The 72,089-nt window shown below is 42.9% G+C and overlaps 2 protein-coding genes and 2 pseudogenes across 2 annotated transcripts in view; 3 read left to right on the forward strand and 1 right to left on the reverse strand.

Moving 5' to 3' along the window:
• Ap5m1 (adaptor related protein complex 5 subunit mu 1) overlaps positions 1 to 16,078 on the forward strand; it is a 27,413-nt gene extending 11,335 nt beyond the window's left edge. The window contains exons 3-8 of the mRNA XM_041633973.1: positions 2,459 to 2,686; positions 3,986 to 4,125; positions 4,833 to 4,918; positions 5,010 to 5,128; positions 7,784 to 7,880; positions 11,639 to 16,078. Coding sequence (XP_041489907.1) covers positions 2,459 to 2,686; positions 3,986 to 4,125; positions 4,833 to 4,918; positions 5,010 to 5,128; positions 7,784 to 7,880; positions 11,639 to 11,721 — 753 coding nt within the window. The 3' untranslated portion in view covers positions 11,722 to 16,078. The remainder of the gene's footprint in view (positions 1 to 2,458; positions 2,687 to 3,985; positions 4,126 to 4,832; positions 4,919 to 5,009; positions 5,129 to 7,783; positions 7,881 to 11,638) is intronic.
• Positions 16,079 to 25,474: 9,396 nt separating this feature from the next.
• Positions 25,475 to 25,684, forward strand: LOC121434847 (annotated as a pseudogene).
• Positions 25,685 to 54,663: 28,979 nt separating this feature from the next.
• On the reverse strand, positions 54,664 to 54,954 carry LOC121434833 (NADH dehydrogenase [ubiquinone] 1 alpha subcomplex subunit 3-like). The gene has a single exon (XM_041633791.1). The coding sequence runs from the start codon at positions 54,952 to 54,954 to the stop codon at positions 54,700 to 54,702; it is 255 nt and encodes an 84-aa protein (XP_041489725.1). The 3' UTR covers positions 54,664 to 54,699.
• A 4,072-nt stretch (positions 54,955 to 59,026) lies between these two features.
• On the forward strand, positions 59,027 to 61,818 carry LOC121435055 (annotated as a pseudogene).
• Positions 61,819 to 72,089: the final 10,271 nt, after the last annotated feature.

Below are 72,089 nucleotides of genomic sequence, written 5' to 3' on the forward strand. Positions count from 1 at the left end.
AGAAGCACAGATCACATGGTGACTGCGTGAGCAGACTGTGTATGTAGCGTCTAGAAGCACAGATCACACAGTGACTGCGTGTGCAGACTGTGTGTGTAGCATCTAGAAGCACAGATCACATGGTGACTGCGTGTGCAGACTGTGTGTAGCATCTGACCTGAGCACTCTGCCTGCCAAGTCCTTCTGCTAAATGCTTTGTGTGTCTAATCAAACATGTTTCATTCGGCTAACTGGATCCAGCACTTTACAAACTGAATAAGGGCTGGAGGGATGGCTCAGCAAATAGGAGTACTTACTGCTCTGGCAGAGAACCCAGGTCTGGTTCTCAGTGCCCACACCAGGCAGTTCACAGCTAACTGCTTGTAACTCCAGCTCCAACGGGTCCATTGTCTTCTGATTCTGGCTTCCACAGACACAGTACTCACTGTACATATCCACACATAGACATAATTTAAACTAAAATAAGAAGTAAATGTCGGGCTGGAGAGATGGCTCAGAGGTTAAGAGCATTGCCTGCTCTTCCAAAGGTCCTGAGTTTGATTCCCAGCAACCACATGGTGGCTCACAACCATCTGGAAAAAGGTCTGGCGCCCTCTTCTGGCCTTCAGGCATACAGGCAGAATATTGTATACATAATAAATAAATAAATAAATAAATAAATAAATAAATAAATATTTTTTAGAAAAAGAAGTAAATGTCAAGTTAGAATTAAGGTTCAAGGAAGGCCCCGAGTACACCCTCTCCCCACACCCACATTTATACACACACAAGTAAGGTGTGTTGGTGTAGGCTTATGAAGTAAAGACATTGAGACTCAAGTACCAGAGGAGCTGGGGAATGAATCTTTTCTTTTGATTACAGAAACAAGTCAGTCAAGACTTCATTCTGGAGACTGGACTAGGTAGAGGAGCTCACAGAGAACTGCGTGTCAGTGTTGAACCTCAAAGCTGGGATTTAAGGAGAGGGCTGGGAAAGTGCTCTGTCATCTGGGATTTAAGGAGAGGGCTGGGAAAGTGTTCTGTCATCTGGGATTTAAGGAGAGGGCTGGGAAAGTGCTCTGTCATCTGGGATTTAAGGAGAGGGCTGGGAAAGTGTTCTGTCATCTGGGATTTAAGGAGAGGGCTGGGAAAGTGCTCTGTCATCTGGGATTTAAGGAGAGGGCTGGGAAAGTGCTCTATCATCTGGGATTTAAGGAGAGGGCTGGGAAAGTGCTCTGTCATCTGGGATTTAAGGAGAGGGCTGGGAAAGTGCTCTGTCATCTGGCCCTGGTAGTCATAACATAGAAGCTCATGGAAAGACCTATGGAGCTGTCTTCCCTGCCTTCCTTGACCTCCTAAGGATAATGAAATCCTTCATGGTTATCCTACCATGGGCAAGCCAACTCAGTCACAGAGGAAGAAGACCCAGTGTCTCCATGCTGAAACACACTGTTAGGCGGTGCAGTGCTAGGCTTACACAATCAAAATGAGCTAGGCACAAAGAATGCAAGGCTTTCTTTTAAACCTTTATTTGTGTGTGTGTGTGGGGGGGGGGTTATGAGTGTGGGTGCACATGTCTCAGCACACAAGTAGAGGTCAGAGGACAATTTGGGGGAGTTGGTCCTCTCCTTCTACCATGTGGGTCCTGGGGATCAAACTCAGACTGTCAAGTTTGCCTGAAAGTGCCTTCCCCCGGAAAGTGATGGCTCCTGACTAAGTAAAATACTATATCGGGAGAAAGCATGCCGGCAAGGACCAGCGGGTGTTAGGTGCACATGGAAGGGCAAGATGGTGTGGTTTATTCAGAAAGAATGCAGAATTTCTATACGTTTGCAATGTAATTAAGGGATATAACACTAGAGTTAGATGGGAACCAAATGATGGGAGGTATAAAAGTTTACCAAGTGAAAGAGGAGCCATTGAAATATCTGAGTCTGCAGTCAGTGTGGCTGGAGGGCTCGAGCAGTGCTTCTCAAACTTCCTAATGCTGTGTGCCACCCTTTCATACAGTTTCTGTGGTGCCCCCTCTCCCGCAACCATAGTTTCCATTGCTACTTCACTAATTTTGCTACTATTATGAATTGTACTCATTGGATCTGATATGTACGACCCCTGTAAAACAGTTGTTCAGCCCCCAAGGGTATCATGTCCCACAGTTTGAGAACCACTGGACTAGAGGAAAACAAGTCAGCTTGAGCTAGTAAACAGTAACATTGTAAGGGCCTGGTTGCCAGGGTCCCGAGAGAAACCAGTAGGTTTGAACTAGCTGTTATAGGGGCTTAAAGGAGAGCCAAGGGGTAAGTGAAGACTCTCTGACGACTGGCTTGGCTAACTATCAAATTGCTAATCAGAAAACAGAGCAAAGAGAATAATGTATAGGGAAAAGATACATTGGGAGAAGTGACTTGAATTCAGAAAAGCCTCAGGTAGGCTGCACTGCTGAAAGACCTTGGTCATTCTTGTTTCTGCTTGCATTCCAGTGTGACTTGGAAGGAATCATGCCAAATGTTACCATCAGCTTGAATCTCCCCACCAATGGATCTCCACTTCAAGATATTATCGTTCATCCTTGTGTGACTTCTCTTGATTCAGCCATTCTGACCGCTAGTAGCATTGATACAATGGACGATTCTGCGTTTAGTGGGCCTTATAAATTCCCGTTCTCTCCACCTTTAGAGTCATTCAGCTTATGCCACTACACTTCTCTGGTAAATCAGCTTGGCACAGTTGAGACTCTGCTGACACACTGGTGAATGCTCCTGGATGGAAATTTTTCATGAGTTATTTACAGGACAGGAAGGGGTGGATAAGATAAAAGTTCACGTCTTTGAATAGGCTACCTCTTATCTCTAATGTCTGTAACATCATTAACTTTCACAGTGAAGTTTTTTCTTTTTAATCTTTAACTAAGAAACCCAGATCACAGGATGGACCCTGATGTGATTTAGTCATGGTTTTAAATGCAAACACGAAATAACTGGCAGGCAGTCTTAGCTAAGCAAACATGGGGTATTTGTAGCTGTTTGTGCTCACTGTGTGCACTGTGTGTCACTGTCCTAGGCACTTGCGTCTTTTTCTCTAGTGATTCCAACAAACCTTAAAGTAGATGGTATTGTGTCCATTTTATAGATGGTGAGAGTCTTAGAGAAGTTAAATGACTGATAAGTGGCAGAGCCTGGGTTTGAACCCAGGTCTTCCAAATTCCCAAAGCCTGACATGTTTTTTCTATGTTGTGTCAATTGTCTCTATTTCTAATTATCAGCCAGTTAGATTCGAAAACCCTGCTCCAGACAGATTGACTAGACGAAATTTATCTTGAAGGATTCTCGTTATCATTCAAGAAATAGATGTGGGCTACCTGAGAGTTATAAGCAAAGCTACAACAGTCTTTCTTGTCTCGCCTCTCCTTCCCAGCGTTCCCTGTCTTTTGGGTCTGCTCGCACATGCTCTACCTACATAAAAGAGAGACTTCCCTGTGTCTTGCATAAATGTACCAATAAGATGTCTCGCTCACACCGGCATACAGGCAGTTTCCTCTTCAGTCAGTCATTAATGCCCAGCTAAGCTATTGCTGAGCTGGGGGCTGGAGAGGAGAAACAGTAGTCACAGGACAGGAAGGGAGCGTTTGAACTGTGTGGGCAGAGCAGTTAGCAGTATGTGCAGAGGACCTGTGCTGAGGTCTGAGAACACGGAAGAGCAAGAGTAGGAGCAAGTGTGTTCTGTAAGGTGCCTTTCTGGTCTCTGTTCAGAGAGGAAGGGAATCTGCTCTCAGGACAGATGTAGACCAACAAGGCTGTTGTGGAAGCAATGTAGAACAGCCCTCTAGCATTAAAGCCATGCCTACATGATAAATATATACAGATTTATAAAGTTTTATAAAATTTTCTGTATTTATAATATGTATGTATAGCTAATAAATATATTACTACAGGGCTTTTTTCCTGTCACCATTTGTGTCTTTGACTCATTAACATGAGAATTATACTAAGAGTTGTGTCTGTTTTCAGGTCCCTGTCCCACCAATATTGGGTTCTTATCACATGAAAGAAGAAGAAGTACAACTGAAAATAACAATTAATTTAAAACTTCATGAGAGTGTAAAAAATAATTTTGAAATCTGTGAGGCTCATATACCTTTTTACAACAGGTAGGGACAAGTAATATGGCGCCATGATTGCTGTCCTCTGATGTATTTCTGTCCCACAATAAAGTGTCTTCTTCATTTACCATATTTTTAAAAGCTAAGTAATTTTGTTATTCAAATGAGTACTGATTCTGAACTAAAATGTAATCATGAAAAGAATCTATTTACCTTTAGATGATGCCTCAATTTTTTCCATTTAAACTTGCAAATAAATTCCAAACTTAAGTCAGTGTAACTTCCTCAAGGACCGTTGTGCTTGGACTTCTATCAGTGTCTCTGGTCTATGGAAATCAATCTTAACCACCAACAGCCTGGTGACTTAGCCAGTTAGAGCAGAGGTCAGTTCTACTTTAAAATATGTTCAGCAGTGTAGCTCTTTACAAAAAGTGTACTTAATTAGTCATAATTTTAATCTACCAATGCATGTGATATGAATATAATCTATATGATTCTATAATTGTCTCTAGGAATACTAATGTGATATATAGTTGCTGTAAATGTTTATGTGATTTCTGCTGTTCTCTAAGATCTGTATTCATTTTTTGTTCTCCTGCAGTTAGAATATAGATCTGCTTTTATAATGTAAATAACAGTAACAAGATTTGAATCATCAACTTTAAAACTTATATCTGAGGTTTTTTTTTTCTATGTTCTCTCTCTCTCTCTCTCTCTCTCTCTCTCTCTCTTCTCCTTCTCTCTTTTTCTTAAAGAGGTCCGATTACCCATTTGGAATACAAAGTTAGTTTTGGTCAACTTGAAGTATATCGAGAAAAAAGTTTATTGGTCTGGATTATTGGTGAGCAAGGTTTTGTCTATTGATTTTTTTTTTCTCATTTGCTGTAGAATTTTCTGTTTTAGAATAATTGATTGATACATTTGTGTTTTAGGCCAGAAGTTCCCCAAATCAATGGAAATTAGTCTTTCTGGAACTCTAACGTTTGGCGCCAAGGGCCATAACAAGCAGCCATTTGATCAAATTTGCATTGGAAATACAGCATATGTAAAGGTAAGCACATGGAGCACTGCACCAGAAACCCTCATTTAGTTCTAAGCTGCACATGTATTTGAGCTTTAGTGTTTCCTAGCACTTTTTGTGTAGCTAAGTTCCTTCTTAGAAACATTTGTTGGGGGAAACAGAATATCTGCCTTAGGCCAAACTGCTCTCCAAATCCCTGTGTAAGACTAGTTGGCTTTAAGCTTATGAGCCTCCTGCTTCAACCTCTCCTAAATGCTCGGACAAACATGAGTCACCACGGCCAGTAGTAGTTTTCCTGTTTCACCAAATGCTCAAATTTTAAGGAAAGTAGTTAAGAATAGCCTAAACGCTCTAATTTAAGCTACCCAACTCTTAGTGATCAAATTAGATTTATGTTCAAAACTAAGATGCAGCCCTTGATTTCAATAGTTTTCAATAGTACAGATTAGTGACTGATCAGTACTAACTGCTTTAGGTGTCTTGGAGCAAGCGTGAGTCCTTCTGGCCAAAGCAAACTCTGAGGACAATGTGAGCATGCAGGCTGACTAATATCTTCATCTGAACAATGGGTTAAGGACCAACATGGCCCAGTGGGTCAAAGCTCTACCTAAGTTCAGTCTCTGAAATTCAGAGTGGAAAGAGCCAGCTCTCAAACATTGTCCTCTGCCATCTCTATCCACACATGGCATGTAAGTGCCTCTGCTTACACACAACAGCACATAGTGCGCATGCCGCATAAACATAGTATTTTTTAAAATGACTTAGAGAGTGAAAAGAGGTGAACACGGTTTCAGAAGCCAGTGCTAGGAATGTGAGTTCTCCAGAGGAAGGGCAGGTGATTCAGGTTGGAAGAGAGAGAGCCTGGATATCCTCAACCTTTGCTAGATGTTTCAGTTTCTGAGAATGATTTGTTTATGGGTGTTAATCTGCAATGGATTCAAGCAAAGTGCATGATGACAAAGACTGTATGACTCCTACCCATTCTCTGTTTGATCCTCAACATCTAGTCCAGGGCCTAGCACACAGGTATTTGTTGAATATGCATGTATGTACGTACGTACATATGTATGTATACCTGATAATAGCAACATACCTTAATGTAAATGTCCAAGAGATAGCTAAAACCCTAAAATTTGATTCACATGAAGATTCACCGTATAATAAGGATTTAGGAGTACCCATTGAAAAGAGTTGATACAAGAAAATGAATAGGATCATATAAATAAAAGAAAGGAAAGATTCAGAAGAATCAGTAAGGAAAATTGAAGGAATAACCAAAAAGTTTACAGGGAAGGGGAATGCCATCAGAGAAATCAAAGATGAAAGATAAATATCTATAAAATCAGCAGTAGTGAGGGTGAGAATACACTGCTAAGAATTTATATTTTTCTGTGTGGGCTTTGACTTCGCCTACTATCCTGTTTTAAGGCTTATTATTTAAATTTTTGATTTTTTTTCAGAAAAAAAATACAGAATGTTACTACATTGTGTATGGCAAGGGCTGTTTTTTAGAATTTTCTTGCTCATTTCCTTCATTTAACCAGTTCCTGTCTGATCAAAAGCATATAACAAATGCATATAATAAATATGGAATGGACCTCGTCTACATAGCTTCTAACACTGAGAGTTAAAACACTAAAGCAGCACAAGCTCTTTGCTTTCCTATTATGTGAACTGCTGTAAGAAAGAGATTTTTAAAATCTGAAAAATATTATACACACATGCACACATATAAAATTGGAGAAATTTGCAGAGAAAAGAGGAGAAAAAAAAAGTATATGGCTTGGTATGTAACGCAGAGATGGAGGGCTTGCCGGGAACGTACAAGGCCCCTGGTTTAGTGTAGGGGGTGGTGTTGAAAAGATAGCAGGATCTTGGCAAATGAGGTGTTTACCAACACAAATGAGAACCACAGCCCAAAGAGCCTAGAAAGGTGTTAACTCCTCATCTTTACAGCCCAGTGTGGTGCTAACATTCACAGTGATAACCGTACATCACCGATGGGATCCAAGAGCTGTGGCTTACATTTTAGAAAGTTTTCTAGATGAGGAAAGGAATAACTTGTAAGAGATTTTGGTTATCAGAAAAATGAGGTAGAGCGTGCCATTTCCCCAAGCATGAGATAAGCTGGTATCTCCTCTTATCATGATTGCATTTGTGTGCTTTATTAAAAAGCATACACATCCTACATATTATATAAATGTGGTTGGGGCTGGAGAGATGGCTCAGTGATTAAGAGCACTGGCTGCTGCTGCTCTCCCAGAGGAGATTCCCAGAACCCACGTTGTCCCTGCCCTCTTCTGGCCTCTGAGGGCATCAGACACAGATGTGCATGCCGGCAAAACGTCTATACACGTAAAATTAATTAACTGAACAAAGAATTTGATCTGAATTTATCAGATAGCTTGCTAGGGAGAAAAGACTATATATAGCTCTATCAGAAGTACAGCAGGAGCAGTTCTGAGTTCAGATGCACGCTCTGCTGCACATACTGAGTACTAACTACTCCCTGTGTGCACCAGGGTTCACGTTAATGGAGCACTGGATGAGGTAAGCACTTACAAAGAAATGGAACTAGTACAAAGCGGGTATGCACACATTTATTATGTGTTTCCACAACTGTACTTTAGTATTTGGGTCTTAGCAAATAGTCGCCTCAATTGACTCTCTCTCTCATTTCCCTAGCTTCATTTTAGGATCTCAGATTATACACTCACTGGATGTTATGCCGATCAGCATTCAGTTCAAGTTTTTGCATCAGGAAAACCAAAAATAAGTGCATGTAAGTTTTAGGTTCAAACTAAACAGGATTAAAATGGTACTGTGTTGTCACTACTTACAGCAAAATTAAAATGCAATGAGACTTGGAGATTGGAATTTTATAAATATTTCTTTGGCTTGATTCCTTCCCACATAACCCTTGGTGAACTTTATGTTGTCTTCTGACTTGTGTTTAAAATAGTCTGGATGAGCAGGCCCCGTTGGTGTGGCTTTAGTATATAGCATATATGTGGATTTGCTCTGGTTATATTAAACTCCCGTCTGACTCCAATGTATGTAACTTTGGAAAAGCTGCTGAACGTCTTAAGTTTTAGTGTCCCTATTTCTAAAGGAGAAGTTAGAGGGAACTGTTTGGTGCTCTGAAGGCAGTGGGCCTGGGAGAGGAGCCTAAAAACAAGGGGCCCACTCTATTCAGAGCGTCAGACAGTTTACACTCTGAGGGCTAGGAGGAGTCGCCTGAGCATAGTGTCCAATCTCAAGGGCAAGCCACATAGTAGTATATAAACTATAGCAATAACCAGTAATGAAGACTCAGAGTTAAACCCACTCCTATCTGCTTCCCCTGGGAGTGACAGGAAAGCACAAGCCAAGAACAATTCCATCTCTTTGAAGAGACTGAGGGCACAGGACTTTTATTCTGTTTTCTTGGAGTTTTCCTCACAAGCACTCAGAATCCCCCTCACAGAACTCCATGCTTGGACTGCGCTCCACAGTAGTGGCCAGATGGATAAAGACACTGTTGTCAGGCCTGATGGCCTGAGTTCTAGCCGTGGGACCCCAGTGGAAGAGAACTGACTCTGAAAGTTGTCCTGTGCATGCGTGCACATACACCACATGCTGTCCTGGGCACGCGTGCACACAACACCACATGCTGTCCTGTACACCACATGCTGTCCTGTACACGCATGCACACAACACCACAAGCTGTCCTGGGCACGCGTGCACACAACACCACATGCTGTCCTGGGCACGCGTGCACACAACACCACATGCTGTCCTGGGCACGCGTGCACACAACACCACATGCTGTCCTGGGCACACGTGCACACAACACCACATGCTGTCCTGGGCACGCGTGCACACACACCACATGCTGTCCTGTACACCACATGCTGTCCTGGGCACGCGTGCACACAACACCACATGCTATCCTGTATATCACATGCTGTCCTGTACACCACATGCTGTCCTGGGCACGCGTGCACACACACCACATGCTGTCCTGGGCACCACATGCTGTCCTGGGCACGCGTGCACACAACACCACATGCTGTCCTGTACACCACATGCTGTCCTGGGCACGCGTGCACACACACCACATGCTGTCCTGTACACCACATGCTGTCCTGGGCACGCGTGCACACAACACCACATGCTGTCCTGTACACCACATGCTGTCCTGTACACGCATGCACACAACGCCACATGCTGTCCTGTACACGCATGCACACACACCACATTGCTAGGTTTCTTTGAATGTAATAAAAAAGTTAATGAAGTAAAAATGACAGTATTATATACCTTATAATTTTTGCGAATAGATTATATTTTAAAATTTAATTATTCTTAGTAAATGCCATAGCCACTAAACATCATTTAGCACCTTCTCCATCCTACCAAAGGACAAGCAATAGAAAGATGATTTCCTGCCTTCATTGATTGTATTGGTTGTAAGAAGCATATATATTTACATATATATGCTGTATGTGAAAATATGTATATATTTTTATTTATTTATTTATTTATTTTTGGTTTTTCGAGACAGGGTTTCTCTGTGGTTTTGGAGCCTGTCCTGGAACTAGCTCTTGTAGACCAGGCTGGTCTCGAACTCACAGAGATCCGCCTGCCTCTGCCTCCCAAGTGCTGGGATTAAAGGCGTGCGCCACCACCGCCCGGCATGTATATATTTTTAGATGAATATATCAGGAGGTAAAAAGCAAAACTTAAAATTATTCAGTTTAGCTTAAGTACATACAGGTGGCATATAAAAGTAAGTAGACTGAAGTAACTCGGTAAAGGTATGGGTAAGAATGTCAGGTTATATATCTAGCTAGGAATAATCCAATTTATAAAAGTTCCTATATTTAGGGACATTTGTTTAGTTTGTTTGGGCAGTACTTGGGATACAACTCAAGGCCTCGAGCTTGTCTAGCCTCAGACTTAGGGTCCTAAACATTGGAAGACTTTGTGCCTGAATGCTTTAGAAGAACTAGGAAACTGTATTACAGAACCTAGACAATTTCTATAAATGGCAGTAACTCTGTGTAGTGGAGTCAGATGGGCCAGTATTCCTACCTCTGTGTTGTCTCTGTGTTTTCTCCTCTAGCAGTCTTTTGCTGCTTTTAGATGAACTGATGAAGGCATGTCTATAGTGTATATGTTCTTTTATGAAAGTATAATATTAAACAGTCATCATTGTGTCTAAATAGAGATGCATATTTTTCATCTTCTATGAAAAATGTTATCTCTTTAGATAATAACTAAAATATGTTTAAGTGTTTTATTAATATTAACTGAACACAATTTTCAGAAAGCATAATAAAGAATAGGTTTCTATAATATACAATTGTTCTTTAATACATCAGTAATATATCTATTTTTATTTCTTTATTGAGATAAGGTCTCAACTCTATAGCCCAGTATGGCCTCCAGCTCACCATCTTCTTGCCTCAGATTCCCAAGTCCTAGGATTATAGATGCATGCCACCAATGCACAGCTTCTATTTGCCCTTTCTATAAAGAATATTGAATGTGAGAATTCATTTCAGATGAGTCACCGTACCTAGCCCTTTATTCCTTCACACTTTCCTTTTGCCTGGTACTGAGTATACAGTGTGGCTCTGCGGATAGTTTAGTAAAAATGTTCATTTTAATAGTAGCGTTTTTCACCAGCTATGTTCCAGATATAATTTCTGTGTGTTTTATGGACATTAACTCATTAAGCCTCACAGCACCTTATGTGCTGGTATCCCTGTGTTATGGCTGGGGACACTGGTGGAACAGAGGCCATGTGAAGTAAAGGACATGGCTGAGATTCAGACATGGGCAGTTGGCCACTGGAGCCTGTCCTCTGAACAGTGTGCTGTGCCGCCTCCCAGTATTGCTAAAGCGGGAACAGGAAAGGTGGCGTGACTATGGAGTTCGTGCTGAAGGGCATGAAGCAAGGCAGAAAAGGCTGGGTTATAGTCAGTGATGCGAATAGTAAGAATGTGTGTATTCCAAGTGGCATAACTTCATCAGTTTTATTACTTAGAAAACTTTGATTCAAGGAGGTTACCATTTGTCCAGAGTGTAAAACTGTGAACGCACAATGCTTAGATTGGAGCCAAACCAGAAGAAACAGGAAAGAAGCCTCCTGGAAGTGCTGTGGGGAAGTGGGTGATGATTTGTGTCTCCAGCTCTTTGATTGCAGTAACGAATGCCTTGACTAGAATTCGGAACTTGGTAGAGGTCATAGAAGGAAAACCAAGAAAAGTAATGGTTCATTAGAAATTCAACTAGCAATGTAGGGAAAATAAACATTTGGTATAAATAAGAGATTTCATATAATGTGGTCTGCCCAAATATTTATGAGTTCATTTTAATGGGATCTAAGTTGTAATAAAGCCTCAATAGGGTAAAATAAATAGAATACTTCAAAGTTATTATCATGACATGGCTATACTCCACAAGCTATCAAAAACTGATAGCTTCATTCTCTTACTGGGTTTTTGCTAAGATTAAACATTTTTATCATTTCCTTTATTTTTCCTTTTGTAGATCGGAAACTAATTTCTTCTGACTATTACATCTGGAATTCTGAAGCTCCTGCTCCAGTAACATATGCCTCATTGTTGCCATGATTTTCTCATGGGATTTATTTATTTCTTCAAATGGGATTTATGTGATGTAACATTCTGTATTAGAATCATAGTATTTTTATTTCTTACATGTATTCATATAACCTGTGACTGAAAAATCACTGAATGATTTCTTCATCCAAACATTTATATCTGATGTCTTTATGTGTGAAAAAATTTATTCAAGTCTTCCTTTCTTTGTTGCCCTCTTATTTCATGCCAGTGTGACTCAGGACATATGAAAGTAGTGATTCATTTTGACTTAAGACCAGTCTTGGTCTCCATGCCATATGTTCCTTCCTGGAACTGTGGCAGACCTCCAGGCTCAGTCCCAGCTAGGACAGGCCCAACCGTGGCCTCCTGTGGGACAGGCTGTGCTAATCAGTCAGAGAGTCCTTTCCTTGAGTAAGAGCTCAGCCTTCCCCAGCACAGTCTCAGGCAGCTGTCCTGTGGGTTGTAGGGACCTTCAAGGAAACTGTGCTTATCCAAACCTCAGCAAGCAGCATGCTATTTCAGAATAGCCATGATCTGGTTAAATAATCACGAATCCTTTCTTTGAAAGCGGAGATACTGCTCAAATAATAATCTGCTCTTCATCACATCCCTCCTCCTGGCCAATAAAGAACCTGCATAACTCTATTCAGTGTTCTTGAGCTACCCACTGTGCAGCTGAGGATGACCCTGAATCCCTCTCAAGTGCTGGGATTTCAGTGGTGTATCACCATGTCCGGTTTGTTCTCCGCTTCTAGGGAGCAAATTCATCTTCATGCATGCCAGGCAAGCCCCCGTCCAGCTGAGCTATGATGGTAACCCATTAACCCCTCTCAGGCTCCTTTAACTAACAAATAATCTGCCCGAATGACGTGTTTAGGGTACCAGGCGACCAGGCTGCAGTACTTCAGAAGTCTGTGATTATTCAGTGTCCTTGGACAAGGTTTTAAAAATAATTCTAGCTATTATACTTTTTTTTTAAATTAAAGTCTGTTAACGAATGAATTCAGCCCTTTCATGGGTAAAAAGTCATTTACACTAATTTAATGTAGCATATTTTTCTTAAGTCTGTCCCTGTCATTTTCTCTACCATTTTCTTGATTCCTTCAAAACCATCTACCATGTTCTTTAACCTCTACCCATTTCTCCCATCTCGCTTCATATTCTGCTTCAGAGCCATGTGTTGTCTGTTGCCAAGCTGAATTTTAAGTGGCAAAAAAAAAAAAAAATAAAGATCATGAAAACTTAACTGATGTCAACTGAAGCCTGACGTCCCCCTCAAAGAAATTAGTGATATACTAATATTTAATTGGATTTATCCTGAGTTCTATTTCTTTGTTGTCTTTTTTAAAAATGAGTCTTCAAAAAAGGGCTTAGAGAAAGCTGCTGATTCTTCAGAGAAGAGTTAAAACCATTGAGGAGGAAGTGTGTATAAACTAGGACTTGAAATACATTTTCAGTTTAGGGTCATTCCTACTCATTATAAACCCTCTTTGCCTGCAGAGCTTCTCACAGCCTCAAGTTCTGTTTTCACAGTCATCCTAAGTAAGGAGAAGAGGGTAATTGCCAGACCAGGACGGTAACTTGCTGTCCCAACTCACCCAAAGGAAGTCAGCAGTGAAAGAAAACACAGTTCTGTGGTTTCTGTCTCTCCTCAACTCAAAGTGTAACATGGTACTTTAAGTTATTAGGATAGCCGTTTGGAAATTTTGACTGTACAAATGCTTAGCAAATTGTTCTAAGGTAGACAGGACACATTCATCTGGAAAAATTCAATATATAATCCCTGAGGCAAACTCTTCATAAACAAATTAGAAAAACCAGTGACCTCTAATTTGACATTTCTAGAAACCTAGGGAAAATCTAGGGGTTCCTAGAAAAGCATGGGGTGACTGGGAAGCAATGCCATCTGTTGCCGTTCCGTTCTGACAACACTAGAGAGCTAAAAGCCAGCCCACATTTCATCCCATTGAGATCAGCTGGGCACACTGATGCTTTTGATTTTTGTCTAGAAACCTGTCACTTCAGGATAATTTCTGAAGACAAAGCTTGTTCCCGGTTTGGTAGGTGACCTGTTTAATGTTTTCCCTGTGTCTGGGAGCTCCTTAGTGTAATTAGCGACCTTTGAACTCCACAGCTAATCCTGAGCTATTTTGTATTCCTTACTCATCTTTAAGGCTGGACCTTTCTTTTCTTCAGAGTCCACTGCCACAATTAAAGAAGAAACAGCTGCATTTCAAAGGGATTCCGATTCCAGAAGCTTAACTGTGATTGACATGTTCTTATTCTAAGCTATAAGACACTCTCAAAGTCCTTTCTTTGGTTAGAACTTCAATCATTTTCTAAAAAATTATCTCACTATGGATTTTATTCATTTTCTTTGATAGCTATTCTTTGCAATTTTTTTAACTTGAAAGGTGCTTTGCATTTGCAGTGAATGTGAGCATCGACTTCCAGTGACAGATTTGGACGGGGTTAGACCTGCTCTAGATACCATGTTCCTAAATTCCCTTTTAGTGCCAAAATATGATTATGAAATCTGATATCTATGCTGTAGTTACTCTTACTCAACCCAAAGGGTTAAAGAAAGTTTTAGATATCTGTGAATGAACTCTAGAAAAGATGGGTCATGATTTGGGTAAAACCTGTTCTCCATTTATGTACTAAGCAACATTGTAAGGCTCAGAATATAGTACTCAACAGTGGGGATGTCTTACACTGTTAAAACAATTGAACCTGCTAACTGGGAATGTAACATTAGCCCATCTCAAAATCTTTTTTTTTTCTTGCCATCTCAGTATTTCTACTGTTGCAATATTGTGGTCTTAGATTTCATGTGCTGTGTTTAACAAAGACATTTTGCACATAGTAACCTTTGCTGTTTTTTTTTTTCCTGTTTCTTGTTACAATATTAAAAAAAGAAGAAGAAGAAGAAGAAAAACAAAAAAAACCTTAAGAGGCCCTCATAGATTCCTCCAGTGCCCGTGGGAGGTTGTAGGTGGAGTTCCTCCCCAGGGCTTGCTGCCCTAGCAGAGGACTTGTTGCGGAGACAAAGGTCAAAAAAGGGATGTTAATAAACAGTCCTCAGGTTTAAGGGACTTTTTAGGATTACATCTTAAATTCCAACAAATCAGATTTAGGAGTTGCTGAAAGTGAAATTGATCCATCCCTCATGCAAACTTGGCAATACTTTCCTGTCCCGTTTGCTGGATAGTCAGCTGTATGATCAGATTAGAAGCCATTGTACCCCGCTGCTGAAAGGAAAGAGAGGCAAAAAGCTAAACACAGGATGAATTCTGAACCTTTTAACCTGGCTGGAGTATGTTGGTTGCTGTTATGCAAATATCTCCAATCCTCTGCTAAGTTCCGTGGAAATAATTTTCTTGAATGACAGGTTGATTCAGCAAGGATTCAGTCGCTGATTAATCCCCCTTTGATCTAGGGTATTTCACTTAACTACCAGTTACCTCGTTCTGACAAAGTGCAGCTGAGATTAGGGAGATCACTAGAACACGACCAGCCCATGCGTTTATTCTCCATAACCTTTCAAAGCAAGGGCCAAGAATGCAATTTATTCCCAGTTTTTGAAGATGCAAAGTCCTGTCTGCTAAGTTACAAAGTCAATTGAATACCAAATGAAGTTTATTTCTTATGTAAGAGAACAAACTTTTTTTTTTTTGCTCTGCGGAACAATGATATTAGGAATCACAGGCTTTAAAGAAAGTAAAAACAAAGGCTACATTCCAAGCACAACTTTTTTGTCTCTTGTGCAAGAGTGCATTCTCACTGCCCCTAGATAAGCCAAGAATCAAAGGTGTGGCTGCAGTTAGGCTGAGAAAACTCTTGTGTTTCATGGGATCGCCCCAGCCATCCCCGGCACTACTGAATTATGCACTGCTCCCTACAGCAAGGGAGACAGGCAACCTGCAATCTTGTTAGCTTTTCTCTTCTTGAGGAGGTGGAGCCTTATGTTCTCATTAAAATAACTGCATTCATTTTCCCTAAATGGTATCATTGCCAAAGTAAGTCATTCTCTTAATTGTCTCTGTCTTTTGCTTTATCTTTTCCCCTATATACTTAAACTTTGAAATAGTCTGTGCAGTAATTCAGATGTGCTTCATGCTATTTTCAAAGAATTCACTTTTTAAAAACTATTATCAGTATTAGTATTTTTCTAGATGTCAAATTATTCCTTAAATATCCTTCAAAACCTATAAAATATAGATACATGATATGTACACAATAATTTGTAACAAATTTTGTTTTTAATTATTGTTGTTTATGATTAACTTTACAAATAAGACAAAACCTTTAAATGTTATATAGCTGCTCATTATCCTGTAGTAATCTACAATAAAAGCTACTGTTTAAATCATTTTGTATGCTTTTTTTATTCAAACCTTTGTACTTAATTTATAAATCAAAACAACTCAAATGCATACATAAATTTGTGACACACTGGCCTCCTGTAATTCTAAATTTTATCATCAATTTTCAACTGCTTTGGGAGATGAGAAAAACAATGTAAAGCTGATGTTAAAGGGTGAGTTTCCACGGTTACATCGCTAAGAAACTAGTGTGCTCAGTAGTCAATAGCTCCATGTAGTAAATAGGGAGGTAGCAAGGTATTCACTGTCGTGTAAAATAAGCCATAAGGAATATACACATACACAACCTAGGCGTTGGCTTCTTCAGTGGGTTCCGCGTCCGCGTAGACATGTCCGCGTGGTTTCCGGAAGAATATTGTGACGCCGTCTATTCAGATAGCTACAGACAACATTAGTTCGCAATATTGGAGAGATTTGTTAAGATGAACATTATGAAGGGTCCCATGAGATTTGTCTTCGGAAGCGGTTAAGAACCTTACAGAACTGCTGGCTTTCGTTTTTCTTCACCGCCTGTTTTACACATGGCCTAACAAAGGTAGCTTGGACCAGCCGCCCTGTAAGCATGATACTGAGATCTAGGTTTTTCTTAAGTCCTGCCTGGATACTTTGTGTGATTGGCATCCGTGTGTGTTAGTGTTTGATGATCTAGCCCTAACAGAGGACGGCCAAATGCCCAGGAATGGAAAGATGGGTTTCCTATGGGAGCTAAAATTTTGCAAACTGTGTGTTCTCTTTAAATGCCCTTTTTTAGATGGTAGTTTCCGTTTTTTAAAAAAAATCATTTTTGATAAATACTAGTAATGATAATTTTAAAAATTAAAAATTGTCTATCCACCTTAAATTTTTTTACCTTTTCTTCAAGGGACTTGAGTGCCCTCTGCAGGTTATTAGAAGATATTATAAGACTATAACTTAAAACTGGTTTTTCCCTGTTCAAAAAGTAACAACTGCTTACTTCAAATCTCCAAAAAAAAAAAAGCAATCCCATTTGTTTCGTTAAGAGTTTATTGTCAGTGACAAAATTGGGGATTTCTTTCTCTGCTAGTTTTAATCTTGAGTTTAGTACAGGGAATGTCATATCAGTGAAATTTCCAGAATCTTATCCAAGGCTCTTCAGTTGTTGGACCTACAGTAGCACACATTTCCTCACTGAAAGAAAATATGGAGAGTATTTAAATATATTTAAATTTATTCAAAACTTTGAGAGTAACTTCATTTTCCCATTGATCTTTTTTAAAACCTATACATTTGAAATAGCAAGCTCTGCTTTTTCAGTTTGTGTCAAGCAAAATTACATGAATTCTAAAATTTACAACTTTTAAATAATAAATAATTACACGAATGAAAAGATTAAAATTCCACAAGTAATCTGGTGATGTTGTGTTAAGGGTCAAGTGTTTAAAAGGGCCCAGTAGACCTTGCTTTGGTATTGTTATTCTATAGGTTTCCAAATAAGAGTATTTTCAGGCGAAGGCAACATCTTCCCCTCTGAGGAGTAGAATATATGTACCCCATGCGGAATAGATAAGTCCCTCGCTTTAGTGTACTTTCTTTTGGGCATAGCAGATTCATCTCTGAGACATCGTTCATCTGTGCTGCTTTAGAGCTGCGTGCCACTGGCGCATCGGGTTCAGCTAACTTAGCGAGGCTGCTGAGGAAGCTAAATACTAGAACAAGAGAAGTGATTTGATCAGCTTCATAGAAACAGACTTCTTTTTGCAAGCAGTGAAATGATTCTGATCGTCAACCTTGAAAAGCAAATTAGAACAGGCAGATGACTATTGAAAATTCTTCCAGTGCTCTGCTGTTGCTACTCTGCCGGCCCTGGCTCAGCCAGAGGCCAAGGGAGCACACACTGGTGGGGCTTGACAAAGGAAACATCATTAAAGTGAATGTTTACATTGTGTTTATTGAAGTGTTCAAAGTGTATGTGTTGCCTCTTCAAGCAGCCTGCTGCTCTTCAGAGGATTAAAACTGTGGAGCTGATAGCCAGAAGCAGTCGCTTAGACATTTTACAGACAGATGGCTTTTAAACAGACCAGCGCTTCGGATCCTATTCCTTTCCCGTCCAAGGAGAGGGACCCTCATTTACTCATACGAATTCTTATTTCCAAGTCCACTATATGACTTTCCTATTAGAAACTATTATGATTAGGTAATAATTTTACTTCTTAATACACCAAAAATAACATGAAAGCAATTATGAAATTACTGGCATGGCTGTCCAATTAAGTGTTAGTATTGGCCAGCTACTTCCAGATTAGAGTGGGGACTTCAGGGAACTGCAGTTCTCTTGAGCTCCCTCATACAAATTAAATTAAAAATGGAAGAGTCAACTGTATAACAAACACACCAACCTGACATTTGAAAGTTTAATAAATAGAACTCCCAGAACAATAGTATTTGTACCAGTAAAATGAGAAAGTTGACAAAAATATAGAAAGTTCAGATTTAATCTTTGTTTGTTTGTTTTGAGACAGGGTGTTTCTGTCTCGGCCAGGGCTGCTCTGGAACTCTCTGTAGTCCAGCCTGCCTCAGACTCAGAGACCCACTGGCCTCTGCTCCCCTAAGGCTGGGATTAAAAGTGAGTGCCACCACCGCCCACCACTACTCTTCTTTCTAATATGAGCAATATTAATCCCTTTCTCTATTGTAAAAATAGTACAGTGTTTGACAAGGACTAAAGGGGCTGGGGTCTGAGGTGGCGCGGTAAGCAGTCCGTGCTGCACAGGCTTGAGGACCACAGTCAGATCTCCAGGACCCGCCTGTCAGTCAAGGTGTGATGGCTTGAGCTTGTAATTCCAGCTCTGGAGAGGCAGAGGCAGGCAGATCCCTGGAACACCTTAGCCAGAGCAGCAAGTCTGACTCCCAGTGCAAGGCCGGGGCTCAGAAAACAAGGCGGACTGCTTCTGAGGAGCAACACCCAAAGCTGACCTCCGGCCTCCACGTGCGTGGCCACAGCCACTTGTACACATGAATATGCACGTGTGTGCGCGCACACACACACACATTAAAGTACTATAATCTGCATCCCTTGGGTGGTATAGATTGAAGGTTCATTATATAATCCCTTGTAAATTGACAAAATTATGAAGGGCTTTTTTCTTAGATTCACTATCAAGACAAATTATTAATCTCTTATTTCATTCACTATTTCTGTAACACATGGAGCATCCTGCATTTATTATTTCATAGTTCAGAATCAGTAAAAATCCTTTTTCTGTAATGAGAAAATTTTTATGAATCTAAAATCAAGCAGGTTCCAGACCTCTGATGTGGCTTTTGCAAACCAGTAACCAGAGGAGGGTAGTGGCGTTTGTAGCCTTTCAAACCAGTGTACGACAAAAGGGCTGCCTGTCCGTGTGCATTGTGTCCTGAGAACTGAACCCCAGGGCTAAGCATGCGCTCCAACACTGACCTATATTCTCAGCTCCAAGGAATTCAACTAATGTGACCATCCTAAGCCCCAAATACATCTTCCCTTACACACACTAAAATAGCACACACTATTCATCGTATTTAACATTGAGACCTAAACATGAGCTAGATGCATCAGAACGAAAAGTTGCTGAGCAATCAGAATCTAAACTGGAGTCCTTCGTGTTAATTCCTAATTTTAAAATTCAATGTGGTTTTTCCATTACATGGCACCCCAGAACTAGTAGACAGGATAAAGAAGTACGGATCAAGCACTGAAACTTCTACAACGTATTGACATTTTAACATGGGAAAGTACTTTCCACCCTTGTTCATACAGAAACTGTCCTTAGGATGGTCCCTGAATCACCAGGTAGAAGAGAGGAGCATCCCAAGGATAACACTCTCTGTAGGTCTGTCTGATAAGCCTGGAAACCATGACAGAAAGACAAAAAAGGAAATTATAAAGAACCCATTTATGCAAGAAAATGTCTTTTGCCTCCAAAAGTTTCAGTTTGGATGTGTAGAACAAAGCAATTATATTTAATTCAGTGTGTTTAGTATGCCAGGTTAAACACAGAAACACGCCTTCATACTAAGTATGTTTTTACACTGTTCAATTTTATTGCTGCATCGTCAATGAAGAAAATGTAATGAATAGATAGTATTAAAGGGAAACCATAAACAAGGAAACCCTATGTAATCTTTTCAGTACTGTAATACACATAACTTACAGTCACTGGTTCACAGTTAGTAAAATTTCCAGCCCTGCCCATAACCTCCTATAGTGGTATCTGATATCTTCTTCTGGAATAAAGGTGTACATATAGACAGAATAGTCACATGCATAAAATAAAATCTTTTTTAAAAAGAAAGTGGAAAAAGTTTTCTAGCCCTGTATTCATTGGAGGAGTGAGTGAGTGTGTGTGTGTGTGTGTGTGTGAGTGTGTGTGTGTGTGTGTCCTCAAATCGATTTATTTTACCATGTAAATCCTTTCCCTATCTCCTACCTAACTTTTGGCAGTGACATTTATCGTCACATCTTTTTATTACCAAAGCCACTAGGAACAAATAAGGTTAGGAATGGTGTGATAAGTAGCAGAATCTTAATTATATGATAAAGACAGTTGTCTTCCCATTTGGAGACAACTGTTATTGGATGATGAGTGCTTCCATGTAAGCTGTGTTTTGATGGCATTCTGCACAGGTAAGTGGCGCTCTGGCCACCATTGCTAGCTCTCGGAGAAGGGAGTGCCTTTTATGACACCGCTCACTGCAGAGTCACTCCTGGGAGACTCCTGGCTTTGCTTCACTAAACCTCAGAAATTCCCTTCTGGAACTTACTCTACAACAAACAGCTTTGAAGGCTCCCCACTTTCCCAGAGGCAAACCTGATTTGATTGGATACTATATGCTCAGGGAGGCACCCCCCCCCCACACACACACACATAAAGCCACAGCCTTCATTCATTCCTGCATAGTGATGAAATTGACCTGCTGGTATCTAAAAAATGTATGTGATTATTCTCTCTCTCTCTCTCTCTCTCTCTCTCTGTCTATCTCTCTTTTTCTCTCTCACTCTTTCTCCCTTCCTCCTTCCCTCCCTCTCTCTCGCGTGTGATGGAAGGCACAAAGAGCCTTGTGCCCTTGCTGAGCCAGTGTTCTGCCATTATTCCCAGCCCGCAGTGATATTTTGGACATTTCTTTTAACCATACATCCAGAGACTAGTCCCTGAAGTCACAAAGGCCTGATTTTGAATCCCAATGCGCTATTTACAAGCTGGGTGGTCCTGGAGAAGTTATTTAACCTTTGTGGTCTTTGGTTTCTTGTTTCTTAGGGTCACTGTGTGCATTGAATAATACCAAGTTCAAGGTTCCTAAGTATTAAATGCCCATTCCTTTCTATATGAAAGATTTGTGGCCATGTTTCCATGGACCTGTCTCTGTTCTTAAATGCCCGCAGCTTTGAATGTGCAGCTGTAGGTCATGCCGCAGGAACACCTAGCTTGTTGCTTCAGTGGGGTCTTAGAGGCAATAGAAGAGCTGTAAAATGGTGGGCGTTTTGTAAAGTTCCATCACGAAGCCACAGAATGACGTTCGCTCAAAATTAACATATAAGGAAATAGTCATATTCTATTGAAAGCAAGGCTGAGTGACAGTAAAATTTGCCCTCAGAAACAGTGACCAAACTCAGTGGTAAGCCCCAAACTGTTGAGAGGGCTCAGCTGATTCCTGAGTTTAGGACTAGCCTGGGCTATATAACAGGCTCAACGGGAGTAGTCTGAAAGATACAGCAATATCCTACTTCACAAAAAGAAGGGGGGAGAGGGAAGGCGAGACAGACAGACAGACAGACAGAGGACACAAGTGAACGCACACATGTATCCTTACAAGTGATGTGTTGTTAACTAGGAAGCTGACAACTAAAATTCTTGCCTTTATTGCGGGAGTGAAGTCTTTTCTCCACATTAGCAGCTTTTAAAGCCATTTTAATCATACTATACTGTTCTGGCTTTCCTTCTGACTGTCTCGGTGTATTTTGTCCCGCTATTTTCTACTGTGCTACACTCTTGTCCCAGTCCTTGTTGATGCTATACTATCCTATGCTCATTGTAATTTTTGAAAAATGTGGAATAAGACTAAAAGTAATTACTTTTGCAAATACTGGTAGTGACTCCTTGACTCAGCTTCTTTCTCCCAGCATTCTGTTCAGTCTACTCCGCCTACCTAATTTTCTGTCCTCTTAAAGGGCTAAGGCAGTCTCTTTTTTTTGTTGTTGTTGTTTTTGTTTTTGTTTTTCAGTCTCTTTATTTAACCGATGAAATCAACACAAAACAGCAGACTCCCACATCAAGTATGAATCCACTACTCACTAAGGCTGTGGGCACGGTTTAAGAGGGACAGCAAGGAGAAATGCAAATCTGATTTTGTCAGGCATTTTCCTGTCAAGTATTTGATTATGTTCCGTTCTTGCCCAAGCACAGATACATTATTTATCAATAAAGCCTTCACATCAAATATCATTAGAATCTGATTGAGTACTAAAACAGGGAATGGCTGGGGATGTCTGTTGGGACCAGTTGAGTCCTGGCCTTCAGCTGCTCTTCCCTGCTAGAGCCTTCTAATTGAAGTTGCTAAAAACTGTGCTTTGCCTAGAGGATCAGAGGATGGGATTAACAGGCCATTGACTGCAGGGTGTTGAAGCCTCCATGGTGCTGTTAAAGAGGGACTTTTGTATTAGTGATTGGAGGTCCGTGTGTTGGTCTGTCTCTGCGTGTGTTTCCTCCAGCCCCTTGCCCGAAGCTCGAGAACTGGATTCTAGCGCATAGAGCGCAGAGGAGGGGTGGCGAGGGGTGCGGTGGGCGGTGCCGTGGGCGGTGTGGTGCGCAGCGGATGTCTGAGTTCCATATCCGGAACTTGCATACTTCACACTTGTGAGACTCGGGTCCCAGTGACAGAACCTGTCTCCAAAGAACAAGGCGAATGGCTCCTGAGGGAGGACACCTGAAGCTGCCACATACATACAACAAACCCACACCTTCACGTACACACAAGAAAGAAACTTAAATCACACGAAGCTAACTGTGGTGGCGCACACCTTTAATTCCAGCACTCGGGAGGCAGAGGCAGGTGGATCGCTGAGATTGAGGCAAGACTGGTCTATGAGTTCCAGGACAGCCGGAGCTACATGGTAAGACCCTACCTCCTCAATAAATAAATAATGAAATAATAAAATCACATCAATAACTGCATGAATGTATGCTTCCAAACAAAGATAGAGTTTCTTTTTTTTTAAGGGTCTCAAGAATTTATTTAGGTAAAAAATGGGGATAAACATTCACTGACACAGATTACATACCTCTGCGATCCAGCTGCTGTGTCCTGTTGTTCTGCCCAGGGGAACTGGGTCCACCTTCCCAAGTATGAAAGTGAGAGAGAATCCTTTCCTTCAGCTTTTAAGTGGTCATATGCAAGACAAGACCACACCCTAGGGCTTGCTGCCCCAAAAGTCACTGGCTAAACAGATTGAAATCCCACAACACTTCCCCTTTTTTTCTAAATCAGAAGGTTCTAATCCTAACATAAAATGATCTACAATAAGAACTAGTGTCTAATAAGGAGCTCCACTGTAGAGGGCTCCCCTGCAGAAACCTTTGAAGCTGCTTTGGAAGCCATGGGAAAATGAACCTTGTAACTTCTTCTTTAAAAAAAAAAAAAAGTATTTCTTCTGTGAAGGCATGCACACATGTGGGGCCAGAGTACTACTTGCAGGGTTAGTTCCCTCCCTTCACTGTATGGGTCCTGGGGATTGAACTCAGGTTGTCGCCATGATGGCAGGTATCTTTACCCACTGAGCCATCCTGCCAGCCTTGGGTGGTTGCTTTTAAGTGAATCTCAACAACACAGATATGCAGCACATAAGAAGCCAAAATGGTTCAGTATCGGAGTTGTTTGGGTTCTGTTTATACAGGGCATAAAGATAAATTCTAAAAATCAAAATAGTAATCTGGGGATCTTTTAAAGAAAATATCTATTTTGACAGGGAAAATTACAGTAATTGTATCTGGGGTGCATAGTCGAGGGGTGAGATTGCTTAAAATGAAGAGGAAATAAAGCATGTTTATACACACATTTCAGTCTTCTGATTCGAGTGCCTTAGCAGGAGAAACTAAGAATTATGTTTTATGGATCATTCTTACAACAATCTTATGGTTATTTGTATTTTGTGTTAAATATTTCCTGACACTTTTACTTCAATTATTTTTAGCTGTTCACCCACAACCCCTGGAAGGCTGACATAATTATTCCCTTTTAATTTACAAAAGGGGTGTATTTACCTATCTGTTCTATTGCTCTCCATGCTAGCCTGCTGCTTCTGGGACAAGGCTATTTTGAACACACAGAAGGTAAATAAATAATGCCTGAAGCTGTGATCTCTATTCTTTTTTTTTAATTTTTTTTATTGAAAAAATTTCCACCTCCTCCTTGCCTCCTCCCCGCCTCCCATTTCCCTCCCCCTCCTCCCACTCCTCTTTCCTTCCCCCCACTCCATTCCGCCTCCCTCTCCAGTCTGAAGAACAGTCTAGATTCCCTGCCCTGTGGGAAGTCCAAGGTCCTCCCCCTTCCACCCAAGTCCAGGAAGGTGAGCATCCAAACAGGCTAGGCTCCCACAAAGCCAGTTCATGCAGTAGGATCAAAACCCAGTGCCATTGTCCTTGGCTTCTCATCAGCCCTCATTGTCCGCCATGTTCAGAGAGTCTGGTTTTATCCCATGCTTTTTCAGTCCCAGTCCAGCTAGCCTTGGTGAGCTCCCAATAGATCAGCCCCACTGTCTCAGTGGTGGATGCACCCCTCGAGGTCCTGACTTCCTTGCTCATGTTCTCCAAGGTCCAAATGTGATGGCTATTCTTGACTACATCTGGAATGAACCAAAACTCAAGCAGCTGGGCACACCTCTGAGGGATTTTTTTTTCTTGATTGGATCATTTGAGGTGGGAAGACCCACCTTAAATCCAGGCCACACCACAACCCATGTGGCAGCCTACCTAAAGGACGTGGAAGAAAGAAGCTTTTGTTTTTGTTTGCTTGTTCTCATCCTCCCTAGCAAGTTCATCTGTCCTACTGCTAAGCCATTCCTTTGCCAGCATTAGAGCCCCCCACTCCTTTGTTCAGGATTCCAGTGTTTACTGGAGGCCAGTGAGATATCCAGTCTCATGGACTGAAAGCTACTGGACTCTTGGACATGACGTCAGGAGACAGCCATTGTTAGAATAGCTGGCCCACAGCATGTAAGCCACTCTAGCAGATTCTAGTTATATATACTATCAGTTATGTTCATCCAGAGAACCTTGACTAATACGGGTACACAGAAAACCCCACAACAATATCGATGTATAAAAGAATTATCTTTTAATGGAGTTAAAATGGAAGTGACAGCTCTCCGCCTGATCGCCGCCATCATGGACACGAGTCGCGTGCAGCCCATCAAGCTCGCTAGGATAACCAAAGTGCTGGGCAGGACCGGTTCGCAGGGATAGTGCACGCAGGTCCGTGTGGAATTTATGGATGACACCAGCCACTCCATCATCCAAAACGTCAAAGGTCCCGTTCGAGAGGGAGATGTGCTCACCCTATTGGAGTCAGAAACTGAGGCTTGGAGGTTGCGCTGACTGACCTTCCTGCTGGGTCCTGAGTATCCACCACTTGGCCCATGATGACCTGCGACTATTAAATAAAACATTTGTATTGTTTTTTTTTTTAAAAAAAATGGAAGTGACATTGGCCTTGTATAATTCATTGGCTTAGCAATCACATAAAAAGAAAATTAGGATGCAGTTGCAAAGTGGCAACTCGTTAATAAAGATTGAACTCTCATAAAGCAATACAGTCTAGAAGAGCTCAGGATGCAGTGTGCACACTAGAGCCGTGCCTCAGGTAGATGACGAGAAACTACAAGTTTCTCAGAAGCTATGACAGAGGGGCAGGAGTGAAAGCCAGAAAGGAGGTGGCGAACAGAGACTGTCTTGTGTTAAATGTGGATCTGTGGGAGTGTTCGTGATAGCCATGCTCCTGCTGTGCCTGTCATCCCAGCACTCAGGGAGCTGAAGCAGGAGGATTGCCACAGACTCCAGGTCAGTCTCATAGTGAGTTTCAGGATAACCTGGGCTAAAGAACAAGATCCAGCCACCAACCAAATCCAAACCCAAGCCATGCTAGTACCAATAGGGAACATGTACTGCAGAATAAGGAAATATGCCTGCCTCTAATTCACATAAGCCTATCTCAGAAACAAGAAGACTTATACCTAGCATTGACTCATTACAGTGCCGTGTGAGATCATAGTAACCAGTTAGATTTTTAATAAAATCATAACATCTTGCAAGACATCAGGACCATTTAAATGGCTGTACAATGGTACTGATGTGACAGTGTTCTCTTCAGCTCTTTTCAGGTTACAGCACATGGTTACATCTGTCTCAAGCACTCCTGTAGTGGAAGACCTGACATTTGGGGTAACTCTCACCTCTGGAAGGCATCGCCCCTCAGGTGCAGGGCTGTCTCACAGGGGGAACTCTCACCCTGGAAGGCATCGCCCCTCAGGTGCAGGGCTGTCTCACAGGGGGAACTCTCACCTCTGAAAGGTGTCGCCCCTCAGGTGCTGAGCTGTCTCACAGTCATCATAACAGAGATTTAGCAGCTTCTCAGGTTCTGCTTCTTTGTCTTTAAAATCATCGAAACTATTGTGCCAAGTAAGCTTTATAAAAGCGAAATTATGTAGCAGTACAAAGTTTGGAGATCAAAAGCGCCCGGGAACCAAGCTTCAACACTGCTCAGAAGTCAGTTTTTCCTAAAAGGAGTATCTCAGCAGAGTCTGCCTGTGGAGCTCCAACTGGGAACGCTCTAAGCTCATGCAGGTGCGGGACACAGTATTGACTAAGAGTGCGCTCTCATTATTTAAGCAGGAGGTGGTTTGGGGAGGATTATTTTTCCACTGGCATTATTTATAACTGCTGGCTTGTGACAGTAGCCAAAAGCAGCCAACTAGCTGGGCATGGCAGCGCTTGCCTTTAGACTTGGGAGGCAGAAGCAGGAAGATCTCTGTAAGTTTGTCATCAGCTTGGTCAACACACAGAGAGAGTTAAAGGCCAGGCAGGGCTGAATAGTGAGACTCTGTTTGGAAATAGAAAAGAAAGGATGGAGGAAAGAAGGGAAGGAGTGGGGAGGGAAGGAAGGGAGAAAAAAACAGTCAACTTCTGGTCAGTTCTATTGCTGTGTTCAACTTCCTGGCAGATGATGTGTCCCTGACGGCAAGACGGGATTACTGTGTCCACACATGACTGACTTTCATCCCTGCCCCCCAAATGTGACTTGTATTGTGTAATTTGGTACCAGGTACATCTGCTAGGAGAAGGCAGAGGTATGCTGGATTCATGCCATCCTTATGTGTTCACCAGCATTTGCTGGGTGAGAAGCAGATCCAATTGGGTGCTCCAATCACTAAACGGCTGTCGTCCGGTCACTGTGCGTCATCCAGAGGCTTCCCAGGCCCTTACACTGCATGACTAGCCGCATGTGGACTCTCATACTAGAAAGACTTGCTTCCCCATAGAATGCAGAGAGAATTCATGCTTAGCTGGCCCTCAGCATCGGTGCTACCTTAGGATCCATTCTGCTCTCTCCTCAGTGCTCTCAGCACGGCTGAACTCCGGAATTGCTGGGATAGCATCAGAGTTTCTGTGTCCCCAGTAAAGTATCAGGAATGTCTGTGTTCTAGCATTCAGAGGATTTGCTTTACAAATAGGATTGTAGAGAGGATAAAGCTTACCACAAAGCCCAGCGATTAGACTTTTGAGAATGGGAGTATTCTATCCTGGGGTCCAGGGTCTCCATGCTACTTCTCCACCACACTCCATCTGTGACCCCCTATACATCCTGTTCATATGCCCCCCCCCATAAGGTAACCACGGAAGCTGTTTGTTTAGGATTGCAAACAGGGAACAAGGCCTCATGAGTGTAAGGGAGTTTCTGTCTTGATGAGCATGGCTGTCAAATCTTTTTAATGAACGGCAGGTTCTCCAGAGCTGAAACAGAAAACCCAGATTCAGACGATGAAGGAAGCTGCACAACTGCATCATTTACGTCATTTCCCTTATAGGAAGCAAGCGGGCATGAGAGAAATGGCCTGGCTCTCTACCCACCCCCAGTTATTGTGTGTGTGTGTGTGTGTGTGTGTGTGTGTGTGTACCCGACACAGCACATATGTGGAGATCAGAAGATGAGCCAGCCCTTGGTTTTCACCATGTAGGTCCTGGGAATCAAACTCACGTCAGACTTGGCAACAGATACCTTTACCTGTAGATTCACCTCCCTCTCCCCTCTTTCCCTCCCTTTCTTCTTAGAATCATGTCAATGTAAGTATCGAATTTTATCATTTATATGCCACATAATTTTGAGAGAAGAGTCAAATTATTACTAATATAGGAAAAGTGGTGGTGATTATGGGCAGATCACAGCAGAAAGAAAAAAGAGTTACAAAAACTGTTTCCCATACAGTGTAGTTCCAAAAATGTTTAACATACCATGTTTACTGATAACTCTTTAGCATTTACTGGTGCCAGGCATCAGGCATGGGGAAAGGGGATAGACTCAAACCCGCTATAGAGCGGGGCTACAGTAGGAGACGTAGATGAATGGGGGGGAAACAAATTGGATCTTGCGTTTATAAATTCTTGGAAATTAACAAAGAAAGAGTACTAAAGAGCTCGGGATGGAAGTGCGTGCAGTGTTTACGACATAACGAACCGTGGTCACAGAAATGGAGGAAGGTAACAGAAGGCAAAAGTGACGGACTTAGCCACCAAGGAAGGGGCTGATCAGGCTGTGAAAGGACACCTACCCATGCTGCGCAGGAGGGAGCTGGGCAGTGACTGAGCGACAGCAGACAGCAGTCCCCCAGCACAGGTGACGACAGTCATCACTACCTCTCAAACCCAATGTCTTGATAAAAGCGAACATACTTTAGAATGGCGACTGTAATGTTGTAGACTATTTAACGAGACAAAGATATGCTAATTTGCTTGTGGTACAAAATATTCCTTTAACGGTGTGAAGGTGTGTTACTTCTGCTTATGCTGCATTTGTTTACTGATGTAAGGATGCGTGCTTAATTCTGTAAAGATGTGTTACATCTGTTTCACCTTGACTGCCCAATTCACCCAATTGGTCTAATAAAGAGCTGAACGGCCAATAGCTAGACAGAGAGGGATGGGTGGCACTGCCAGACACAGAGAATTAATAGGAGGAGAACTCTAGGCTCAAAAAGAAGAGGAAGAATGAAAGAGAAGGAGACGAGAACAAGTCAAGTGGCCACTGAGCTCAGTTACGAGAAGCAGCAGCTGTGACTGAAGGAAACAGTCAGGGTTCCATTGATATGGGTGGAGAAGCCAGACTCAAGCTTCTCGTGTCTCAGACAACAATGGCGGGAGTGTGTGTGCCCATGTTTATCCTTATCGGTACTCTGTACAGCAGTTCAGACACATGTCCAAATCGCACAAATATCCTTACTGTTCTTTAAGGATTTATTCTTATTATTTTAGCTATACAAGTGTTTGCCTGCATTTACATATGTACACCTTGTATATGCCTGGTACCTTTGAGACCAGAGGAGGAGACAGAAGTTACTTGGTTGTGAGCGCCCATGTCAGTGCTGAGAACTTAACCCAGGTTCTTGGCAAGAGCAACAAGTGTTCTTAACCACCGAGCCATCTCCCCAGCCCCCATTTACTGCTCTTAAATTAAGAGGAAACCAAGTAAATTACTTACTCAATGCCACTCCAAGTTTTAAATCCTGGTCCCCTGAAGGACATTTTGGCAATAATTACTGTTACACAGTGTTTGTTCTACAGCAATGTAGCACTTGAGGTCGATTCTGAACCTGGGTAACTAAGATAGCTGGGTACCAGAGACAACTGAGCAGTTCCTGTGACTAATCCCTGTGCATTGTCTCCTTAATCCTTAAATAACACGGACAAGTTTGTTCTTTCCATGCTTGCATTGTACAAAGGAGAAAAATTGGTGCTTGGAAAGGTTAAATGCTAAAGCTAGCCTCTGAAACCAGGATAACCTGTTGGGGAAGCCTTATTTCTTCTGCATCTGACACTATTCCTTCCAGAGACAAACCACATTTGCAAAGCGATGCCTCACATTCTTCTCTTGCCCTAGGTGGTCCTCCTGGCACACGCAACGCTGAAGGAGCTATGGACCTCCATTTGATCCCTAGTGAGAAAATGTGGCCATGTCTTTCCATCTTTCCTCCTGAACCCTGCCTGTCGCAGGGGTGGCATCCCATCCACATGTGCTCCCCAGCAACCCTGACAACGATGACCCATAGTCATCTTGAGTCCCTTCATTTCCACAAGAAAATTATTCATTCAAATTTCATAGTCAAGAGGTGAGACCGATGTAAATGTGATTCTTTGCAATGTCTCCTCTGGGGACAGGGGCTGTGTGTTGTAGAGGTTGTGGTTCTGCAGCTGCGGCTTCCTCGTGTGCAGGGGCACAGCATAGGTGCCACAGCGAGGAGACTGTGACTGCAGCTCTGCACTCTTCGTTAGGCTAATGGAACATTCCCCCTCATTTTCTCCCCAGGGTGGCTGTAGGAGTACAACCTTATAATTGTTGCTCTTACTGTAATTGGAGGTAGTGGGAGTACATATAATCTTATTGTCTTTTCTGTGTGGTTGTAGTTTATTTATGACCTATTGATAATTCCCAGCCAGCAGCAGAAAACTCAGTGAGTTCTGCATTAGCATTCCCACCCAGGAGAGGACTACTCAACAAAGACTGTTATTAGCCAAAAAGAACACCTACCAGGGATGGCCCACCATACCAAATATAAACTTCCTTCCTGCAGAGATTGACCCCTCTGGATATCATGGGTGGTTTGCATTTTTTCCTCACTAGAATATCTAAAGCCTTAATCTGTGCCCATATTTAAGAGGCAAAGACAAAACTTCATAAACCATTTTGAGAGGCTCTCCAAGGCCATCACACACCTTCCTCGAACTGATGGGAGTTGTATTTAGCCATCAAAGGGGTTGAAGTGTTGAAAACCAGAGGAAAAACATCCATCAGCCTCCACCCCCTGGCCTGGGCTGCTGCACTGTGCTGTGTACAGTTTGGAGCCAGCGAGCCTCTCGCCAAAAGAACACCCTCAAGACAAAATGCAGTGCAGGGTGATGCGCGGAAGGGGAGGCATTAGCACACCAACATTTCTTGATGGAAGAGCTGCTGTGCCACCATCTCCAAGCTGCGGCATCTTTCAGAGCCCTCACTGTTTTCTAAAAGCTCTCCACAATCCGTGTCTGTTATATTCGGTCTCTGTCAACTGAAGACAGCTCATGCTGAGGACTTTTCTAGCTAAAGGAGCTCCCATTTGGGCACTGCATTTTGGGTTTAGATAAGAAAGTTTCTTCTAAACTACATAAGCAAAGCTCGCAGGTCTCAAACTTTCCTTGGCACCCATGAGACTGTGCTTTTATGTTTCTGCCTCCCCCTGGATATTGATGATGGATAGGATGTTTCTTAGTTATGTTGGGGCTCTTCCTGGAATAAGCGTTCCAATACAGATGAGAGTGGAAGAGAAGAGGTGTCCTGAAAAGCTGCAATGCCAGGCCGACTCTGTCTTCTCATTCTCCACTCTAAAACCGCAAGTCGGGGAGGGCAAGCAAACATAAAGAAATTGTGCCGGGCAGTCAGCATGTTGTTAACACAGTCACCCATGGTCACTCCAGATCTTTCTGTTCCAGATAGCGAGTGAAGACATGTTTGCAAACAGGGAGTCCAAGCAGCGCTTTAAAAAAATCACTAAATTATGAGTGAGTACATCCCATGTTCATCTTTTTGGGTCTGGGTTACCTCACTCAGGATAGTGTTTTCTATTTCCATCCATTTGCATGCAAAATTCGAGAAGTCATTGTTTTTTACCGCAGCGTAGTACTCTAATGTGTAGATATTCCACACTTTCTTCATCCATTCTTCCATTGAAGGACATCTAGGTTGTTTCCAGGTTCTGGCTATTACAAATAATGCTGCTATGAACATAGTTGAACAAATGCTTTTGTCATATGATAAGGACATCTCTTGGGTATATTCCCAAGAGTGGTATTGCTGGGTCCAGGGGTAGGTTGATCCCGAATTTCCTGAGAAACCGAAACACTGATTTCCAAAGTGGTTGCACAAGTTTGCATTTTCACCAGCAATGGATGAGGATAACCCTTCCTCCACAGCCTCTCCAGCAAAGGCTATCATTGGAGTTTTTTATTTTAGCCATTCTGACAGGTGTAAGATGATATCTCAAAGTTGTTTTGATTTGCATTTCCCTGATTGCCAAGGAGGTTGAGCATGACCTTAAGTGTCTTTTGGCCATTTGAAATAAAGATCACGGAGTCTATAATTTGTGATCCTAAAGAAGCTAAATAAGAAGGTGAACCCAAAGAAAAACATATAGTTATCCTCCTGGCTATGGGAAGTAGACAAAATTGCTGGGCAAAAAAATGGGATCTTGGGGGTGGGATGGGATGGGGGTAAGGGGAGATGGGGAGAGAAAAGTGAGAAGGGGAAGATGGGGGGAACTTGGGGAAACAGGATGATTGGGATAAAGGAGGGTTGGATAGGGGAGCACGGAAGCACAATTCTTAGTTAAGGGAGCCACCTTAGGGTTGGCAAGAGACTTGAACCTAGAGTGGCTCCCAGGTGCCCAAGGCGATGTCCCCTGTTAGTTTCTTGGGCAGCTGAGGATAGGGAACCTGAAATTACCCTATCCTATAGCCATACTGACGAATATCTTGCATATCACCATAGAACCTTCATCTGGCAATGGATGGAGATAGAGACAGAGACCCACACTGGAGCACTGGACTGAGCTCCCAAGGTCCCAATGAGGAGCAGAAGGAGGGAGAACATGAGCAAGGAAGTCAGGACCACAAGGGGTGCACCCACCCACTGAGACAGTAGGGATGATCTATTGGGAGCTCACCAAGGCCAGCTGGACTGTGACTGAAAAAGCATGGGATAAAACCATATTCTCTGAACATGGCAAACAATGAGGGCTGATGAGAAGCCAAGGACAATGGCACGGGGTTTTGATCCTACTTCATGTTCTGGCTTTGTGGGAGCCTAGCCAGTTTGGATGTTCACCTTCCTAGACATGGACGGAGGCGGGAGGACCTTGTACTTTCCACATGGCAGGGAACCCTGACTGCTCTTTGGACTGGAGAGGAAGGGGGAGAGGAGTGGAGGGAGGGGGAGAAGGGCAGGAGGAGGGAAGGGAAATGGGAGGCTGGGAGGAGGCAGAAACTTTTTTTTTCTCAATAAAAAATTAAAAAAAAATAAAAAAAATCACTAAATAAACCTATAAATCAGTGCCTAAGAACTGATCTTTTCACCAGGCGGTGGTGGCGCACGCCTTTAATCCCAGCACTCGGGAGGCAGAGGCAGGTGGATCTCGGTAAATTCAAGGCCAACCTGGTCTACAAGAGCTAGTTCCAGGACTGGAGAGATGGCTCAGAGGTTAAGAGCACTGGCTACTCTTTCAGAGGTCCTGAGTTCAATTCCCAGCAACCACATGGTAGCTTATAACCATCTGTACTGAGATCTGGCACCCTCCTCTGGCGTGCAGGCATACATTGAGGCAGAATGTTGTATACATAATAAATAAAAAAATCTTTAAAAAAAAAAAAAGAGCCAGTTCAGGACAGGCTCCAAAGCTACAGAGAAACCCTTGTGGGGAAAAAGTGTTGGTCTTTTCTACCATCTTCTAGGCCAGTCAGTTTGTGTCTCTGTGCCCAATACCTACCAGGAATGATTTAAAGGAAGAGAAGGTCATTTGCCTCACAGCCTCAGTCTCTCACAGTGGGGAAATATTGCTAGAGTGCCCTAGTCTGTGGTGGCAGGAGCTGGTGGCATGGCTGTTGACATGCCAACCAGGAAATAAGCAAGCTGGAAACTGAGGTGGGTATAATCTTCAAAGGCATGCGATTTATTTTTGCCAGCCAGGCTCCACCTCTGACAGGATGTCAAAGTAGCACAAACCTAGCATTTCAAACATGATTCCATGGGGACATACCCAAACCCCAACAGGACACATAGTCAAACATCTGAATTTTGAAAACAAACTACAAGCTAACACTTGTCAGGTATCTAAGAATGCAAAGAACAGAGTGCTAAGAATCTTCATGGATATTTCATTTTACACTCCTGTGGGGGGCTGAACACTGAACTCCCCCAAATGTCCATGTTCTGATAGCCACAACCTGTGAATATGTTACCTTAGATGGCAAGGACCTTGTAGATGTTATTTGATTAGGGATCCTAGTAAGGAAAATTGACATTAGTGTCCGGTGAAGACCCGTTTCCTAGTTTGTTAATCTGAACCGGCTTCCATTGTACGCTCATCAATGGTGTGGATCTAAAATATCTCACAAATGCACATGTGTTGAATTCAGGCTTGGCCTCAGTGCTGCAGTGTTTATAGGTGGGGCTTTGGGGAAGTAATTGGATTCTGAGGGCTCTGATCTCATCAATGGATGCATCCTCATTTGGACTCATAATTGCATTGACTTCTGGGAGGTAGCAGAGACTCTAGGAAATAGGTCTTAGTTGGAAGATGTAGGTCATTGAGGCATGTGCCCCTAGGCCTGTGTCTTGTCTCTACTTTGCCCCTGCTTCCAGGTTGCCTTGTGGTGATAAATCTTTCTCTCTGTATGCTTCCTGCCATGATGTTCTTCCCTTACTGTGGCCCAGAAACAATGGTGTCACGTGACAATTACCTGCCAAGATAAATTTTTCTCTTATAGCTGATTTTCTGTCATTTTGTCACAACAGTAGAAACAAACCAACCAACCTCACATGTCTAGAGGGGAAAAGAGCTCTCTGGGGTCCCCTGTATGAGAAACAATTGCTTCTATCCATGGGGGCTGTGCCTCCATTGCCTCAGTACCTCCTAACGTCCCCACCTCTCAGGATTTCAACATGTGAGTCTGGGGAGGAACAGCAACCTTCTTTCTATGGCAGATGCTAACCCAGCTTCCAGCCATTCTGTAAAGCCAAGCCAACATCTTGGTACAGATGGGGAAAGGGATGTTTAAAGGTGTCTGCATGACCCAGGCCACTCTTCTGCCTCTCGCCATGCAAAGGGATGGCTGACTTTGTGTGTAACTGTGTTGTCTTTTGAAGTACATGGATTCCTGTAGGCTGTGAAAAGGTCACAAAATGCAGTGTTTCCTGTCCCTCTGAACATCCATCTTTCTGTCTCAGTCATCAGGGAAGACAATGCATTGATGAACTTAGCAAGGTTTTCATTTTCTAAATGTTTATCAGATTAGAGCTAGGCATACCCTGCAGTAGAATAGCTTTTGTCCACCATGTGAGGGGCCCTGGGCTCCATCCTAGCCCCAGAAAAACAAACCAAAGCAAAAACGACAAGATTGCAAAGAATAGTTCATTGTTTCTGAAATCAGAGCTTCCTGTCTTATACTTGCTTTTGGCGTCAGCTTTATTTTGTCTTGTCATTATAGTCTAGTCTCTCAAACTATTTATACCAAGAGGGAATGGACAATGTTTTCAGAGAAGAGGTTTAATGGGTTTCTAGAACTGGGTAATATAACTTTTAGAGTTTAAGAAAAAAAAGGATGTCATACTCAATTTCAATACCCAAGACCAAATAAATAGATAGCACACTCTTCGATAGTGGGTGGTTATTACTCATGTCACTAGCATCTGGCAGTTCCCTGTGTTCTCAGCAGATTACAGGGTTGTGGATGGTTTATTCAGATGAACCATTTTATACACATTGTGGTTCTATACTAGTTGTGTATGTTTGCCCATCAATCTTAGCTCAAGAGACTACCTTTCCCCTTCCTCATGGTGTAAACACCTGTAACATCTGCAAATGACCTAAGCCTCTCTCCAGCTGGAGTGTGCTGCCTTCTGATCACACTTTGGTCCATGGATCAAGAATGTTTAGTGTATGACTCCAGATGGTATAAGGGTCCCTCTTGAGACTTTATTGCCAAAGAATAGAAGAGGTTTTCTCATCCTCTTTGGTGAGACATAAGACTAGCAGGTTGATGGCCAGCCTCAAGAATTCACGGTAGATCCAGAGATGACCCAACAGTGCCAGCACAAACCTGACAGCTGACTTCAGTGCCCATAACCCATGGCTGAAGGGGAAAACTGACTCCTGACAGTTGCCCTTCTGACCTGCTATGCCATGCCACATGTAAATACACAAGGCAGAATGAATGCACGTGTGTACGTACACACACACCACCACCACCATCCATCCATCCATCCATCCATCCATCCATCCATTTAGAGCATTTAAAAAGAAGTCTTAGTACATAAGATACTTACAAGAGAATTTTCACATTCTAAGTAGCAAAATTACTATATCAATTATTTGACTTTAATTCATAGGAAATTGGTACCTTCAACTACTCCGGCCTTCCCATAGCCAATTCTAATTTCAAGATAGACCCAAGCTGGCTGGAGATTCAATTGTATGACCCAGGAGAACATCTCTTTCCTATCACCCTATTGTCTTCTGTGAAAAAGACAGAGAAGTAGTTCAATGTGCAGATTTCTTCTAAGAATCTTATCCAGACCCAGAAACAGCAGAAAGGTTTAGTTGGTTTGGGGTTTGTTGATGTAATCCTGACAGATTTTTGTTGTTGCTTTGTTTTAGAGTGGGGAGAAGTGGGCAGAGGACTGGGAATACAGGTTAGAGGGAATGTTTTCCCAGCAAGCTCAGGGTCCTCAGTTTGATATGCAGAACCCCAATAAGTAAATAAGTAAGCAAGTAAATGTTCTTTTAAAAGTACTCTTCAGGTCAAGGACAGAAAAAAGTAAATGAAAGCAAGGAAATGTTGGTGTCGGGAGGCAGGATAGCCGCCATCTCGCCTACTCGACCAGGGAAGAGTGGTCCAGAGTGATGAGTAGAATCACAATCCTCAGAATCATGTCCCCAAAGCCTCTGGGATTAATGGTCCCAGTATTTATGAAAATGGACACGAAGATACAAATGAGAAGAATGTCAGAAAAATTGCTAAAGGTGTAATTGGAACGCCAATCTCTTACCTGGTGGAAAACTGGGCCCAGTTCTCATACAAAGAGGAAGAGGATGTTGGGATGGATGGGGAGACAGGAGTGGCTTTGGGAACTGCCAGGGGAGTGGACACTCCCTTGAAAAGAAGACAATGAGAAACATGTTCACGTACTAAATATCAGCCCCTGTCATTGTCCTTGCACTCGGCTCCTGGAGGCAGTCAAGCCTACACCACTCAGAAGCTATGAGCTGCCTCTCTGATAATCTAAACCAGCCTAGAGGAAACATGTAGAAATATTGATGCATTGGGAGTTCCCATGATAAGGCCAGATCAGCCACTCTGTATGAGTGAGACCCATAGACACGCAGCCACTCATGCAAAGCATAGAATCTTAGATGTCTTAGAAAATCCTCCAACATAAAAAAAATTAGGTCTCCATAATCTTTTAAGAACAGACAGCCCCAATAAGTTCCAAGGAAACAAAGAACTTGGATGGAGTTGATAAAAGGAGAAATGTTATTATCAAGACCTGCGTTAGACACCAAGGTCCTGGCAAGTTTTGTTAATAAGCACATTCAGAAAAATGTAAAAAAACATATTAAAAGTTAAGAGTCTAATAGAAAAATCTAAGAAGTACATCAGAGGAAAATTTGACAAACTATTCTGAAATTAGAGCACTAGGGAGTCCAGTTAGCACGTGCATCTATAATCCCCGCACTTGGGAAAGCAGAGACCAAAGGATTGAGAGTTCAAAGCCAGTGTAGGCCACACACCCAGATAATGTCGGAAAGACAGAAAGAGTGGCTGGGAATAGTCATCATAAAATATTATAGAGGAAGCACAGACGAGCCAACATCAGAATTACAGCATGACAGAGGAAATGGAGGAGTGATATCAACAGCAAAAACCTTCATGGAAGCCAGACTTGGCAGCCCACACCCATGAGCCAGCATTTGGGAGGTGGAGGTGGGACAATCAGGACTTCAGCTAACTTTGCCTACAAAGTTGGTGACAAGCAAGCCTGGAATACATAAAATCTCTTTTAAAAATCCATGAAGAGTTTCTTCAGCTGAATGAAGAGTTTTCACATTCCAAAGCCTCTGGCTGTGTCCAGCGCAACAAATAAAAATAAAAAATAGATAAATAAAAAATCAGGCTCATTAACAAGACATTTTAGAACTCAGAAAACAATGAAAAGATCTACAGAATTTTCAGAGGTAATATGTTAGATATAAACAACCAAGTCTTAAAACCATCTTCCTTAGGGGAAGGCAGGGAGCCATTACAAAGTGAGGGGAGAAAATTGGGATTTTATAGTTCTAACCTCAGGGGAAATAGCATTCATGTTATGTATGTAGAGATTCAAGATTTCCCAAATTTGCTCATGTGTCAGTTTTTATGAAACTAGTACAGAAAAACCTCCATTCACAATAAGAGGAAAGGGAAGCTAACTAATTAGGAAAGCCTAGAATCCACTGGGCAATATTGCACAGGCTCAAGAGAACAACAGAAATCCCAGAAAACAGTACTTAAAGATGATGCCACATACCAGGCAGTGGAAAGGCACGCCTTTAATCCCAGCACTTGGGAGGCAAAGGCAGGCGGATCTCTGAGTTTGAGGGCAGTCAGGTCTACAGAGCAAGTTCCAGGAAAGCCGGGGCTACACAGAAAAACCCTGTCTCAGAACCCTGACACCCTGGGTCATGTCAAAACCATGGTTGGTTCTGACCTCTTGGAAGAGGCTTCAGAAAGAACAAGAGTTAGCAGATGGGAGGAGAATGAAATCCTGTTTCCCGACATGACATTGCTGTTGTACTCATGATTTTACAGCGGCCGTGGTTACCTGCACACAAGCAATCCAGCCAGCATGCCACCATGGATGGGGAGGGGCTCAGGAGGCCTCATCCCTCGCTGAGGAGCCATTGGCAGTTGGTGGTTGCTGGAGGAAGAGGGTATCACTTTTCTTTGGGGGTACATCTGCTGGTAGGTTCATGATGTGTCACACCTGTGCACATGGGCACTGATTGGACTCAGTGGGTTTTACAGAAGAGGAAGAGACCAGGAATGTGAGGGGGGTGTGTCGGGAGTGCCTGGGCCAGGGGTGAGAGGTGGACATGATCAAGTTATATTGTATATGATGTGTATGAAATCGTCAAAGAATAGGTAGGGGCTGGTGAGATGGCTCAGTAGCCTCGCTGTCACGCCTGATGACCAGAGTTCCATCTCCAGATCCTCATGACCGACTCCTGCAAGTTGTCCTCTGACCTCTCTCTATATATATGACACCCGTGAGGACACACACACACTGTCAAGGAATACATAAAAATATACATTTATAACCATAGTTCCAGCCTGTTGTGGTTTGAGTGAGAATGTTGCCCTAGTTTTGGGCATTTGCATACTTGGTACCCAGAGAGTGGGGCTGTTTGGGAAGTATTAGGAGTGTGACCTACTGGAAAAACAATACCACTAAGGTGTGGACTTTGAGGTTTCAAAGCCAACTGCCATGCCCAACATGTGCTCTCTCTCTCTCAGCTTCCAGCCGCCATGCCTCTTCTCCCCACCAAGGCCTCTTATCACTCTGGCTCCATAAGCCCCTTAACAACTCTTGCTTCTCTAAGTTGTCTTGGCCCTGGTGTTTTATCAGAGCAATAGGAAAGTAACAATTGCGCTTACCAGCTTATGCTCATCCTTCATATGAAAGCCGGCTTCAAACAAAACCATGGGCTCCTTCAAAGCCAATCAACACCCGACCACCAATATCCATGAAGGAAAGCCGTGTGTGTGGCAGAGGAGTGCTTTCCACCATGATGCACGCACGCCGCCTCTGCTTTCCTGAAATCTATCAGAACTGTGGAGCAGAACTGCTCTTAAATACTCTGTTTAAATAATTGTAGAATGAAAGCGCTGTAAAAATCAATTTACATTCCGCATATGTGCATATGTACCTAAGAGTGCTGTAAAAATAAATTTAGATTCCGCATATGTGTATATGTGCCCAATTCCCTTAGAAATAGTAACGATTTACAAGCCACCCAAAAACGCTAAACATTAATACATAAGACAATCAATAGTTGCCCTCTATTATTGACACTGTGTAACTTGTTTTGCAAATACAATACCATGCCTTTTAGCATAGGCATTGTCTTTTTTCAATCTTAAGTACCTTTATTATTGGCCAATAGTAGAACCCCCCAAAAAAGTGAAACTCATATGAAATCTATTGTACATAAATGTGGATTCAAAGTTAATTGCATCTCTTCCTCAAAACGCTACATTTGATTTGCACTTAAAACTATAGGACTCAGCTCAGTTCCTGGGGTCTTAAATTCACAACGGGATGTGAAATTTTAGTAAGGGAGAAAAAGAATAAATTCTTTTCTTTAAATTAAGTTTTCAATTCAAAGGATTCACTCAGTTGGACCTCCAAATTCTACTTTGAATGTAAGAAGGTCTTGAGCGCAAGCCTTGGCTTCAGAGGCATTTGCATTCAAGTCTAACTTCACTTAGAAATGAATTAAAGAGAAACTGGGTGTATCGGGACCATACTTAATCCCCTAGGAGTCAGCGTTGCATTTATGAAAATTAAACCCTTCTCTTTGTTTCTCCACTCTCCACCAGGCGGATCCACTGGCTTCGGTAGAACAGGCAATGTTTTTCTTTGCTAGTTCATTTGGAAAAGTTGCTCAGCTAATTGAGAAACAGTTAATGAATTTTACTTGTATTAAAATAAAGGTGATTGCTCAGTGGAAACGATGAGTTGAGAAAGTCATTGCATTTATGTATTGTGTTTTCGTGTAAATACTTTAAATAGTAATACTTTTGCCAAAATGTATTAGCAAGGACTATAATATTATGGTTCATGGTTCATGTGGTATCAGAAAAGAATAACTGTATAAGTAATCAGGGAAACAAAGTAAATGTTCCTCTTGGCCTTGCACAATAAAAATGGAATTAAAATTATTCAGGCTCAAAAATGCAAATAGAATGCATCTCTTCCAGCTTAAAAAAATAAATTTTCAAGGCAAAGTTTGTATATTCAATTTCTCCAAAAGTCCCAGCTTAATTCCAGAACCAACCTCATCAAAATTCACTTCATATGCTTTTCCAAAGTCATCAAATATTTCCTTGTTTTAAAAACAATGAAATTAAAATTCGTGCTCCTGAACAAGATCGCTTCCTGTTCAGAATACATTTTGGGGAAAGTTATGCTAATCGGTGGTGGAAAGCAACCATATAGCACTTCAGTGTATTAAACGTGAGATTAAATTCATAGTGAATTTAAGAGCAAATAACCACTATCCATTTAAACAGATTAAATCTTGGGAAAGGGCAGAGTTTAGAATGATCTCAAGAAAGAACCAAATTGATAACAGACCTTGCGTTAGACAACATCGCCCCCTACTGAAAATTTGAGGCTGCCTATTCAGGCATCCTGGGAGCCTGCAGAAATGGGCTGAGTGCCCAGAAGAAAGCAAAGCATTTATTTCACTGTTAGGTACCCGGGAATTCAAAGCTAGCAGCTCTGGAAGTATTTCTTTCCTCTGTATCATTTAGAGATCAGGCTCATCGTCTGCTTTTTAAATATTCTCCAACTCTAAGTGTTCAAGGAATCGATTCTGCTTTGATATTTTATTTCGTCTACTTTTTGAGACTGAATTTCTAGTATCCAGACTGTTGACAAACTTGCTAGCTATGTGAGGATGGATGGCCTCGACCTTCTGATCCTCTTGCACCACACCTCAAGTGCTAGGATTTCAGAAGTGCACCACCATGGCTGGATATATGTAGTGCTGAGAACTGAATCCACATCTTTGTTTGTATTAGGCAAGCCAACTGAGCTATGCCCCCTCGCCTCGATTCAGGTACATTTGCAGTGTCTCTTTAATTAATGTAAATACATCGTAAATACCTGACATAAAAAAGAGATGCTTGGTAATGCATCTCGGTTAGACTTCTGTTACCAATGTGTTTCATGGGATGCTTTAATCTAATAATACTGCAGTGACCAGACATGACAATATTCATATCTTTAAATACACATATTCACACATCTTACACACATGAGGATGACATGTAAGCTATGGCTTGGAATGAAACCTTGTAGCCTACAAGCTTAAAAAAGATGAAAACTCTCCAACCCCAGGTTAAGTTTCTCCCCGTCAAGGGCAGGTTCATGACTTCCGCTGTTGTTGTTATTCTTTAGATGGGCAAACACCCTTAACCATCACAAGAAAAGATACTAAAACTCGTGATGTACTAAAAGGCATATATCTGATAAATAGATTTGCCACCTATAAAACACCCTTAAAAGTCCATGTAAAATGCCAAATTGTGTTTTAGTTGCAACAACTCAAAAAAATCAAATACCTAATAAATTGGCCATGTTCCATCACTAAAGGAAGCTTTGGTCAAGCTAACTTGCCAAAGTATGTGTAAATGTCTCCAAGCGGTAAGCCCGAGAATGAGAGAAAAACAGTGAAAGAAAACTTTGGGGGTTGTTTTTACACATGGACGAAATGCCTTCGAAGAGACACGGAAAGACTAAGTGGACACCTGATGTAGAGCAGACCCATATCAACACCTATTGAAAGACGAATAAAAGGATGGAGAAGTTCAGAGAGCACACCTCATTGCCTGGACTCATGACGCTTTGAACCTGGGAGTACTGTGAGACCTATCTTTTGCAAACACGAAGTCCTCATAAAACCTAATATACCATCAGAGATTCCTTTGGAAAACTGTCAAATGTTTTCCTCTTGAAAGATGAAGAAACTCGGACACGGAGGTCAAATGTCACTCAGGGTCACACAGCTGAGATTTTATTTGGGGCTCTTACCTCCTGATTGGTCAGCCCATAACCGCAAAATACTTTTGATCAGGTTGCCATAGGAAATGCCTGGTGTGCCTGCAGACACCTCCAATTGAACGTTTCTCCCTTGTGAAACAGCTTTACTGTGTGTTTCAGGTAGTGGAGCTACAGATTTGGGCTTTCCCTGGCCTCTCTCCCGTGCTTCGTGCTTCGGAGATTCTCAGAAAGACAAAGGCCAGCTTCTTCCCTCCCCTTCCTGGAGAGTCACTGCAACCTCTAAGAAGGGATTCACTTGCTTCGGCCGTGTTCCTTCCTTGTGGGCTTTAATAAAAACCATTCACAAGAACGGCATAACACCTCAGTGCTTGCTATTGGATGTGGGATGGGAGATGTTCATAAGGCAGAGCTGCCTGCCAAGTTCTCCTTTCAACCTTTCCAAGGTGAGCCTGGTTTTCATGCTTTTCTGCTCTAAATGAATGAATTTGCTGTAATTCACCCATTCTGCTGGGGTTATGTATGTAAGCTTCCCCCTCCATTCTGACTAAACAGGTGGATACATGTTTCACAAATCATGTGTACATACATATATACATATACAAAATACACATATATATGTGTACACACACATAGTGTGTGTTTCCTGTGAGCCCCTGGTAGAAGGCTACTAAGCCCTCAATCATTCACCCGAATCCCATCTCCAAGTCCACATTCTGTAGTGGTTGAACAACAAACACAATGAACAAGTCAACAAATCATTATTAACCTTGCTTGCCAGAGTTCCTAGAACTGCGACAGACCAAGGTAGTTACCATGTGTTGGAAAGCTACAATGTGTCAAGAACAGCTTTAGGTCCTCAAGAGAGCATAACAAAGTATCCAAGTCTTTTTTGGCTTTTTGGTTTTTTGCTTTCCTCCCTGGAAATCTTACTGGGAACAGTCGCAAACTGAATCCAATTCCTACAGCTGGCATCCAACAAGCTACCTCAGCAAAAGCAGATAATAGGAAGGTAGAATTGCAGCCAAGAGTGGACAGACAGGTTCATCAGCTTCTGCTTTGTTCATGTGTGCGTGTGTATGTGCGTGCGTGTGTGTATGTATGTGTGTGTGATGGTTGTTTTGTTTTATTTTTGTTAGTTTTTCCTCTTACAGGAAGCGTGCACTTTGTAACTGTGAAGTTCTCACTTCATCAATTCATGGGAAGAAATTTCAAAATTTCTGTATAAGACTCTGCAGTCTTATTTAGCTGATGCTCCAATGACACGAAATCTTACAAAGGTGGTCATAAAATTTCAGCTGATGGTATGAACTGGTGGTTCTCAACCTGTGGGTTGAGACCCTTTTGGAGCTCACACATCAGATATCCTGCATATCAGATTTTACATTACGGTTCAGAACAGTAGCAAAATTACAGTTATTAAGTAGCAACAAAACAATGTTGTGGTTGGAGGTCCCCACAACGTAAAGAACTGTATTAAAGGGTCACAGCATTAGGGAGCTTGAGAACCACTGGAAAGCTGACTGTCCCTTTGGTTCACTATAGATTCCTCTTGTCATCTGGCTTGCTCATATTTGATCCTTAGTTTATAGAAAATTCATAGAGTTCAACCAGCCCCGTTTTGCTTCATTGCCACAGCAACACAACAGTGACGAAAGCACACAGTTCCTCCCCTGAGCCACATGCATGGCCTTTACAGTTTCTTCCACTCACCACCCTGCATCTGCTTGTGGTTAATGCCGTTCTTGGATGCTTGATTTCCAGCTCCTCCCCATAGCCACAAAAAGCATAGAGATAACTAAACAAAACATTCTAACTTCTGAAGTCCTGCTTGTTTTTCTGCCACACTCTTCTTAGTCAACCCCAGGGAGGAACAGCTATGATTTTGCTGGAAAACTTAAAAATGTAATGCTTCTGAATACAAATCATTTTGGTTTGTGAAGTAGAAGGTGAGACTGAACAAGCAGGAGTCGTAAATAGATTCAGGTAAGTATTCCAATTCCTTCTCCTCAGCCTCTCTCATAGACACAGGGAAGGCACATCGATTCTAGCAATTGTAGAGAAGTGTGTCACAGATAAACATTCACACTCCTGGAATCAGGGACCTGGACAGCTGTTTGCTTTACAAACGGAGTATCTAAACAACTGTGGGCTCCTTCTTTGCTGTGTCTTCATCCCTCCTAGGAATGCTGATCTCACTCAGCATCTGCCCTATTTCTGGAAGCCACGTCCTTCCGAAGAGGCCTGCCCAACTCCATAACACAGCAGAAACATAAGCTGTTCCCATTCATTGCGGTTGACTTAGGCATGGGTGTGCAATAATGTATAAGAGGAACCTGTTAGTGGCTGCCAGGTGATTGAGAGGCACACAAATACGACATGGCTACTTGTAGCTGCCCACTAGACACATTCCTCTTATGTATGAGCAGGATAAAGTCACAGGGGCACAGAGACAACCAGAACGCAGAGTCCATTTCTCAACCCGCTTAGCCTGATATGTTTGGGCCGCTACAATAAAAGCCGACACAGCGTGTAAAGCTCCTCATGACAGCCGACTCATGGCCTTTGCCTAGTTCTCCTTTCTCATTTTGCTACATACAATGTGGATGTAATAGCTGGGGGGAGAGCCATCACCTTAGTCACGCATCACAGCAGTAGAAAAGAAGCCATCCTCCAGTCTCTGTCGTTTCAGTTTTTCTGACATTCGTAACCGAGCCTACCACTAAATGAATGAAACAAAGAAAGACACGACTGTTTGCAGCCACTGCGTGCTGTAGAGTCTGGAAGTTACATCTGGAACCATTGCAGCCGTTGTGCAAACAGGAAGAGAAAAAGAGCCTGAGCCCAGAGCCAAGCTAAAGGGTAGCAGGTGATGATATAAAGTCAGCCGGGTGCGGTGACTTTCCTGGGGCTTTTTATTATGTGAGAAAATATCCTTCATTATTCTCTGAGGCGCTGCCTTGGTGATTTCTGCCTCTTGCGACTGAAAGCAGCTCTGACCGGGTTTAATGGTTTCCAGGGGTTGCAAAACACCGTGCTCCTTCAGAAAGGGCTCAGTAGTCAGAGATTTGGAAGAAGCTGGGGAAGGTGTGCTGCAAAACATTTTGCAAATAGAAAACAGAGGGGGAAACAATAATCCTGCCAGTCCTCAGTAATCATGATGATAATTTGGGTTTTACGGTCTTTTTTAAAAGTACTTCATCTAACTACATATATTTTTGTATATAGGTAATCACACTGTATGTCTAACTTTGGCTCCTACTTTGTGCAAATACAACCTCTGTACACAATGCAAGGTCCAGCTACCTGGGAATTCAAGACAGGAAAATTAAATAAGGCAGTTTGAAGAAGAAATTTAAAACGTGAAGCCAGAGCACAATGGTGGTGACTTCCTGGACAGGAATCTTTGAACTCACTTCCTTCCTGTGGGGTGGGCATCACAATGGTGATGGTCGTTTTTCTGGTCTTTTGCGGTTGAACTTGATATTTTGGCTTTGGCTTCTTGGTCTTCCAGATTTTATTAAACCAAGTTAGAGGACCGCTCAGAAGACACAGACAACAGAACGCTTTAGGCCAGGGGCCAGGAATGAAAACCACTGAAGTAGAAGAGTGTGAAAGAACCTTCTAGAATTCACTGTATAGTCCAGACTGACCTCAAACTCATAGCAATCCTCCTGTCTTGAGCATCCTAAATTCTGGGATTACTGGTGAGAGTCTCCACAGCTGGCTTTTACCCTCTCCTCTCTTCCCTTCTTCCCCTTTCTTCTCTCTCTTTTTCCCATCCATACTGGAAGCCAGTCATGGATCAACATTGTCACATCTCCAGAGAAAAGAATGTGGAGAGGCTCTTCATGGCGAGCTCTCTCTTCTCAGCTCTCTCGGCACTGGGAATGGAATCCAGAGCCTCTGGAATGCTAAGTACACCAAGCCGCATGCCCAGATCCCCTTCTCGATTTTCCTTTTACTCCTAGTGGGGACTTCTTTAGTATACAAGGCTGGACCTCTTTGAAAAGCTGGCAGAATCAGGTCTTTGGAAAACAGAGTATTCAGGGAATCTCAGACATAGAATTTGGGGGGGGGGGTAAATCTAATCTTGTGAGTATACAGAGTAGGGGATTACCTCAAAGTAACATATGAAGACAAAGAGGGACAGGGAGGAGGAAAGGAGGAGAGAACAAGTGTATTGAAGGCTTTGAGAGCGGAAGGGACATTGTAACATGGCCCCAGAGGGCGAGAGGAAGCCGCGCTCTGCTCCTAAGCAGGACTCGCCTGCTGAAATGAGAAAATCAACATGTGTCGGATGATTCAGAGACCCGAATAAATCACACGTAAGAGTCTCAAGATAAAAGTGAAAATAGTGACACATGAAAGACCTTGAAAAATCTAAGCAATTCTTTAAAAAAAAAAAAATCAAGAAGCTCCATGAATGTTAAACAGAAGAAATCCAAAGGCCTCCTGGCCAGAAAGGATGAAAACGGTGGAACTCAAAGATGAACATGGCCAGAGAAGACCATTAATTGCACCGGGGACAGCGCTGCTGTAGGGCCTAACCACGGCTGTAGCGCCTAACCGCGGCTGGCTCAACACTGGTGGCAGAGAGGCGGGCCTGGGCTGGGGTAGGAATCCTCCAGCTCCAGTAAGTTAGGCAAACAAACGCTCTACTTCTGAGCTATGTTCCCCACCCCCATGGAAGGATTCGTGGTTTTACTTCAACCTTGGGCAGAGAAAGCATAGCTGTTTTCTGTCTTGTCTGTGGCTACTACTTGACCAGCCAGCTGGTGTTCCTTTGCCTTGCTGGCTCACTGTTCTCAGTCACTCTAAAAAGAATAAAGATGAGAAATCATTTGAAGACACCGAACCTTAGATATAGGACGTGATAATCAAGCTTGGTGTGTAAATACCATCTCTCTCTGTGTCTCTGTCTCTTTCTCTCTCCTCCCTTCCTCCGTCTTTCCCTCACTTCTCACCTTTTTTTCTTTTTCTTTTTTGGTGGAAAAAAAAAAAGCCCGGATAACTAGAAACCATGGAAATCTCTGTGGAACCTGGGAATGCAGCTCAGTTGTAGAGTGCTTGCCTAGCTTGTGTGAGGCTGCTGTGGAATAACCCTCTTGTACACTGTAGAGACCTGTCACTCAAGCTGATGTAATCAAGCACCGATTGGCCAATAGCCAGGCAGGAAGTACAGGTGGGATGACCAAACTAAGGATGGTGGGAAGGAGTCACCTGCCAGACACAGAGGAAGCAGGAGATGGATATGCTCCCTGCAAAATGTCCTGATAATCACAGTTCAGGATTGCTCCTTTTCAGGGGTCATCCTTGGGTGCTACGGTGTCTAATCTTGGTTGTCAACATACCTGGGAAGAGGGACCCTCAGCTAACATATTGGTGTCATCAGACTGGCCTGTGGGCATGTCTGAGGGGCATTTTATTGATTGCTAGTTAATAGAGGAAGACCTGGCTCACTGTATGCAGTGTATCCTCAATGGGGGGGAGGGGAGGCTGGCTCACTGTATGCAGTGTATCCTCAGATAGGGGGCCTGGCTCACTGTATGCAGTGTATCCTCAGGTGGGGGCCTGGCTCACTGTATGCAGTTTATCCTCAGGTAGGGGGCCTGGCTCACTGTATGCAGTGTATCCTCAATGGGGGGGGGCCTGGCTCACTGTATGCAGTGTATCCTCAGGTAGGGGGCCTGGCTCACTGTATGCAGTGTATCTTCAGTTAGGGGGGCTTGGGCTGTACAGGAAAAGGAGTGAACATGATGGCCTCTGCATCAGTTTCTGTGTCAGGTTCCTGCCCTGACTTTCCTTGATGATGGCTGAAATGAACCCTTTCCTTTCCAGGTTGCTCCTGGTGACGGTATCTATCGCGGCAACAGAGAGCGAGTGGGACAAGGGCTCCAGGTTGCTCCTGGTGACGGTATCTACCGCAGCAACAGAGAGCGAGTGGGACAAGGGCTCCAGGTTGCTCCTGGTGACGGTATCTACCGCAGCAACAGAGAGCGAGTGGGACAAGGGCTCCAGGTTGCTCCTGGTGACGGTATCTACCGCAGCAACAGAGAGCGAGTGGGACAAGGGCTCCAGGTTGCTCCTGGTGACGGTATCTATCGCAGCAACAGAGAGCGAGTGGGACAAGGGCTCCAGGTTGCTCCTGGTGACGGTATCTACCGCAGCAACAGAGAGCGAGTGGGACAAGGGCTCCAGGTTGCTCCTGGTGACGACGGTATCTATCGCAGCAACAGAGAGCGAGTGGGACAAGGGCTCCAGGTTGCTCCTGGTGACGGTATCTACCACAGCAACAGAGAGCGAGTGGGACAAGGGCTCCAGGTTGCTCCTGGTCACGGTATCTACCGCGGCAACAGAGAGCGAGTGGGACAAGGGCTCCAGGTTGCTCCTGGTGACGGTATCTACCGCAGCAACAGAGAGCGAGTGGGACAAGGCTCCTCTCTACTGAGCGTGCATCACTTACCTTAACGTCACAACCAATCTTTCAATGCTTTAGCGTATAACTATGATTGTGTTTTGCACCTCTATGTTACTTGAAAAAAGGTACTTTAAACATTAAAACGACAATTTAGAAAATTCCATCACTTAAATCATTCACATTGCTTTATATTTCATTACTTGTAAAACATTGTCCGTAAAAGTACAAAACATTTTTAATTTAAAATTTTTATTACATTTATTTATTTATTTATTGTGCATGTATGTGTGTGTATGTGTTTATGTGTGCGTGCAGATATGTGTATATAATTATGCGGAGGTCAGAGGACAGCTGGGGGGAGTTGGTTTTCCTTACTCACGGGTTCTGAGAATTAAGGTCAGGTCAACAGGTTTTGCTTCAAGCTCCCTTACCTACTGAGTCATCTCACTTGACCCAAGTCAATTTTTTTTATTATTATTATTTATGAGAGAGTGTCTTATTATGTTGCCTAGGCCCGCCTAGAATCCACTTTGTGGGCCAAGCTGGCCTTGAACTCACAGAGATCTATGTGCCTCTACTCTGCTTCCCAGTGCTGGGATTGGGGCTGTGCCCCACTGTGCCCCACCCAAATACAATCTTTTAAATACGGCAATCTCTGGTAATATTTCTCCAAACAGTTCTTAAACTGGGCATGTATGGTATAGAAATATCTATGTAGATATCTGAGCTATTTGTACGTTCCACACACAGCAAAGTAACAATTCATCAAAGGCTTGGTTTGTTGGTTTTCAGATTACCCTTAACCAGATATGGCTTGCAAGGTCTGTGACTAGCATAAACATTTCTCCCAGTTTTCTCCGACAGACAGGCTAGATAATGTTCCCAAGTCAGGAAAAATAAAGAATTTCAGGCAATAATAAAAGCTGAAAAAGAGTAGATATTGTTTAAAGACAAAACCCTTTAACAATGCTCACAACGATAAAGCCTAACCGGAGAGTTGAAATGTTTGTTGTGATGAAAAAAGTGTGGGCACATGAAAAGCCTGGTGAGCAGATAGGCCTTAGCTGTGCTGTAAGTGAGGAGAGGATTATGGGACCCTGGGCAACCTGGCTGCTTGTGGGGCAGAGGGGCCAGAAGCCCAGGGGAGGATGCACTCACCTACAGTTTCCACCGTAGAGGAACAACCGGCTCCCTTATTATCCCATCGTGCCTTTCTGCCACACATCAAACACCAGCTGGACAGCCAGCTGTCAGGAAACACTGCCTGCTTCCCTCCTGGATGGGAGGACAGTGTGTGGATCGCACCATTTCACAGTCTTGTACTTTCAAGTGGGAAGTGCTTGTGAGGCGGCAGGAGCTCGGGGCAGGGGTTGCGTGCAGTGAAAATGTCAAGCAACATCAAACATTAGGCTCGCTACAGAAAGGTAGGCTCTGGTTTAGCACGGATTCTTTTGGCTCTAGCTGAGTCAAATAGTACACAAAGAACAGACAAAGCCTGCACACGACTGGCAGTCACCGTGGGGGGACGCAAACCGATGCTGGCTCACTACAGACATTGTTCTTGCCGGGTTGAAAAGCTGCTGCACCTGCGGCCAGTTGATGCTCGGTCTCATCGACTCCTCCGGACTTCTGGGAAACTCCTGGACAGAAAGACTGAACTCTGCCCAGTGAAGACCCGTTTTTTGTGCACGATTGATGTTTATTGGCAGGAAGATTTTTATTTTTCAGTTGTTACTAATTTAATCTTGGGTCTTTTAACATTGAACATCAATTGAAGCATAGCAGCTGTAAACGAGTCTCTCCTTCAGTGCCCCAGCCCCCCCCCCCCCCTTTCAGTTTTAGGGAGGTTTACGGAACTAGCCACAAGCCTGCATTGTTACCCGCCCAACCTTTGGACAACCCAAATGAGTCATGCTTTTCAAAGTTTTCACTCTCTCGTTGCGATAACATAAAATCTCCCAGATTGCTCTTGTTGGCCTTTTTCTGGCTGTCATGATCCAGGATAACACCATTCTGATGGGCATTAAGAAGCAACCGTCCCCTGGGCTCACAGCAACCAAACATTTCTTCACATGCATGAAATGTCCTAACACTGGGCCAGATGTAGCGGCCCACAACCTTAATCCCAGCACTTGGGTAGCAGATGCAGGTGGATTTGTGAGTTCAAGGGCGCCAACCCAGTCTATAGAGTGAGTGCCAGGACAGCCAGGGCTGGAAAAAAAAAAAAGTCCTAACACATAAGAATCACCCAACTGGGGCCCTTTCCATTTTAAGAAAAAAAAACTACAGGCCATATGTTTTCTGTGGAATCCTATCATGCAGTCTGGGCTTGGAGGTTTTAAAATGCTGTGGAGTAAAGTGACCTAACCCCTGCCGGTTGTGTTGTCCTTTATCAGGTCAGGCGTCAGGAGATCTGCCTGTTTGTCTTTTGTGAGAGGTAAAGCTGTGGAAAGGAAGGCATGCCTCTCATTTCTTCCTTGGGATTTTCTCCTCTGTTCTCCCGCAGGGTAGGATTACTGACTGGTGGCTGCAGCCTCAGTGTGATCCTGGATGTTTCTAAGACAGTGCTTTCCTGAGCAGGGGATACCTAGGAGTGGCTGAAGCCCGGAGCATGCTGGGAAAAGCCAAGCCAAGCAAAACAAAACAACTACTTACAGAGAAAACGGGCCTCTTGTGTTAGACTTTTTATTTGCGGTTACCTGGTTGGAAGATCCCAGTTATGTTTTGTGTCTGTCTGTGTTCACACAAATACACAGCTATTTTATGTTCACAAAAAAACACTCTTTTCAGAAGTCAACCTTCAAATATCCTTGAAAGCAGAAAGGCAAACAAATGTGCCATTGTTCACTCAGAGGTCACAGGGCACCTCCCGGTGTTTCCTGTAATCTGCTAATACCCCGTGGCAGGTGGAAACAGTACAAAGAATTCCCACAAGAACCGTCTTCTCAGTTGTGCGTGATGGAAATGGCACTGGATAAAATTCAAATATCACCTGTGACTCAAGTACATAAAGACATCAGAAGGATCTGTGACCCCGTGGCAACTGCTCCTGTAACTGTTGCTGTCCCTTAAAATCCATCCCTACAGCCCGTTTCCACAACATAAGAAAGGCAGCAGGATGTGGGAATCCATGTACGTCCTGGCAACTCATTTACAGAGTCCATTCTTATTTTCAAAGCTGGGAAAGGGTGGTACCCTTTGTTTAGTTCATAATCAATCATATGCCTTCCCAGTGTGGACCTTTGCAGCCGTCATGAAGTGGAAGGGCTCTCAGTGACCACACAGGAAGCTAACATTTCCAGAAGACCACTTGTCACAATAATTTCTGGGGATATTCAGAGCTGGCAAAGACCTACAGAAAGGACCTAACTTGGTGAAGACACCTCAGATGTTGCATAAAATCAAGAGAACGCACCAATCCTGAAGGGGTGTCAGAGTGGTGGTGGGGTCACACGCTCTTGTACCTTGTGCATACAGAATGGCTCATTTACATATTTATAAAACCAATCATTTTGAAGCAACTGAGATCCTTGTTTCAGTAAAAGAGTCACAAAAGTAAGTAAGACCCTAAATGAAAAAATAATAAAACAAAAGAACTGGAAAATGAAAAACATAATCTTGGTAAGTGGTTTCATGCTTTTGTCCAGAACACAGAGAGTAAAATAATAAAGATGACTCATTTGAATGGCAATATAGAAGAAAATGTTTTTTACCCTAATCCCTTACAGGCTGCAAACAGTTATTGATAAGCCCAAACAGATATGCGCTGACAGCTCTTTAGTCAAAGGCACAGCAAAACATCAAAAAGGGGAATCTGGGGTTATGGTATGTCAGAAGAAATCAGGATGGCCTCTATTACAAAGCCAACGCAATCAGCTTTAAATGTTCTCCCTTATTAAATCTGTTATGTTTTAAAAGAAAAATATGAATTAGGGCTGCGGGTGTAGCTCAATGATAGAACACTTGCTTAGCTCACTAGCCCCTGGGTTTAACCCCCCCCCCCCCCCCAGCATCGAAAAATCGAAAAGAAAGGAAAGAAGGAGAATAGGGAGGGAGGAAGTGGAATATTAAAACAGTCTTGGTTCAATACGTCTTGCAGCAAAGCACTGTGATCAGGGCTGTAACACATGTGCAACACCAAAGGCACTGATTAACTTCACAATAATCCGTGTGTGCACGTGTGCACGGTGCGCATGTGCACCATGGCGTGTGCATGTGGAGGACAGAAAACAACTTTGGGGGATCGATTCTTGCCTCCCACCTTGTTGAGGCATGCTCTTCCATTGTTCATGCTGCTACACCACATGCTAAAGGAAATTCCTCCACGTCCATCTCCTGCCTTGTTATAGGCGTGCGGAAATGTTCTGCAGTGGGGAAACACAAAAGAAAAAAGCTCTCCAGTAGAATTTATGCCGTCGGTATGCTTTAGAGGCTGTATGGCGTAAATAAAGAGCCCTTGACTTTCAGACGTTCCCTAGATTCCTCTGTTTCCTTTATCTTTTGTCTCACTGGGGAGTGTGTTCTGGATTTTACTTTATCGCAATTCTCCATATGATGCACATTGGAATAACTGGGGACGTGGGCTCTCGTGGATGTGAGAAAACGCTTACCTCCTGACAACTACTTTCCTGAACGTTTCTCTTCCCGCAGATTCCTAAGAATCTTGAGCTTTCCCGAGACCAGTTCTCTAACAGCCAGGACATCCTGTAAGCATGCTGATCCTTGATAGATTACAGGAAGGGGAAGTGGAGATTGTCACAATAGTTAGTCCAAATGATCTATCAGATTCACAATTGAGCTGTCACCGAAGGCTCATTGCTACGGCCCAGGCTTGATGACTTTTGCTGGGCTTGTTCAAATAAAAGTATAGAGATTTTAAGGTCATCGAACTGAGAAATAGTTCAAATTTCTAATCATTTTCTGAGTGATACCGATTCGCTTCTCAGCAGGAAGTAAAAGCACATATAAAGGTGTCGGAAATGTATAATTTGGTAGCATGCTCTCTATGTTTTCATAAATTAAAAGATGTTTAATATGGAATGGAAAGAAATATATATTCACATTCAAGATACTTATTATGCAATAAAGAGGTAAAGAGATGACAGAGTTTTGAGGAGGGGGAAACATAACAATATGAAACTATAATTAAAAGAAAAAAGAACCAATTTCTCTCAGGTCACCCAAAGCAGTGGTAGATATTTAAGAGGTTAGCTGACTTTTTAAATACTGATTCTCCACATCACCATTTCATTTACTTCCTTTGCTTCAGCTAGAGGCACACAAATATTTTTTTTTGGTTTTTTTTTTGTTGGGGGGCAACAGAGAAGGAGCCTCTTTCATCAGCAGGAGTATTCACAGGTTCTTCAGCCACTCCAGGCTTGGGCCCTGAGGGTCCTGGGGGTGGCTGGGCACATCGGGCATATTCCCATTATCTCGTACAGGGACTGGGTAGTTGTAGGGTGTTGCCTGGTTGATCATGGAAGCATACTTGGTGTAGGGGCTGATTATGGGCATAATTATAGCGAGGCCCCAGACTGAGAAGGACACCACCAGCACCGGCTCCTTCGCCCAGGCATTCTTGAGAAAAGTGGTGATTCTCGCGGCCATCTTGGTCTTGGAGCCGACAAGGGCGCCGGCACACAAATATTTTATAGTAAATTATTACTCCTTATTCATTTGCCCATGATCTGATGGATGTGGCATAATATGATGTTATGGGAGATAGGAGATGATATAATAAATCATACTGGATAGCTTCCTTTGCATTATGTAAATGTTACCAAGATTGTGGTCACAAAATTTTTTATGCACAGATAAAAATGGTTTTAAGAATATGAATAATTGAAACTAGATTTCTAAGGGAAACTGAAAGTTGATGTACAATAAATATGAAAAGGGAAATCATCCTATTCAAGTGTTCAGTTTAGAACAATGTGTTAGAGGCTAGAGAAACGGCTCAGTGGTTAAGAACACTTGGTGCTCTAGCAGAAGACCTCAGTCTGATTCCTACACCCCCACACGGTAGCCCACAACTGTCTGCAACTCCAGCTCCTGGAGACCTGACTCCTTGGGCACCTGAATGCTTGTCTACACATATAAATAAGCAGCCATATATGAACACATAAAATAAAATACACAAGTATATTTAAGAATTCATTGCATCCATTTATTTACTGGGGGTGGCGCAGATGTGTGGGTGTGGGTGCCACAGTGCACAAGGAGGACACGAACCGGTTCTTCCCTCCCACAGGTAGGAAGTGCTCAGAATCACTAGAGGCTCCTGGGAAAGCCTGCTTTAGACCCAGTAGAAGAGAACTCTCCTAAGGTGGGTGGCACAGCATAAAGGGCGTTGAACTGCTCGTCTGTTCTGGGGTTGTTTCAAAGTCTGCCTCAGGAGCGCATTGTGCTGGCCAGAGCGCCTTGGCCTTTTTATTCTGTCTAGGGTAACTCAGGAAAGAAATCCACTCCAGTTTAGGTTTGGAATCAAATCTGCAACGTTCTCCAAGCCTGCTCTGTGCCTATAGCTTGAGGAGAGAGTCTTCCTTAAAGCTCTCATGTCAAGGCTGTCAGTGTTCGGCAAGGTTAAATACGCATTATAGAAATGCTGAGTCTTTCTCTTAAAACAGTATAATGTCAAGTTAGCAAAGAGTGGGCTGTTTTTAGATTATTTTATTTTATGTATAGGTGTTTTGTCTACGTGTGTGTGCATGTATCACATGCCTGACTGGTGCTGTGGATGTCAGAAGAGGGCACTAGATCCCCGGAACTAGAGTTTCAGACAGTTGTGAGACACTATGTGGGCACTGGGAACAGAACGTGGGTCCTCTGCAAAAGCAGCGAGACTTCTAATGACTGAACTATCTCTCCAGCTTCCTGCCCTGAGGTTTCTGATTTTGTCTTTTTTTTTTCTTTAGTTAAAATATTTTTTCCTTAAGTCCAAAGAAAGTAATAATTTTTCACTGTGTGCTTTCAGCTATTCTTGACAAAGCTGTATAAACTGCATTACGAAGGACTTCTACTTTAGAGGTATTATACCCTGTTATGCTCCTTATAGACTATTTGACATCACAGAAAATGAAATTTCAAATTTCCATTGTGTCTTTTTTTTTTTTTTGCCTCACGCCCAGAGTCAAATCTTGCTCAGAGTGAGGTGGATATCAAATTCTGTTGGTCATGCTGGATTATATGCTGGGGTAACCAGGAAGTCTTCCTGATTTATATAATATTATCTTACTGTTTCTTGAAGATTGACTAACTTTATTAGTCAGTAGTGGGAGGATTCCATCTGAAATTTCCATGATTAATAAAATATGGGTTACAAAACATCAATTGAAATATTAGTTTTAATGACACTTGGCATGCAATCATTTCGAAAACAAAAGTAAGCACCCCCATGTTTAAACACTCAAATGTCCCGGGTTGCCTGCAGGTAACTTTGATTAAGTGCACCTCCCGCTGGGGCATTCTGCAACACTGATACTGAGAGTATCAATGCAGAAAAGGTGTTGACTGGCAAAGAACTCAGCTTTACAGAGCTACCAACATGGGGACCTTTGCATCTTTCCAAACCTGAGCACCCCATCTATCAAGATTATCCTTTAATAACGAAGTCAGGTGGAACTGTAGCATTCCCATCTTTGGAGCAACTGGCTCCACACATATCATAGCATTTGGGGAGTAAGGTACTCCACTCATAAGGTACCACAAGCCAGCCATTTCACAGGGATCTGCTAGTGTCCTTTATTCTACATTTTCCTGAAGAGGCTGGTAAGAAAGCTTGGGCGTATTAATGTGAGACCTAGGATGTTTTATTAATTCAGCTCGCATGTATTAATGAATGCCTACTGTGTATATTAGGTACCACATTAAGCTATGACAGTACTTTTGGTCCTTTTGGGTATCAAACAGCCCTTTCACAGGGTCGCCTAAGACAACTGGAAAACACAAATATTTACATTATGATTTATAACAGTAGCAAAATTACAGTTACGAAGTAGCAAAAAAATTAATTTCATGGTTGGGGTCATAACAACATGAAGATCTTTTTGTTGTTGTTGTTGTTTTTCCAGACAGGGTTTCTTGGTAGCTTTGGACCCTGTCCTGGAACTAGCTCTTGTAGCCCAGGCTGGCCTCAAACTCACAGAGATCCGCTTGCCTCTGCCTCCCAAGTGCTGGGATTAAAGGCGTGCGCCACCACCGCCCTGCTGAAGATCTGTTTTTAAAGGTCACAGAATTAGGAAGGTTGAGAATCACTGACTCTAGGTGGTTATTATAGTGAAACACTCATTTTTTATAATAACACTATCGTGTGGATATTGCTAATCTACATACTATAGATAAAATGCTTGAGGCTGGGGGTATATCTCTGTTGTCAGAGTACTTGGCTGGCATACTTGAAGCCCTGGATATAACCCACAGTACCACACAAAAACAGATGTGTAGCACATGCCTTTACTCCCAGCTCAGGGGTGATGGGGTCAGAGAATCAGAAGTTCAAGGTCTCTCCAGTGAGTACCAGGCTAGTCCAGGCTACGTGAGACCCTATCTCAAGGATACGAAAACAAAATAAAATTGTTCTGTGTCAGTTAGATTTTTTTAAAGTTTACATAAAATATTTAAATTGTAATGCTCTTACTATGTTTAAAAAACAGAAGTTGTTGGGTGGTGGTGGCGCACGCCTTTAATCCCAACACTTGGGAGGCAGAGGCAGGCGGATCTCTGAATTCAAGACCAACTTGGTCTACAAAGCAAGTTCCAGAACAGCCGGGGCTTCACAGAGAAATCTTGTCTTGAAAAACAAAACAAAACAAAACAAGAGAAAACAAAAAACAAACAACAACCAAAAAACCAGAAAAAAAGAAAACGGGGAAAAAAGGTCTAGTGAGTATATAGCCTTTTCTGAGTTAGGAGAAAACTTGAATTTATTCCTTATAAAAATCTGACAGTAGTTATTCTTTATCATAGATTAGTATATGATACCTTGCTATTATATAGATCTGGATCTTGACAGATTCAGGGAAAAAGTCAATGATACAATAAAAAAGAAGTAGAAACTGGCAAAGAGTTTGGACAGACACGCTCTCAAAGAAGATATTCAAATGCCCAATACCTAGCTGAAAAGATGCTCAACACAGCTAGTCACCAAAGAGGTAAACATGTCTCCACTGTGACATGCTACTTGAGGCACACTAGGATTCCTAAAATAAAAAACAGATAAGAACAAGTGTTGGTGAAGAAGCCGAGAACATGGAACTTTCATACACCGGTGGCCTGAGGAAGGCAGCTTTAAAGTTCAAAGGACGTTAAATACCCAGCAACCACTTGTAGGTGTGTGTACAAAAGAGCTGAAAGCAGGTCCTCATATATACTGGTATAGGAATGTCCACAGAACAAGTTCACAAAAGTCAAGAAGCGGTGGGAACAGAAGTGGTGGTGCCCAACAGAGAACGGGACTGATAAACAGAAAAATGATCTACGCATCTGGTAACTATGACTTTAGGACTGTTAGGTCCCAAACCCAGGACATGCCTCACTCAGTTCCTGGAGATAAAAGCTAATTAAGACATGCAAGTTAGAGAAAGAATCGTGACGGGCAGGAAACCATTACAACGGGGCTGTGCTCTCCGGCTGCTGCCGCCAACCCACCCTTGCCTCCGGTACACTCTAAAGATCCAGAATCATGACTGACTCCAAGTACTTCATAACCAATAAGAAGGGAGAAATCTTTGAACTCAACAATGAAAAGAAAGAAAAGAGGAAGGAGGCTATGAAGAAGGTGATTGCCGCTATGACAATGGGGAAGGATGTTAGCTCTCTCTTCCCAGATGTGGTGAACTGTATGCAGACTGGCAACCTGGAACTGAAGAAGCTGGTGTACATCTATCTGATGAACTATGCCAAGAGTCAGCCAGACATGGCCATCATGGCTGTCAACAGCTTTGTGAAGGATTGTGAAGATCCTAATCCTTTGATTCGAGCATTGGCAGTTAGAACCATGGGGTGTATCCGGGTGGACAAGATTACAGAATATCTCTGTGAACCCCTCCGCAAGTGCTTGAAAGATGAAGACCCCTATGTTTGGAAAACAGCAGCAGTCTGTGTGGCAAAACTCCATGATATCAATGCCCAGATGGTGGAAGACCAGGGATTTCTGAATTCTCTGCGGGATCTCATAGCAGATTCAAATCCAATGGTGGTGGCTAACGCTGTGGCGGCATTGTCTGAGATGAGTGAATCTCACCCAAACAGCAACTTACTTGATCTGAACCCTCAGAATATCAATAAGCTGCTCACAGCCCTAAATGAGTGCACTGAATGGGGCCAGATTTTCATCCTGGACTGACTGTCTAATTACAACCCTAAAGATGACCGGGAAGCCCAGAGCATCTGTGAGTGAGTCTCTCATGCTCGACTCTCCCATGCCAACTCTGGGGTGGTGCTTTCAGCAGTCAAAGTCCTGATGAAGTTCCTGGAGCTGTTACCCAAGGACTCTGACTACTATAATATGCTGCTCAAGAAGTTAGCACCTCCGCTTGTCACTCTGCTGTCGGGGGAGCCAGAAGTGCAGTATGTCGCCCTGAGGAACATCAATCTAATTGTACAGAAAAGGCCTGAAATGTTGAAGCAGGAAATTAAAGTCTTCTTTGTGAAGTACAATGATCCCATCTATGTTAAACTAGAGAAGCTGGACATCATGACTCGTCTTGCATCCCAAGCTAACATTGCGCAGGTTCTGGCAGAGCTGAAGGAATATGCCACTGAGGTCGACGTGGACTTTGTTCGCAAAGCTGTGAGGGCCACTGGACGGTGTGCCATCAAGGTGGAGCAATCAGCAGAACGCTGTGTAAGCACATTGCTTGACCTAATCCAGACCAAAGTAAATTATGTGGTCCAAGAGGCAATTGTTGTACATCTTCCGCAAATACCCCAACAAGTATGAAAGTATCATTGCCACTCTCTGTGAGAACTTGGACTCCCTGGATGAGCCCGATGCTCGAGCAGCTATGATTTGGATTGTAGGAGAATATGCAGAAAGAATCGATAATGCTGATGAATTACTAGAGAGCTTCCTGGAGGGTTTTCATGATGAAAGCACCCAGGTGCAGCTCACACTGCTTACTGCCAAAGTGAAGCTGTTTCTCAAGAAGCCATCAGAAACACAGGAACTGGTCCAACAGGTCTTGAGCTTGGCCACACAGGATTCTGATAATCCTGACCTTCGAGATCGGGGTTATATTTATTGGCGCCTTCTTTCAACTGACCCTGTGACAGCCAAAGAAGTAGTGCTGTCTGAGAAGCCACTGATCTCTGAGGAGACAGACCTCATAGAGCCTACCCTCCTGGATGAGCTCATCTGCCACATTGGTTCTTTGGCCTCTGTGTACCACAAGCCTCCAAATGCTTTTGTGGAAGGGAGTCATGGGATTCATCGCAAGCACTTGCCCATTCATCACGGGAGCACTGATGCAGGGGATAGCCCTGTTGGCACCACCACTGCAACCAACCTGGAACAGCCTCAGGTTACCCCCGCTCAAGGTGACCTTCTGGGGGATCTTTTAAATCTTGACCTGGGTCCCCCAGTGAATATGCCACAAGTGTCCTCCATGCAGATAGGAGCTGTGGACCTTTTAGGAGGAGGACTGGATACATAGCCTGGTAGGACAGTCCTTCATCCCATCATCGGTGCCTGCAACCTTCGCTCCTTCTCCTACTCCTGCTGTGGTCAGCAGCAGTTTGAATGACCTGTTTGGACTTTCCACGGGGATAGGCATGGCGCCTGGTGGATACGTGGCTCCTAAAGCAGTCTGGCTACCTGCAATAAAGGCTAAAAGCTTGGAATCTCGGGCACGTTCACTCATCGCCAAGGGCACATCTATATGAAAATGAACTTCACCAACAAAGCTCTGCAGCACATGACAGACTTTGCCATCCAGTTCAACAAGAATAGTTTTGGTGTCATCCCGAGCATACCCTTGGCCATTCATACTCCACTGATGCCAAACCAGAGCATTGATGTCTCTCTACCTCTCAACACCTTGGGCCCAGTCATGAAGATGGAACCTCTGAATAACTTGCAGGTGGCTGTTAAAAACAATATTGATGTCTTCTACTTCAGCTGCCTCATCCCACTCAATGTGCTTTTTGTAGAAGATGGCAAAATGGAACGCCAGGTCTTCCTTGCAACATGGAAGGATATTCCCAATGAAAATGAACTTCAGTTTCAGATTAAGGAATGTCATTTAAATGCTGACACAGTTTCCAGCAAGCTGCAAAACAACAATGCTTACACCATTGCCAAGAGGAATGTGGAAGGGCAAGACATGCTGTACCAGTCCCTGAAGCTCACTAATGGCATTTGGATTTTGGCTGATCCAGCCAGGAAACCCCAATTATACGCTGTCGCTGAAGTGCAGAGCTCCTGAAGTCTCTCAGTACATCTACCAGGTCTATGACAGCATTTTGAAAAACTAATAAATGGGTCCTGTACCCTCCAACCACCCTGTAATCAGTGCAAGCCAAGAACTCTTAAATGAAAGAAGTCGTACACTGAGCCACCCACCCCGGTAGTGACCAGTTGTCCTGTGCTGACATTAGCATTCACCCCGTTGGATAGGTTAGCTTCCTGTGACATGTGTAACCACTGCTTCCATCATTCCCCACTTCTGCCACCTGCTGCTGCTCTCAGCCCTTCCCTGTGAGCTTCTCCATGCTGTGCCAATGGCTAGCCTTTTCTACACCCTCTTTTGAGTGTAGTTTGATATTTTGTAATTAAAAGCTCATTTCACAAGCAGAAAAAGGCAATTAATTAAAGCAAGGAAAAGTGTCACTGAAACATAAAAAAAAAGACATGCAAGTTAATGGTTAGTCACATCATAAAGGATCAAATTCTTCAATGGTTTCAGAAGTATACTTGTAGTCGTGCTAAATTCAAATGGAATTCACTTATAGTGACTAGCTTTATTCAGCCTCCTAAATGTGTTCTCATAGTTAAGCGTAAAGCAAAGTTTGTTTAACTCAGGTTTACTTAATATATGGTCTTCAAGCTCTCCAGAGATCTGCTGAATGTGGCATTTAACATGTTTAATGAAAGTTTCCCCAAATAGACAGAAATGCCAGATCCTAGAGACAACCGTAAGATCTCCAAAGAAACAACTGATGCACAGCCTACGCCACCTGGGTTGTGGTGATGCCAACCACTGGGAAAACTGCTCCATGCCTTCCTGCTGCCAGGACTCTGCCCAAACTGTGAGCATTTTGGGGTTGATTGCCCTATGCTGCCTTGTCAAAGTAAGGTCAGTTTTCTCAATTTCCTTCTCCACAGGAAAATCTCTGAGACCTTCTGGGTTCGGCAGCAGAAGGCCAGCGCTGTCCTGTGTGGCCGCTGAAGATTTAACATTGTCCTGGGTGGTAGTTAAAGACCTATGAATGACCTGTGTCCCCCACCCCCAACAAAGCCATCGAAACCTCAGGAGCCTAGGATAACCATCCAGGTAGCTGTAAGTCTCTGCCATTTTAATTGATACATAGGCCATTTAGATTATACTTCCTGCTATGTTTATTCTTCTCAGATCTCTGATGATATTGACAGCAGCAAGCAAGCCAGATCCTTCTCCAAGGCTGCAGCTGCCTTCTTTTTTTGTTGTTTGTTTTCTGTTTTTTCGAGACAGGGTTTCTCTGTTGGTTTGGAGCCTGTCCTGGAACTCACTCTTGTAGACCAGGCTGGCCTCGAACTCACAGAGATCCACCTGCCTCTCCCTCCTGAGTGCTGGGATTAAAGGCATGCGCCACCACCGTCTGGCTACAGCTGTCTTCTTAATTCATCTCATAAATAAAATCAGACATTGGGCTTCAATTCTCCAGTGCTATCATGTCTCCTGCTAAAAGAGGGTAGAAACAGTTCCCCTTGTCAATGGAGAGAAACTCACAACAGCTTCCAAAGTAACTTTTTATTGCTCCCTAATTTAAGAAGCTTGCTCTGCAATGCCTGCTCTCAGTAACCGACCGCCTGTGTCTCATGGTAAATGGCAGGATAGGGGGAAAGGTTTAAAGCTTAGGGAAGTAGCTAGGGTCCAAAAGAGTGTCCTAAATGCACGTGACAAAAATCTAAGGCAGTGACTGGAGGTGTGTGAAGGTGAAGTCTATTTCTCCCTTTCTTGCTTTAATATTGTTATACTAAGATTTAAAAAGTTCAGACTTTTAACGATTAATGAATTTTTCAATTTATATTCATTCATTTTATTTATTTATTCTATTTATTTATTCAGTTTATTAAATTGAATTTGATAACACAAGCTCAAAAATATAAATTTCCTTTGGTTGTCTTTTAAGTATACATTTAAAAATGCTCCTTATTGTTCCCAAAACATCTCTACCCAATCTATATATCCAGACCTTTGACAGAGAAAAGTATGTTCGTGCCTTTAATCCTAAATCAATTTTTTGGTTTCTCCGACTTTTACTATGACTCAAATACATGAGTCCGGTGCCATCTCTACAACGTGGATTTCAGTACAGAGTGCAAACAGTGCTAATTCTAATACATCTAAAGTTTTTATCTCCTTTTATAACTTAAAAAATTTATGTATGCTTCAAGGAGATGTCTTGGAGCCACTGCTTGCAGGTCAGAGAGACTCCATCGAAGTATGTCTAAGTTCCCCACCTGCCTGTTCCCTCTCCCCTGGTCTTGGGACTCCCCTTCCCCAACTACCATGGGCTTGGAAGTTTCAAATGTTCACCCAAGATAAAGATTTTCCCCTAAACTCCTTAACTTTACCTTCTATATCTGGTCTGTAGCTGTGCCAGCCCCAGATGCTCCTGATGGGATTTCCAGTCCTGAACCCCTGTATCCTAGACTGCTCCCCAGAAGCCATCCCCAGGTGAGCTAGTATCATAGGCTGCTCTAAAGCTGCCTGCCCTTCAGCAACCCCTGGTGGCCTCACACTCCGCTCTCCCTTCCTACTCATCAGGAAGTTGAGCATCATTCTTGCCAGCCTCCCAGGTTCCAACAATGACCCCCAAATTTCAGCAGGAAGTAGTTATCATCAACAGAAGGTTGGAAGGTTAGGTCTCAAACCCAGGACAAGTCTCCCCCAGTACCTGTGGCTCCTTCCAGCACTGCTTATCCTACCTGCTACCCTAAACCTTTCGCTCTCAGGGGTGGGGCTTCCCTTCCCTTCCCAGATTCTACATAACTCAGCCATTTGACTACACCAGTTTCTGGGCCCATGGCCCGGCCACATCTCTTGGTTGTTGCCCCGTATCTTGCTCTCCCTTCTTCCTTCTCCTCTCATGATCCAGTTTAGTCTGCAGCCTTGCTCAGCCTGGACTCCTCCCTCTGCTTTCTCCCTCATATCTACCATAAAAATCTTCTGCACACTTTATGAGGAGTTGTGTCCTCTTCTTTTTACTTTTATTTTTTCATTCAACCATAAAGAGAAAACAAGTCCCCCCCCCTTCTGTGACAGCAGGACAATGACATGTGCAGTAAATGATGCCGGACACCAAAGTCCACATATCATACAATTCTATTTACAGAGTACGTCCAGAGTGAGCCATCCTAGAGAAATAGAAAGCTCATTGATGGTTTTGAGTGGTAGGGAAATGGGGAGGTGGCTGCTAATGGAATCATGATTTTATGGAAGTGGTGAAAATAATTTCAATGTTGGGGATCCAACCCAGGGTCTTGTGCTCTGGGTGAGCATTCTGTCATGGAGGCCACCACTAGTCCAGGAAGATATTTTATAGTTGTGCTTGTGTAAGCCTGAATAAAATACGTTGAAATTACCCTTTTTAAAATTCCATTGTGTGAGAATTATATATCACATTTTAGAAGAAATAAAATTAGACAGTCATCTAGAAAGAACCTTAAAGAGAAACAGAACGATTTTCCTTTTCCCCACTTTTATTTTTAGTCTTTTGTGATGACTAACATGTTTTAGGTTGAAATTACTGTGCTTAAGAGATTTATAAAACACAACTGCCTCTAACTTGTAGGCTGCACTTGCACAAGGACGGGTCACTTCCTGGAACGCTGGGAGCTGTTGCTCATGGAAGATAAGAAGCTGAGAGCTTTCCCTGCTGTAGCCCCAGCTGCATAGGAAGTGTGCTTGATCATACATGGGGAGGAAGTACGTCGGAATGTGTGCTCGGAAGTACAAAGCCTTGTGGGTTTTGCCTTGATAAGCCCCAAACTAATATAATTTGGTGACATATTCTGAACATGAGTCTCAGGTATGGATCTGGCCAGTATCCATTGTCCTGGCCAGTATTTAATGAAGCCTCTTATTTGTTAAAAAAAAAAAAGAATGCATGGTCAGACTGGTAACTCTCTGGACCCAAACACTAACATGTTCTCATACTAATATATATATACATGATTACAGATTTCCTTCCTCTTCTCCTTTAGTTCCTCTCCACCTCCCTTCCCATCTGATCCACTGGTTTTGTTTTTCTTGATTCTAAGCATTCCTAACGTCTTTGGCCAGTTGTGTTAATGGAGGGAACAGCAATTGTAGGTTATTGAGTTAGCCTGGTATAAGAATTATTTCCAAAGTGAAGCTCAGAGTTTTCAATGAAGAAGGTGTGAAACACAGTGTGTGACTGTAGAGTGGACAGCCTTAGGGTTTCCTGAAGACAGCGGCTAGAGGTATGTGTACTTGGCACACCAAGTCCTAAAACACTATGTGAAGTTAGCATCTTTGAAAACAGATCTTCTGGAAATGAGTAATAATTTTATACAAGTCATGAGAGAAATGCCTTGCAATTCCTATTTTAGTTGAAAAATGTACATATGTGTGTTACACACATGTATAATAGAGAGGATAAAAATGTCTTAGGTCTCTGCGGGTGTTTGACTGACTGCAGCATTTAGGATGAGTATCTTCTTTGTATGCTTAGTAGAGACAGAGTCTGAAGGTTTAGGTTTTGTGAAGTGAGTTTCAAAGGTGGAATTTTGGCAGCTCTTTGTGAGCAGGTTTCAAAAGATGTTTAACTCATCAAAGGCTTTTCAGTCTCCAGCAGTGAGCTGCAGCTTGGGAACCCACTCACAGATACAGTAGTCAAGCAGTCCTTCAAACCTAGAGCATCCTGGATAGCCCGCAAGGACGGCCCGCAGACACCCTTGCTCCACACTCTAGAACTTACTGCATTATTTGTTTCCTTATGTTTTGAATCAGTTCAGGTGAGATTGTAGAAATCTCTGGCAAGTTCTTGTCCTGGTGCCTGTATCCTCTTGAGAAGGCAGGTGTCGCGGAGCACACCTGTAATCCTAACTACTCAGGAGGGATCATCTCGGCGAGAAGACAGAGATCAGCCAGGTTGGAGGATTCAGGAGTGGAGAGCAGAAACAGAGAGGGAAATGGGAAGAACGGAAACAGCAGGAGAGGCCAAAGGGGGTCAGTGGAAACTGCATGAAGTCCCATCAGGAGACATGCGTGGTTTTGAAATGAGTGATGGGAATGATCTTTGTAGCTCTGAACCCAAAGGAAGAGGGTGCAGCCTTTATTTTCTTTATTAAAAATGAAAGGCAAGAAAAAAAATCAATGCTTGAGTTTTTACTGTATCCATTGTTATCTTTATAAACCCATGACCCTCTTTGAAGCTCAATAGCTACACGCTAAGTAAAATCATAACACAAAAGAACCCAGAGTACTGCAGAGGACCAGAATTTGGTTCTCAGCACCCATAATGGGTGCCTAACAACAGCCTGTAACTCCAGTTCCAGGGGATCTAACACCTTCTCCTGACCTTCTAAGATACCCATAGACACATGCAAATGCTTGCATGAGTACACACACACACATCAATCAATCTTCAGTCATTCTGTCGTTTAAAAAAATTATCAAGAGTCATTGACCAGTGGCATAATCTCTGGTCCCTTACCTCTAGTAATGTTCCAAGCCACTCAAAGACACTAAACAGAGTAGTATACACATTACTGTTCCCAGAACACAGTGGTGAGTGTGTGGGGCTTCGGCTTACCCAGGTAAGCTGTAACATTGTTGCTTGCTCCAAGGATGATGCTCAGCAGGGTGCCCATGGTCTAACTGATGGTGATTCTGTAGCCCAGATTTGTCTTCAGAATCCTTTCCATCACAGTGTGACAAGTAGCTACTCATTTCCCCTGAATTTACCTCAAGAAAAGAAGCAGGTTCGGCATGGTGTCTTCAAATATGAAGGGCACAAAGATGTGGAGGGGAGGGAATTACTAAAGAGGAACAAAGTGTCCAGTGAGATGACTCTTGCTGCTGAGACTGAGTACCTGAGTTTGGTCCTTGGGGCCCACATGATGAAAGGTGAGAACTGGCTCCTGCAAATCATCCTCTGTCCTCCACACGCACGCTCACATGCACGTTCAAAATAAATAGACATGTAATAAAAATTCTAAAAGAGAAATAAAGAATTTTTCAAATTAAAAAATGGTCCACCCTCTTTCCTAGACACACGAAGCGGTCCCGCGTGCGGCTCGTGGAAGGACATGCATGTTGAGAATCAGAGGGTGGCTCAGTTGATGAAGCACTGGCTTCGCAAGTGTGAGGACTGAGTTCTGGACCTCAGCACCTTAAGAAGCTTGCCATGGGGACATGTACCTGTACGTCTAGCAGAAACAGGAAGAACCATGGTTTGCCTAACACTTTCTTTTGAGGTTTTAAAGTTTCATTTTATATAAATATATATTCATTGTATATTTAAATTATCTATATGTTTATGTGTATACTTTTGCTTTTAAAAAAGGTGGTTTAGATCACAGAGTACTTAGCACCAGCGGAACCATCTAGAACACAGTGAAGGCTCAGGGAACATCATGGAAGATGGTGGAGAAAGACTGTAAGAGTCAGGACATCAGCTGTGAGGCTGCATCTCCAAGAAACGACAGGGAAGCTTCACCATGGTGTCATTATAGTCCAGCTTCTTAAATAAGATCTGGACAAGTACAACACCAATAGACACGCTAACATGGAAAGGGTAAAAGTTACAGGGCCCAACCTTAGACAAAGAGCTGCGGGCAACTAAAGGATGCTAACTGGGAAAGGTAACTTTCCCCCATGGAGGAGACCCTGTTAGTTAGTTCATTACCAGGTAGTCAGCCCTGACATCATGTACATGCAACATTGAATGGACTTGGCAAGCTGTACTTATGCATTTATGAGTGTGTGTGTGTGTGTGTGTGTGTGTGTGTGTGTGTGTAACAGAAAGGAGGAGGCCAGGAGTTTGAGAGGAAGTGAGAGAGGTGGTATGGGATGAATTGGAGAAAGGGGAACAGAGGGAGATGATGTGATTTTATATTTTAATAATAAAAAAGAACTAAAAGCACAAAAAAAAGCATTTGCTGGAATACATGAAAATTAATCTGAAAGAGCCTCTGCAGAGGGACCAAAGCTTCACCTGTCAGAGAGAGAGATCTAAAATTGTAGCTAGAAAACACACAGCCCTGTTTCAGACCTTTGGTTCCCATAGTCGGCTGTGGTACGATAAGTAAAGTGACGGTATATTCAAACCCAGACGGTCAGTGTCAGTTCCCAAACACTGAAGGCCTCGGCGAGCAAAGGCCTGGGCTGAAAGTGCCAAGTGGCTTGTCTGTCATATCCCCTTTCCCTCTCAAATAAATGGATTGGAGTTCAAAAATTATTATTCAATTATTAGTAAAACATATAATGGGAAAACCAAGTCCTGGCCTACATCACATCCACCCTAGAGAAATAACTCAGTGATTAGGTATCACCTCATCATGGCTTTTTATCTTGGTCTTTTTGACAACCGTACTATATTTTGCTGTCTGGACACTTCAGAGTTTATTTACCCAGCCTCCGACCCAGAGGGTTTGGATTGAAGATAGCAGTATTCTGTGTTGAGCAGTGAGAATCCTGGCACACGTGTTTGCTGTATTTGTGCACACTCTCCTGTAGAAGAATCCCTAGGCATGAAAAGGGGGGATAGGACGTTTGTACATGTAAAGTTGTAACAAAAGCCCAACTGAACTCTGAAGATGACATATGAATTTATGCCACCATCAGTAGTTATTATACTGCATGCTTATAGGGTTTTTTTAAAAAAAAAAACCACAAAGACAGTGAGGAAAAATTTGTAAGATTGGGCTCATCTAGTCTTAGACCACAGGACTTAATAGACAGAAAAAAAATGTACGTGTTCAAAGGCAGAGATGTTCTCATCGCCAGTTTAAGGCAGAATACCATAACAGACCTTCTCGTGTGTTGTTTTGATTTCTGAGACTTCCTCCATGATGTTAGGAAGAAAAGCTAGCACAATGTGTGATTTCACAGAAGGAAGGGAAAGAAGAGGGCGGGGCCGGCTGCATTGTTCATTATCATCATCATTGTTACTATTCTTTCCTGTTATTTATTATTGCTACTTGTTCATCCACCACCTCAGCGTTTGGTCTCAAGATCAGGAAAAGGCGTTAGTGAGAATAATATAATATAGAAGATTCAATTCCTACAAGTGATAACCCATATTTTTTTCACCAAGTATTAGTGTTGGAAAAATCAATTAAATAACAAATTTGAGTGGAAACACCCACACTTTTGAAATTCACTTCTCACTAGAGTGAATATACCCCGTGTTTATAGGACTTTTGTGTTAAACAGTGAGCCAGAGTTCATTGGTAAGACATTAGTAGCAGCACCAATGCTAATAACTATTAGCATCTTTGAACATTAACACAGGCACCATTAAGGTTGACAATCACGTCACCATAGGTGGAGATTTTCTGTGTCCTGGCAGTCACCTCCAAATAACCACACAGAGAATTAATATTAATTACAAGTGCTCAGCAGATAGCTTAGGCTTGTCTGCAGCCAGCTCTTACAACTTAAATTAACTCACTTCTATTAATGTATGTGTTCTCTTGAGGCTTGCTTACCTCATCTGTGAACTTTCCGTATTGCTTCTTCTGTGTCTGGCTCAAGACTCCTCAGACTCCTCCCTTTTCCCAGCATTCTCTCTGCCCCCAAACTCCTGCCTAGCTATCAGCCAATCAGCTTTTTATTAACAATGAGAGCAAACCATTTTCACTGTGTATAGAAGGGCTATTCCACAGCATGTCACTACAATTCATAATAATGTCTTAAAGTATATATTATTGCTATGTTCATTAGGGATGCAATATATAGCTTTTTTTCTGCTGAAGCTCTTTAAGCACAGCTGCAAAGGGAGATGCCTTAGACAGCAGTTGATGGAGCTGAGAAAAGCATAAGGCTCACCTCAGTTCAAGTTCATCTGCTTCCTGTGAATCAACTCCCCTTCATAAGGGGATCTCAACTGACCACACCTTACTTCTCCTGCACTGGATATTGTGAGAGTTCTACGTTAGCACACAAAGAAGACTCGGTGTGATTTTATTTGGTGAAGGGGAAGTTTTAAAACCTCACAGTGAATACTTTTGTCTAGATGAAACAGGGTTATGACTCAACCTTGGAAGCTGGAGTTCTTTTGGCAGGGAAGGCAGGCTTCACTTCCTTGCTAAAGCTCAGGTGAGCAGGATGTAACTTATTCTTCAAAACACTTCCTAGTGCAGTAGAGGGTCTCCAGGGTCTCCAGCTGCCCCTAAGGAAACAGAAGGAATAGATGCTTGGCACTGATGGGTAAGCCATCATTGTCCTCATTGATGAATAACTGTTGAACTATTGATGAGTTACATTATACTGCAAGAGCAAGGGAGAAGAAAGCCCCAATGTATAGTAAAAACCCAAATTACATTTGTCAGGGAAGGAATCCGTGTAGGAAAAGGAGTTTGCAATCTTAGCAGATGCATGCTGGGCACAGCATAAGCAATAACTTTTGAGGTTTGTGGAATAAAAATGGCATCGTTGAGACAAAGGAAGAAAAAAGAGAAATAGATGCTGATGCTCCAAGGGGGATCAGCTTTGTTCACGTCAACACAAAGCTGTATTGTGCTTGTACTGAAGTATAAATTCCAAACAAGGCTTTGTCTGCACCCCAGTCTGCCTTCAATAAAGATGTCCACCTTGAAGCACTCACAAGAAGTCTCAGCTAGCTAGCCATTAGAGGAAAGAGCACAATGGATCAGGCTTGATGCTTGAGCAAGAAGAAGGGGAAAGATGGCGTGTTGGTGGTTTTGTGAATCAAAGCCTTAAGGAAAGAATGACAGCTTCTTCCGGTGTAACATCTGATATTTAATGCATTTACAAATCATAACTCCGTTATGTCTGCCGTTCTTCCTCCATGTGAATATTATAGTTTAGTAAATTCAATTCCTGGAGGAAAAGGCTGAGTGCTCAGTCAACCTTTATCTGAGAAATAAGTTCTAGGGAAAAAGAATATTGTGGAGGTGAATTTACAAACTCCATCTACTGCCCCTTTTATGGCCTTTAACTGCTTTCTGTCCAACTGGGAGGCTATTCTGGAATGTTCTCAGGATGCTTGAGTTCTTGAACGTCTTCTTGCTAAAGCAGGGTTGCGGCTGTCCCGGTAATATCCTTTGAGGTTACCATGCTTCCTCCTATAGCAGGTGACTTTCTTTGATCTGCAAGTGGTATCTTTCTTTCCTAGAAAGCTCACTCATGAACCACTGTTATTCTTTAATGTCCACATTCCTATGAACCGAGGTGGACCCATGAGCAATTATTGTGCAATTGTGCCGTCCTTGGTGCTAGCAAGCAAGAGTAAGAATACAATGAAGCGGTGCAAGGCTTTATCTGCTCGCTCTCTCCAGATGCTCACCTCATGGCCTCCTTTTATGTCTACATTATCTTTACATTGCAAGA

This window comes from Microtus oregoni, unplaced genomic scaffold (genome assembly GCF_018167655.1).
Source record: "Microtus oregoni isolate MIOR12 unplaced genomic scaffold, Mior012 000045F_ref0000178, whole genome shotgun sequence".
Taxonomy (NCBI): Eukaryota; Metazoa; Chordata; class Mammalia; order Rodentia; family Cricetidae; genus Microtus; species Microtus oregoni.

What these genes read in the sequence shown, in the direction of transcription:
- LOC121434833 (XM_041633791.1), bottom strand. Translation starts at nt 54,954, where the DNA reads ATGGCCGCGAGAATCACCACTTTTCTCAAGAATGCCTGGGCGAAGGAG.